The 72089-nt window shown below is 35.4% G+C and overlaps 2 non-coding genes across 2 annotated transcripts; both read right to left on the bottom strand.

Annotated features, from left to right (window-relative positions):
• Nucleotides 1-13972: 13972 nt before the first annotated feature.
• On the bottom strand, nucleotides 13973-14079 carry LOC128566155 (U6 spliceosomal RNA). The gene has a single exon (XR_008374450.1). It is a non-coding gene; the product is annotated as a U6 spliceosomal RNA (small nuclear RNA).
• A 3256-nt stretch (nucleotides 14080-17335) lies between these two features.
• On the bottom strand, nucleotides 17336-17442 carry LOC128566104 (U6 spliceosomal RNA). Its single transcript, XR_008374400.1, has one exon. It is a non-coding gene; the product is annotated as a U6 spliceosomal RNA (small nuclear RNA).
• Nucleotides 17443-72089: the final 54647 nt, after the last annotated feature.

Genomic DNA, 72089 nt, shown 5'->3' with positions numbered 1-72089 from the left:
TTATAGCTATACAGATACATCTTCTAGGACCAAGGTTGTAATATTTCTGTCCAATGTCTCATCTCCTGTTATACCCAAACCTCTGTAAACATACTGCTATTGTCTGTCCTGAGAGACTCACTTCCATTCCTTAATTCATTCTTCACAAAGACATACTGGATTTCCAATATGTACAACATGCCTTCTTATAGTAATCTCTTCTTCAGATATCAGTAAAAATTTATTGAGAGGCAACTCATAACAGAACATGAAAATAAAATCAAAGCGTATTTGGTTTAATTTCAATAATCCCCCAAATGTGGTTTCAGGATAAGAATTCATAGTTTTGGCTTCAGGTGTTAATTATGCTCTGTAAGTTGGATAAAATTTAATATCTTTAGAATCCTGAACAGGTATTGACATGGGTCCCTGAGACAACTTGTTTTCTTGCACTTGTGTACTGAAAACAAATGTTACTTTTTATATAATCTTCATTTTCATTATAAAGTTACATCTTCAAGTCGTGGGATCTCATAAGCTTTAAATATAAAACCAACTGATGGAAATTGACTTTAATGCAGCAGTTAGCACCCAAGTGAAAAGGTGTTTTAACTGAGTGCATGATGGACTTGTAGCTATATATTTTTAAATTCTACCTGTGCCAAGGTATCCCAATAGTTCTTCAATTCCTGGGAGCGGTAGGAGACATATTTAACCCAGTATTTGTCAGAAATACCTATCGCCATAACTTTGGAGCATTCTGGAATAAGACATCATGTCCCCAGTCTTTGTCATTCTCTTGTAGCTAATAAGACCAGCTAGCATCCTCTGTACCAGTTAAGAACAGGGCTGGTAAGCTATAAACAGAGCCCTCAAAATACTGAGTAAAGGGAGTATGTGAAAAGACAAGTCTTTATACAAGAGTTAACTCTCTGTGTACCCAGAAGTATAGAAGGGAGTGGATTTGGTCTTTGGTTGAGCAATATCTTTGAACATGATAGATCAGATTGCTGCAACAGTCTTGATCTTTCACTCCTAACAATGGCTGATGTCACTTAAATCATCACATCCATGATCTAGGCAAGAGGAAGAGAAAAGGAGGGAAAAAAAGGTTTTTAAGAATTTCTACCCTTCTTGCATTTTGTTGCCTGTACACATCTGGAAAGAAAATCTGTAAATAGGACATTTTTATAGGGCAAATTGCCACTTCCAATAATTCTGTGTGATGGTTGCAGTGGTGGGAATGGGAGTTCTTCAGCAGAAAGGGAAAAAAAATGATAATGGTTGGACAATTACTATTCTCTGCCATTGAACAAACCCTACTAAAAGGCCCTGACTGGGGCCTCAGATATCCTCAGAACAAAGCCTGTCTGTTCCCCATTTTATTACTCTCCTGGAAGTAGGAGAGATCCAACCTTCGATGACACCAACATCCAGGAGGCTCTCATTTCTTCTCTAGTGGTTCAAGGAAAGGCAACAAAGGGAGCAAAAGAGGTGTTTCCAGTTGAAACTTTGAACTAGACAAATTGCTCCACATTGATTTAACATAATTAATGTGTTTTTAATAGTATAAGGATCATAGAGTAAGAAGAGAGAGTTCAGCGCAAGTCGTCATAGAAGTGAAGTATAATTCAGGAGCATATGAGATCTTTTAAGTAACTAGGCAATAATGTAATGATAAGCTATCTTGTCATCCTTCTGAAACCTGTGTACACTTTTTTCTATTTTAACCAAATACATTTTTCTACTTCTGTGAAGATTCAGTGACTTTTGAATAATTTGTTTTATTTTTTATTTATTTTTTATTTTTTCTAGTTTTTTTTAAATCTTTCTCTCTCTCCTTTGCTCTTTCATTTATTTTTGTTTTTTCCCCACTTTCTAAATTGCATTCATGTAAATCTAGTGTTCTAAGATATGCATAAAATAATCTGAGATGTACAGGCAATGTTTATTACTCTCTGTAAAGATTCACAATTTATATTTGCATTTTAACATTCTTGTAGTAATAATAATAAAACAGCTTAATTTAAACAAGCATTTCACATATTTGTGTTAAGATTCAAATCATTTTTCTTGCCTATTAACATCATGTGGAACGTTTCATGAAAGGCAGTTTATATAAAATGTATTCTAACTTGGCCTTGTGCTCCTTAAATACTTTCCATTGTCTAATGGCATCTTTAGGTTTAATAGTTCACTACTGTTTTGTAGGTAGAAGCAAGGTATAGGCTGGCAGTCCAGAGGACTCTGCTGGAACAGCCAGGGCCTCAGCTGCTACTTCTCTGCAGCCTACAGTGTCGAGGGGGACGGAATGTTCAGCAGAGTAGATACGAAACTAGTTTGGGAAATGTCTAGATAGAAATCAGCGGCTCAGGAGAGACAGGATATCAGTGAAGTTAGCAAGCAGCTGACAGGTACCCTCCAGCTGTAGCTATCTAGCCTGTGGGCTGTACCTTTCCCTCTGTCAGCCCCCGCAGTAGGGCTTTTTGAACTGTGATTTAGTGCTTTCTCGTCCTTCACTCTGATAATCTTCCTTAATTAAAAAGACCACTTGTTTGAGTCAGGAGACTGTTAACTTCTCACTTTCCACTTAGTATATGTGCGACCCCAAAATCCTAATAAAAAATTCTTGAGAACTCAGTTCAGCCCAGCACTATCTGCCTCACTACAGGCCTTTAGGATGGTGTCAGTCTATCCCGGGTCCCCCCAGAAACTGCCATAGAAACTCTGGGTGTGAATGTCTCCTGCTCTTTCTCTCTAGTCTCCAGGACCTCTGGGTGGTTGGAAAAGTCCCTAGTTGGGGAATGCTCAGTCCACCTCAGTGTTGTGGCACCCTCCCAGGCCCAAAACTATTTGAATGTATTCCTCTATATTTTAATATCAAAATCCAAGAAGACAACTGCATACCCTGTTTCCCCGAAAATAAGACATCCTCCGAAAATAAGACCTACTTACAGGAAAGATAAGACGTCCTCTGAAAATAAGACCTAGCGCATCTTTGGGAGCACACCTTAAAATAAGACACTGTCTTATTTTCGGGGAAACAGGGTAGGTTCTTTTTTGTCTAGATAATAAAATGTAGTGCAAACACAATCATATGTGTTGAGTGATGGGCCCACACATTATAAAGTATGCTGACCTATGTATTAGACCATCCTTGAGGGAGGGAGCTTCCCAAGGGATGTGTGGAGTGCTGCATCCACTTAGCAGATCATCCACTCCTTCCAATCACACACTCTGATGTTTCTAACAAACCCGAGGCCATGGTTCTTCATGGTGTACTCCTATAACCAGCAAGTCAGGTTTGGGAGAACAAATTGAATGAATTGTCACAAACATTTTTTTCAATAAAATAAAAGGGAAAACTGTAACTATAGCCTGAATTAGAATTGCATGTAGATTCAGTAAGCTTTGGGATCCTCTTGGTTGAAATGTATTTCTGAAGGGGGGAAAAATCAATATTAAACTACATTTGATATATTTCTTTGCTAAAAGCCACAACTTCCAATATTCTAGAGAGGAATGATTTATAACTATTACATCCAACAAAATGTTCTTTTTGGCCCTGAAATCTGATAATTTGGTTTTACATGGTGACTGTGCTTCCAGAAATAAAACTCCTGTCCATCACCATTATTATTATCAAGGATAGCTGGAGAATTGCTAGAGAAAGTGCAGAACACTTGCACTGCTTTACTCATGTGTGATAATTGCAGTTTGGAAATGTATTAGCTACAGAAAAAAAGAAGAATGAAGACCTTAAAGTTGTTTTAGGTAGAAATAAGCAGCAACCTTGGTTTTCTATCTTGGGAGAATTTTCTTGGTGTGCTCTGTATAATGTATTTCCTTTTGGCCTTGTGGATGTATTTTTGAATCTATCAGCCTGAAAATATTTTCACTGCCTTGCAAATGTTTTATCAGCTTGCCTTTCTCTCTACACCAGAACCTGATAAAGATTACAAGTGAAAGGTAGAGAATGAGAATATAGTGCTCATTTTTTACTTTTAATTTTTTTTTTTTTTGATGGGGGAGAAACTCTCTGGGTAGGTCATGATTGTATGCTTGCATGTGATATCTTGACGTAAAAAAACATTCTTTTAGATACATGCCCTAGTATGAATAAATCAATGCCCTTAGGCCCTCAGACAAGGATTATCAAGAAACTAGAAGTGCCTTAATAATAAGTGGAAAAATGGTTAATTCTACTTACATTAATTATTATGAAACAGACTTGATGGGCCACCTGATAATGAGCTGCAGCTGCCAGGGAAGATCTAGTGTAATGACTTTGCATCAGCAGTGGGATTCCCATCTGCAACTTATCTTGCAATTAAGAAGTTACTTTCATTCAATAAAAGCAAATTATAGTTCACATCCATTTCCCACCAATCCAATAAACAGCCATAACTTGGGTTTAAAAGACAAACAAACAAACAAACAAATTACCCTCACAGGGGCTGAAGAGTTCAGTTATATAGAGAGAAAATGTGATAAGGAAACAGAGAGAGGTATGATTTTTCAAGTAATTAAGTCACTGATTTTAAGGTCTTTCCAAACATCATTGATAAAAAGCCAATACTCAAAACAACATTAAAAAGGTCAGATGAACAAAGGTTGCAACTCTATTCAAGAAGTACTGACTATCCCACTAGAGGCATAACTCACTTTATTGCGTTTGCTCTTTATTGTACATTGCAGACTTTTTCATTTTTAAAACATTAAAAGTTTGTAGCAATACCACTTTCAGCAAGTCTGGTGCCATTTTTTCCAACAGTATGTGATCACTTCATATCTCTGTGTCACAGTTTGATAATTCTCATAATATTTCAAGCTTTTTTATTCTTATTATATCTGTTATTTTGATCTGTCATCAGTCATCCTTTATTTTACTACTAAAATTATTTGAGGAACCAGTAACAGAGCCCATATAAGACATAAAACTTAATTCACAAATGTTCTGTGGGTTCTAGATATTCCACCAATCAGCCAATTCTTCATCTCTCTCTCTCTCTCTGTCTCTCTCCTCAGGCCTCCTGGTCCCTCAGTCAAACTAATATTAAAGTTATGCCAATTAAAAACCCACAACGGCCTCTAAATGTTCATGCGGGAGGAATAGTTGCAAGTCTCTCATTGTAAATCAAAAGCTAGAGATGATTAAGATTAGTGTGGAAGGAATGTTGAAAGCTAAGGTAGACAAAATCTAGAACTCTTGTGCCAAACAATTAACCAGGTTGTGAATGCAAAGGAAAAGTTCTTGCAAGAAATTGAAAATGCTACTCCAGTGAGCACATGAATGATAAGAAAGCAAAATAGACTTATTGTTGATATGGAGAGAGTTTTAGTTGTCTGGATAGAATAGTAAACAGACACAGCATCCTCTTACCAAATCCTAATTTAGAACAAGGCCTTAATTATGTTGAATTCTATGAAGGGTGATTGAGGTGAGGAAGCTGAAGAAAAGTTTGAAGGTAGAGTAGGCTGGCTCATGAGCTAGAAGGATAGAATCTGACCTCAGTAACATAAAGGTGCAAGGTGAAGTAGCAAGTGCTGATCTAGAAGATTTTCATTCTAGAGTAGGCTTCAGTCAGTTTGATTATTTTTTCATCGTGTATGTATGTGAGCATGTACAGAAATGTATGTATGTCTTCATAAGTCATATTATAGAATCACTTGTATACTTCATTCAAGAGAGATAATTATACAAATGGAAGTCGATAACTATAACAGACAAGATTTTGAGGCTAGTTGGACAAAATAAAAGTGAGAGATTTTTTATTAAAAAACCTATTCTTTTATTTGTATCTTTATAGCTAGTGTATGGATTGATTTTAACAAGTATTGAGAAAATGTCTTCCAACACTTTATATTATGCCTCACTAGAATGATACCTTACAGTCTTTTTGTCTTGAGGGAGAATATATTGATAACACAGGGCTTAGAAAACTATACATGGTTTTTGTAAGGAATGTTTTATTAGAAGACAACCAAAACCACCCATTTATGCATCCTCTATATCTGCTTTTGAGCTACAACAGAATTGAGTCGTTGCAACAGAGTTTAGTCTGCCAAGACAAAAATATTTACTATTTGACACTTTAAAGAGAAATCTGCCAATGCCTAGCATAGCACAAAGAAAACACTCTTTGGAGTCAGATTCCTGGGGAAATACATGTTTCAGGGTTAGCTTTATGTTTACGCTAATTTTTATAATTCCCAAAATATTTTTCGTGTTCAGCAACTAATTTTCTCATAAGATAAAAGACTCTCCTTTCCCCCAGTAATAACAGCCTTATCCATTTGGGGAACATTCGAAATTCTCTGCCAACTGTAAAACTAGACCAATCCCTAACATTTGTGGGGTCCAAGGCAAGAGTTAAATGTAGGCTTATTTAAAAGTCATGAATCGGCCACAAAGCATTACATGAAGTATTTTTATTTTCCTATTTTTAAAATGATAACCATCACAATGAACTACAAAGTCAAGTTTGAACTTAGAACTTTCAGACTTTTAAGAAGGTCTGCCCCAAACATGGATGTATGAGAAGGATCCAGACTCAGCTTCACCCTGCTGCGCCCACAGGGTTTTCTTCTCTGCTTTGCTTGGTCCCGTGCTGTGGTGGGACTGCACTCCTGCGCACGTCCTGATACCTATGCTGAGCTCATTCTGCCTATCCCCATAGTGTCTCCCCTGGGTCAACCGTCTTAAAGATCTAGTGCTGCATTCATCGGTAATGTGGTCACTCCTTGGGGAAACAGATCAGGTGACAAGGTCCCCATAAATTTTAGAAGCAAGTCTGCATCATGTTAGCAGGAAATTCACAAGTCTAGTTACTTAGAGCAGACTCAGGATGTGTCCCTTTCCTGATCACACAAACTTTTCATTTTACGGGAAGATGGATTTTGTGGGAGAGACTTAGAAGAACCTTGTAATAATCTCTCTTCTTAGGATAGCAGCAGCAGCAACATCTCATAGGACACTGGTTTTCCAACTTGGGGTGATTTTCTTCTTCAGGGAACATTTGGAAACATCTAGATGCAATTTTGATCATCATAACCCTTCAGGGGTGTTCCTACTAGAATCTAGCAGTTAGAAGCCACGGTGCTGCTAAAAAAATCTACAACACATAGGATAAGCCCATCCAAACAAAGAAATACACAGCTCAAAATGTTAGTGGTGTTGAGGTTGAGAAACTTCACCTAAGAGTGTATGAGAACTACAGAAGCTCAGGCCCACCCCACACCTACTGAAACAGAGTCTTAATTTTTCCCAGGTCCATAAGGATGTGTCCTAACATTTGGAAAGTACAGCTCTGAAGCATAGATGGGGGCACAGACTCTTCTTGCCCTCATGAAGTGTGGTGTTTTCTGGAACAGACAACTTGTGCTCTTGCAAGACTTTCCTATGCCCATGTTCACTGTTGTGAATTTCCTTCAGTTCAACATTAGTTTTTTCCTTATTGGTTTATTCCTTTTAAAAAGAGTCAGAAAAATCAGATGTATCTTGTATTTCCATCTTTTCTGGTGAGTGTAGAATATCAACTTGAATCTATAGGAAGACTTTTGAAAGATACTTGAAAGTTTACATCAATAAAGCTCAGAATGCCTAATCAGTCATCACAGGCTTTAAAAACTTAAGATTACCCCAAACTGATTTCTCCTGGTTGCCTTGACTCATATGCTAAATTTTATAAATGAGAGAAAAACATTTCACAGAAGGAATACATCATAACTTTTTTAGAGGATTTCATTGTTTGAGCAGGGCACGGGGAAGGTTTTAGGACTGGATGCTGAATGTTTTACCGCTCCTAAAATGACTCATTTACTCATGATGGAGGTTGCTGTTCTCAGACTAGAAATACTGGAGAATGAAAGAAGTGAAATTTCCCTTCACTTATTGATAGAACATAATGTTTGTGTTTAGGTTGATTCTTGTCTTACCCACACATGGATCACCTAAGGAACCATTAAGTTTGAAAAGCAAAAGGATGAATGAAGTTTTTGTTACATACATAAGGAGAATATTTCAGGAAACAGTAGACTAATGAGAAGCCCTGTACAGCGTTTCAAAGGGTTGACCAATTATCATATGCTGGTCCACAATCACATCATAAAAGAGGCAGGTATTATATTTGCCGATTTAGTCTTCTTACTCTCAAGTGTATATTACAATTTTTTTTCTAACATTATAATTTTTACCCATCCCCTTAAGAAATACTGTTATTTGGTGCTTTTATACCCTGCCTGACTACTCCATTCTGTTTTTATATTTATCTTTAGTAAAATGTATATAAATACTCATTGAGAATCTATAGCATTTCAAGCACAACACTAATAAAGACAGAAAAAAATTTAAACAAAGTATTTCAACATTTCTATGAATGACAAGAGTTTTATATGCTTTTTGTTTGTTTGTTTTATTTATTTTAAACAAACAAAAAAAAATTCAAGACTCCATCTTTCCCATTGCAGATCCCACTATAGGGATCTGCAATCTGACTAGAAAAAAATGCACATTATCATCATTTTGTGTTGAATAAATATATGAACGAAAGGTTGGGGAATGATATGGAGGTTCATGGAAGCTTTCTGTGGCCTTTGAAATAATCCAGTCTAGAAAGTCACTTATTCTATTGGTTCTGGAGAATGGCTGATTTTTCTGACACCCTCAACAGTTCTTTTCTCAATATAACTTAATCAAATGTCTGTAGGGATATTTTTCAGAGAAAATATGTGTTTAATTAACCTTTGAGAACAGCATACATGTTTTGCTAATTTTTCAGCCATTCCACGGTTATGGAGTTGTTTTATTTCAAAGCTGTCTACTGTAAATCTTGACTTATGCAAAGAGAGACTTAATGAGTTTATTCATTGGTACTGGAGTCATAGATTAGCCTCTGAGATTTCCTATCGAGTGACTCTTAATGATAAAGCAGCCTTGACCTTTGCCCCAAATTCTGATCATTGAGGCTTTTAATCATTCTCAAGAATTTTACATTGCTTACATTTTTCTATTCCAGTAACAACGTCTAGTCACCAGTGACTATATCTAAGAATACATTCTTTACTGAGAACTATCGAATATTGATTCTATCAAATGGATACTTTATTAAGTAAGCCTAAGTTTGTTTTCTTCTGCTTGATTTAACTAGGTAGGTTGTAGTCTAAAGATATCACTTTTTCCATATATATGTATATATATCCAAACACACTACACCCTTCTCTCCATTCAGGTCCCATGATTCTAGTTTCTGGACCAAAATTTTCTATTTGAAATGAAGCAATTATCTCTCTAAGATTACATATTTTAATAGAGTTTTTAAGATCAGATGCACTTTATTTCTAGTTTTTCAGTTAAATAATTGATGTACCCTGACATAGGTTTGGGTATTAGCATAGACATATGATCATCAAAGGAATTTGAAGTTGATAGATAAAATTCACACAATAATTTTAATAAGATGTTAAACATTTATAAAGTAGCTATTGTCCTTTTTCTGAATAAATGGGATGTGACACGTAACAGCCTTCTTAACTGTGTTCATATTAAGAATCCTAAGTTTGAGAGATGACTCAGACATTAGAGTGCACATTGATTTTTATGGTGAAAAATTTTTGATGCTATCATCTGTGTCATTTTCCCTCTATTTGAGTATCTGAAGGGATAGTGGAACAAGTATCTTAAGGCCTGCTTACAATCTATAAAAAGACAAAGTTACAATAATTATGTGGTAACCATAGATCATTGTGATAAATTATACTAAGAGTTTCTTTCTTTGTATTTTATGCTTAAAATTCTGAAAGATGTCTAGAGAGATTGAGAGTATGGAATTGAAACATGTAACTCATGGTGAGGCAGTGTCTTATTAAAAAATATCAACAAACAACTAATTAGAAAAAGAAAAAAAAACCCTACTATCTGAGTGAAGGAAGCATGGCATTAAATTTTTCCAAATATCTTTACCCATATAATTCTGAGTTTAGATCTGTTAAGGAGAGGCACAAGAAGAGTTGTAAAGCCAAAGATACAAGTCTTGAACATTAAGGAATCATGGGTGAGCTTGAATAGGATTAGCAACAATTTCCAATTTGTATTTTAGAGGAGAAACCTGAGAAATAATCCTACAACACTAAGAAACAATCTCAGGAAAAATAACAGGACACTGAGGAAAAGTAATATGTGGTTGAAAATTATTTCAAATGAAAATTTTTGTAAAACTGGTATCGAGATTCCACCCTAGGTATGTTGGGTTGCAGTCTGTTCTTGGTTCTTGGTGTGCTCTTGGCCGAAGAATAACCAGAGACACCAAAAGCAATCAAGCATGAGCAGTTGTTAAGGAGGAGCCAAATAGGTTTACAGAGGAAGAGCAAGACACCACAGATAATGATGAAAGGGCTTCCATCGTAACAAGAGATTCTGGTCATGCTTGGGGGTTCTATTTTATATTGTCTGGATTGGACCTCCTTGTGGTTCAGATGTAACCATCAAACCACCCTGGCAGACAACTAACAACATGATAATTAGCCATACGTTAAGTCTAAGTCACTTTCCAGATCCTGTTGTCCCTGGGCTGCCTAGCTAGGGAATTCCTTGCATTCTTTTGCAGATTGGTAGAGTAAGTGTGGTAATTGCTCAGTGGCATCAAGATGGGGCAGCACCAAAGCGGGTCACCCAGGCTTGTCTTTTGTTCCCAGTTGTGGCAACTGCTTGCCGCAGCACCAAGGCAGGTGCCTGTCTTTGTACCCTAGGAGTGCCAGAGGTCACTCACCTAAAAAAAAAAAAAAAAAAAGAAAATGTCTGTGTTCTCAGCTACTCAAGAGGCCAACCTGGACACCAGAGCAAGAACCCATATGTAAAAAAATTAAAAAATATAAAATAAAATAAAATTATAAAAAAGAAGAGAGAAAAGCTTAAATAAAGGATACTCAAAATGTGCTAGGACAAAAGTAGAGTTATATAATTTTATTTTAAGTGTCAAGGAAGAGTAGATACAACCAAGTTATTTTTATTTTGGAAAAATAAAAGCAGTTTTTTATATTTGAAGCCTCAGAAAACATTTTACCTCGGTATATCTCATAAATACACTACTCAAAAAGTTTCAGAATATTAAAAATAAATTGAAAAATCAAACTCAAATAATAATAAATTTATATATATAAAATATTTCATATAAAAATAGGGATGTATTTTTCTCAGAGTCAATTATAAATAATTATATACATTATATTCGATTACAGATAATTATAATAATTATATATCATATAAAATATTTATATATATAAAAATAGGGATGTATTTTTTCTGTCAGATTCTCAGATATATTACAAGTAAAGGTAAATATATATAAAGTAAATGTGTCCCACAATCAGAAGGTATACCATATACCTTTACATTGTGCCCACTAAGTGGGAGCACACCCATTCTCCTCCCACACCCCTCCCTGCACCCCTCTTCTACTACCTTCCTGCTCCCTCATCTTGAATTTAATTGAGTTTTTCTTTTATGTTGGTATGTATTAGATTGTCTACTGGCTTCATATTGATATTGAGTACATTGGATGCTTGCTTTTCCATTCTTATGATACTTTACTAAGAAGAATGTGTTTCAACTCCATCCAGATTAATGCGAAACATGTACAGTCTCCATCTTTTTATGGCTGCATAGTATTCCTTGGTGTACATATACCACAGCTTGTTAATCCATTCCTGAGTTAATAGACATTTAGGTTGTTTCCACATCTTGGCAACTGTAAATTGAACAGTGGTAAACAATCTAGTACAAATGTCCCATGATGATATGATACTTTTTTTTCTTATGGGTAGATGCCTAGTAGGGGATTGTGGGATCAAATTAGCAGTCTAATTTGAGTTCTTTGAGGATTCTCTATGTTTCTGTTCAAAGAGGATATATTAGTTTGCTCCTACCAACAGAGAAAAAGTGTTCCCTACTCTCCACATCAGCTATAACATATGCAATTTTGGGACTTTGTGAAGTGAGCCTTTCTCACTAGGATTGGTGATATCTCTGGGTGGTTTTGATTTGCATTTTTCAGATGATTAGGGATTATGAACATTTATTCACATGTTTGTTAGCAATTGTCTGTCTTTAATTTGCTTTAATTTTTGTGTCCTTATCTGTGCAGAAGCTTTTCAGTTTAATTAAGTCCCACTTATTTATTTTTGTTGTTGTTGCAATTGCCACTGAGTCTTTATTTAATCTTTCCCTAGGCTTTATCCTTAAGTTTTTTCCATGTTTTCTTCTAGGATTTTTATCATTTTATGTCTTAGATTTAAATCTTTTATCCATGTTCAGTGAATTTTTATAAGTGGTGAGACGTGCAGGTCAGTTTCAGTTTTTTATGTGTGGTTATCAAGTTCTTCCAGGACCATTTATTGAATATGGATTCATTTCCCCAGAATATACTTTTGTTTGGTTTATCAGAGATCTGATGGCTATAAGAGATGTGTTTTATCTCCTGGTTTTCTATTCTGTTCCATGTGTTTGTGTCTCTATTTTTAATGCCCTTCTATGCTATTTTGATCACTGTAGGTTTGTAATATAACCTGAGGTCTGATAGACAATGCCTCCTGCTTTGTTTTTATTACTAAGAATAGCCTTGACTATATGAGGTATTTCATAGTTCCACACAAGGGGAAGAATTAGTTTTTCCAGTTCTTTGAAGTATGATGTTGGTATTTTAATGGCTATTGCATTAAGTATGTAGATTGTTTTGGGTATTACAGACATTTAAATAATGTTGATTCTTCCCAACCAAGAGCATGGCATGTTCCCTCATTTGTTACTGTTTTCTGTGATGTCTTTTCTTAGGGTTTTATCATTCTGTTTGTAGAAATCCTACACCTCTTTTGTCAGGTATATTCCTAGGTATTTCATTTCCTTTGAATCTACTGCAAAGGGAATTGTGTTCTTGATTTTCTCCTCAACTTTTATTGGCCTGTACAAAAGCTACTGATTTGTGGGCATTGATTTTATACCCTCAGCCATTATTTTATTTCATGATCATTCTAGGAGTCTTATGATTGAGTCTCTGGGGTTTAAGATCATATCATCAGCAAAGAATGAGAGTTTGACCTCCCCTGCACCCATTTGAATGGCCTTAATATATTTTTCTTGTCTCATTGCATTGGCTAAGCCTTCCAGAAATATGTTGAATTATAGTAGCAATACTAGACATCATTGTGTGGTTTCAGTTCTAAGTGGAAAATCTTTCAGTTTTACTACATTCAGTATGATATTAGCTGTGGGTTTTTCATAGATGGCTTTAATTGGTTTAAGAAGTGTGCCAGCCTTAAAGAAAGATGGAGACTTTACCTCTTTCATGTTAACATGGATGGAGCTGGAACATATTCTTCTTAGTAAAGTATCTCAAGAATGAAAGAAAAAGTAATCCATGTACTCAGCCCTACTATGAAACTAATTTATGGCTTTCATATGAAAGCTATAACCCAGTTATAACCTAAGAATATGGGGAAGGGAGAGAGGAAGGGGAGAGAGTGGGGAGGATGGGTGGAGGGAGGGTGATTGGTGGGACTACACCTGCGGTGCATCTCACAAGGGTACATGCGAAACTTAGTAAATATAGAATATAAATGTCTTAACACAATTACTAAGAAAATGCCAGGAAGGCTATGTTAACCAGGGTGATGAAAATGTGTCCAACGGTCTATAAAACCAGTGTATGGTGCCCCATGATCGCATTAATGTACACAGCTATGATTTAATTAAAAAAATAAGAAGTGTGCCATCTATGCCTATAATATTAAGTGTTTTTGTTAGAAAAGGACATTTAATTTTGTCAAACGCTTTTTCTGCATCTATTGAGAGGATCGTATGGTCTTTGTTTTTGCTTTTATTGATATGGTGAATTACATTTATGGATTTGCATATGTTAAACCAACTTTTCTTCCCTAGGATAAAGCCTACTTGATTATAATGTATAATTTTTAAAATTTGTAGCTCTAATCTATTTTGCATAAACATATGGGATGCTTCATAAATTGGTATGTTATCTTTGTGCAAGGAACATGCTAATCTTTTCTGTATCACTCCAATTTCAGGATATGTGCAGTCAAAGAGAGCACTGGTCATAGAAAAATTTTAATAGACAAAATTCTCTGCATGGAGTATGGATTACATGAAGAAAACATAAATTTAGTGTAATTAAAAATAGCATCACAGTCATTGCTCAGCAATATTTTATAAAATATTTTTATTGAAAGGGAAACATTAAAGAAAATGACCTTTAAATTTGTTCAAAAGTTTAAATTGTCAAATTTAACCATCTTATGAAACCAGCATCCTAGAATTTTGCCTCAGAACAAGGGAGTTATTTATTTCAATCAAATTGGAGTCTGTAGCAATCAGAATGGTTGTGTCTGTACATAAAAGCTCAACTGCAGTTTGTTGAAGTGTGTCTGCCCTAAAATATATGTTCAAGTCCTAATCTTTGGTTCTTGTGAATGTGATTTTATTTATAAATAGGGTTTTCACAGAATAAGTGTAGTTAAGGATTTCTAAATGTTATTATTATGGATGTAAGGTAGACCCCCAAATTCAATGATTGTTGTCATTATAAGAAAGAAAACAGAGAAATTTAACACACTGAAGAACACAGAGTGAAAGACATGGGAATGCTGGGTTAAACATGGGAAGACAGGGTTAGACATTACAATGATGCGAGCACATGACAATGAACGCAGACAATTGCTGGTAGCCACCAGCAGGGAGGAGACAGGCATGGAACCAGATTTTCACTTGGAATCTCCAGAAGGAACCAACTGTGCCAACCCCCTATTTAAGTCTTCTAGACTCCATTCTTGTGACAAAATATGTTTCCGGTGTTTTAAACCATCAAGTTTGTTGTCATTTGTTACTAAATCCCTACAAAACTAACAGATGTACTCAAATTGACTTTCAAAGTATATCAAGTTATCACTTTATTATTCACTCATAGGAAAATCATTTATTAGAATTTTAGTAGATGAAACATTTTCAAACATGTGGTGGGTAGGACAAAAATTATTCATAATGAAGAATTCTGTGAGCAAAGCAGTAGGCTGGGCATATTCATTTAATGTTCAACACATTTCTATGGGATTTATTCCCATGGAGTTGAAGAAATAAGGACTCTGAGAGATGAATTAGCTTTTCCAGTATTGCCCAGCTAGTGAGCAACTCACCTGACTTTGAATCTTGTTCTGACTTTGAAGCTCTTGCTGTCTCCAAAAGGAACTCTTAACAGAAGTTTGCATCAAAGGTAATGAGATTCTAATGAAATAAATTATTTTTGTGTCATTCTTTAATGGTAGACCAGGAATTGTACTTTAGTAAGCATTTATCTAGGTGTAGAAAAAGCTGTGTTGGTTTGAGTTCCCCTGAGAAGAACTCAAAATGATCATTTATATTCCAGTGAGTTGTTAGGAAGAACTCACAAGATAAACTGGTGAAAGCAGAAGCAGGAACAAAAAAGGGAAAAAGTCAAATAAGATTATGATTTGAAGCATGTCCCATGGAAAGAGGTTTCAGCCAACTTCCCTGGAAATACTGGTACTGGTCTGAGGCCAGTTATCTAACTCCTCATGCCCCTAGTCTGTCAGTCATTGAATAACGCTTGCACTAAAGGGACATAAACTCTCTTTGCTTGCAGGGCAAAGGGACTCCAGTATCTGGAGGGCTGCCCCTAGGTAAATAGCGTAAGTGTAGACCATCAACAAAGTAGCCTGAAGCTTAGGGGCTTACTGAAAGATAGGGGAGATACAAGGGGATTTTGAAAGAGCACCTCTCTGGTTGGCTCTATCATTCTTACATGAAAGAAATGATACATACATAGAATAACCAAACATGAGACTCTCCCAAAAGCCTAAGTTAAGATAAATACTACCAATGTGTTAACTCTTAAATTATTGAATACCCTACAGTCATTGTTAATAAAGGGAAAGCAGACTAACATTTTTCCTTTAGCAAGAGGGTAAAAGGTATGTCTATATGGGTGAGGAATAAACCCCTGACATTAAAATTGAATTGACTTAAACTTGTGTCTTTACCTCCCAGTGCCTACATAGAAAATAACAGTAGAGGGGCAACTAACCAGGTAAATGGATTTAAGGTCACATTTATGATATGCAATTGCTTTAGTTTATGTGTATAGTATTGTCTGAGCTGCTAAAATTTGGAAATGGGAAGTCATGTAGCCCTGTAAAGTCTTAGTTTGGCTTTCAAGTCATTTTGAAAGTAATGTCCCATGGTGCACTGATATAAATGTCACCTGGTATACAAAGATTGATGACATACACTTACTTGGAGTTCTTTTTAGCAATGTGTTAGCTTCAAATTGAAAAAGAAAACCACATATAGTTCTTTAATAAATGTGGTGTGAACTTAATGGAAACATATTGCTAATATTATTAGGTGTCCCAGAGAGTAACTGAAACATCGTATTGTTGGTATTTGCACTGCCATTTTCGTTGCACGGGGCTTATAAAACACTTGCAAACACATTACTGTATGCAAAACATAATACTTTTTCTGGAACTCTGGTTTTTATGGACTTTTATGGCTGAACAATTGATATTTACCTATTGAGATTGGCTTAGAAGACCCAAAAGCAGCACTGCAGAAGATGAACTATAACTATTTACCTATAATATGAGAACAGCAAAATAGCTAAAGGCCTCTTTAAATATTTCTGGTATTAAACCAGCATGACTGTTTAAAAGTTCAATATTTTACTTTCATTCTAAGCAGCCTAGAGTCTTCCCTAATCTTCTTTGTACAAAAGGACCCAGAGATTTCCTTTAAGGTTATGATGTCTTCTGTCATTACCAAACACATCGAATTTACTCCTTTATGTCTGGGACTGTTTTTGTTAATGTTATGGATACCATCTGCAATTAAAGTTGCTAATTGGTGTTCAATATAAACTCTGATGGACTTAAACAGATCTAATATATGGAACACTTCATAACAATGATAGGATTGTGGATAGTGCTCTCTGGGAAAAGTAAAGAGAAAAAAAATGCAGACTCTTTTCTAATTCACAGTATTGTTAAAGACTTTCCCAGAATGAGTAAGTTCTCTGATTAAAGAAAATTAATCACTAATCTCCTCTCAGTACCTCCTACCCTAGCAACATATTTAGTCCTGGGGGTACGGATCTCCCTTGGTAGCCCTAGTTTAGTTTAAGTAGTAGCCCTAGTTTAGCTCAAGTAGGTTTAATGTCCCTCCACTTTTGGGTATGTCCTGCCCTGCTGGAGCAGTCAGGCTATCAGCACTGTGGAGGGCTAGCAGGCAGGGAGTTCGAGTCTGAGCACCTGTTGGTCCATTGCAGGTCTTTTTTTTTTAAATATGGAACGCTTCACGAATTTGCGTGCCATCCTTGCACAGGGGCCATGCTAATCTTCTCTGTATCGTTCCAATTTTAGTATATGTGCTGCCGAAGCGAGCACCCATTGCAGGTCTTTAAGTGGATAGGTGTGAACCCCAGTCTTAGTGGAAAGCTTGGTGTAGTGAACACACCAACAGAGGGAAAGCAGTCACTCCTGAGAGTCCTGGTTCAATCGTCCCTTGGGGGACCTATGCCACATGGCAACATTGGTAGGAGAGTGGGAAGGGGGAGGAAACAAGTCAGAATGGAGGAGCACTGGCACTCTGATCCTCTTTGTCCTTCTTTCTGGCAAGCAGTCCGCCCAGAATGTTCAAGCTCTGGGACCACACTGTTCCCTGGTACCCTCTGGCTCCTGTGGCTATCACAGTCTGGGTGGGAGATTAGGAAATGTTTATGTAGGGACCAATAACATGAATACTAATGAGCAAAAACTCCCTGAGAAGGAAAAACGGCACACAATGGCCAGAGAAGCAACGCAGTGCCTGTCATCTTAGCTTGGGTCTGTGGTGATGAGAAACAACCCCAGAGGGACTGGCAGCCTGGTTGTTTGTTTTCAAGAAGCTTCAAAGTTGACTGCTGGTGGCAGCATTTTGGCTCTTAAGGACAGAAAAATTCTCCAGCATCTTGGGTGCATGCTATTTACTAGAGATATGAAGCAAGGAGAAACAAAACCCTTACTAACTTCTTCTTTGGGACTTCATGCTTCTCAGAGGTTGATTTCTGCCAAAATCTCATTTCTTCTTATTCTGCTCCATAACTTTAACTTCCTCCCGTGGAATCACCAGTGCAAGTGCATTTGAGCACTTTTCCCACTGAATTACACCTGCACTATGTTTGCTTTAATCTAAAACTTTTCCTTCTTTCTGAGACAATGTGGCAACCCATGTCTCTACTCAGCCCTCTTGATCTCTCTCCAAAAAATTAATCGATCTCTAGATTTAAACACCTAAGGGAAAATAGGACGCCATCCTTTAAGCATCTAGGGACAGAGTAAAAGCCAATTATTGTACTGGGGGAGAAAAAAGACTGTGCTCAAAAAATAAAATTCACAATAAAAAGATTAATGTAGGAGCAAATAAGTACTACAAATAAATAAACGAGACATCAAGTAAGCCCAAGTTAGTTTGGAATAAGACTTTAGGAAAAGACTGTGTGATGGGATTGAATTCACATAGTGGGAAGAGATATGAAGACCTTTATGGAAAATGCCATGATTTTAGAAAGGTGAGCAGGTATGATTTACTTCTGCAGAACAATGAACAGATAATTCTGGCATGAGCAAAAATTTATAGAGAGACAGTGGTGAGAACAAGGCTATGAAGGCAGGTCGTGCTGTATCACCGAGGACCTTAAGCCGTTTGAAAGATTTTTATCCTGTTGGCACTGGGAATCAGTTAAATATGTCTGAGTAGAGGAGTGGCAATTGCAGGCTTTTGCTCTTTTTCATGCCAGAACAGAGACTATCAATTACCGAAAAGTCTATTCTCTCTCCTAGCAGAATGGAAGCTTGATGGGACAATTCCTATTATGGGCAGAGAGTGGGAGGAGAGAGGGATGGAAGGCTTTCTGAGTAGTCAATGCTCCCAAAGGTTGCACAGCTTGTGCTCCGCCATACATAAAAGGGAATAATTAGGCCCAGTGGGTGTTACATCATAACATGCACTTTATGACTGGGTTCACACAATGCAGAAGACTGGTGAGCATTGTTTTACTGTTCTAACTGCTCATTTTAGTTCAGTGCAAGCTAAGCCTAGGGCTAATGCTTCAACTAATGCAGCTGGGGGCATTTGTACCATGGAATTTTCCATGTTAACTTTCAAAATTATGTAAAACTGGAAGTCTTTATGCAACATCTCCACATTATAAGTACAGGGACCTACAAATCTATTGGCAAGGATCTTCTTTTAAATGAGTGAGAATGCAAAAATGCATGAGTTATTAACCAGCAACAGGAACTTTGTTTTAAGAACCTTCTGTGATTTGTCTAGGCCAATGACATGCAGTCAAAGAATTGGAATGCTGTGTTAAAAAAAGCAAACCAGTGTTCTACAGTGGAGGCAGCACAGACCTTGAAAGCAGAAACTGCAAGGTTTATATTTCTCATTCAATACTCATGCACTGCGTGATCTTAGTCATTACTTCTTTGAACTTCACTTTACAAATACCTTTCTTTCAGCAGAGAATTGATTAAATGTTTTAAAGTGAATTCATCCAACATAAAACAATGCAACGATTAAGAATAGATGCACATTTTCTGACAGGAACGTTCATCTACAGCACATAATAGAAACAGGCTCACAGTATCACATGTATAGTATGAGAAGTGCATGAAGACTTGTGAGGTTTTGTGCAACTTCACTGATCATCGTGTCATTGGCGCTCCTGTGGGTGAGAGTCAAAAGGTTAAAGAGAAAGCTCCTTGACCAATGTCCCTTTTAGCTTTTTTGTTTAAAAGCTTCATTGTATTTTTTTATTCTAGGACATAACAAGTCTTTAGCAGTAAAAACAAACAAAAAAAAACTATGTAAAAAATTTCAAAGTAGAAAAAGATTATCCAAACTTCACAATAAGGAAAGACAAAGTGTTGCCATCTCAGAGGTCCTTTTTAAAAATGATGGCCCTACGACTGTATGTGTATGTATGTGTGTGTGTGTATGTATATATGTGTGTGTGTATGTGTGTACACTCTTTAACAACATAATATTGCTTCACTCTTGCCCAGTTTAGCCTAACATAAAAAAACATAAGCAGCAACTTAAGAATATGCTTCAATTAAACAATGGCATAGGTATAATTTTGAGGAGTGCGTTTTTGTTTGTTTTGTTTTGAAATAACACAGTGTCTCTGAATGTCATCAATTTATCTTTTTTTTTTTCTTTCAAATAGGAGAAAGTATTTGAAGAACAGGAGTCTTAACTGCAGGTGAACTTAGAAACTTGCAAAATGAATCAAGTAGCCACTAAATTCTACGCATTTCCCTATCACGAAAATGTTTGAAAGCAGAAGTTAAAACTAAACTGCTTAACTGTGCTAAGGGTCTATGAAGAATTTAAATAAGTATGCAAAAAAAAAAAAAACATAAGTAAAAACACTGAGATATTAAGGAAAAAAATTTAAAGAAGAAAAATGAAATACTGCACTTTTTGGATGTCCCGACACCTTTGGGATTGAAAAGACTCCAGGAGTGAAATCCTCAAACGAGCTCCCGGGTTAAATCTGAATTAGTGACACTAACTAAATGAACCTTTTGCTTGCAAATTTTGTGAATCCTCTGTATTTAATTCTCATAGCAACCCTGAGCACTAATTTTAGTGATTCTAATTTAAGAGATGAAATTACAGAGGCTTCTGGAAGTTAAATAATTAATCCAAACTTTGGACACAATGTCTTAATCTAAAGTTAATATTCTTTCCAGTGAACCATATTTTCTTGCCTCCTCCGATTTCTTATTTCTCGTAGATCTGTTTATTAATGGATAGGAACAGTGTATTGAGGGCTGGCTCTCTTGAATGTGATTTTGTCACAGTATAGGAAGATACAAAGTGATAGAAACTTCCAGGTTTTCACTTGAGAAAAGTGAATTTTTTGTGTGTTTGAACTTGTTCTGTTTTGCTTAATTTTTGTGTTTTGGCTAGCATGAGTGAGAAGTTGAATAGTCATGAGATTCTTTGCTAAACCTATCTTGATTGGGAGCTGGTTTTATTAATGAATGAAAACCCAAAAGAAAGACACTGTTTTGTGGCATCACATAATATTATAATGGCACATCGATTGTCCATCATGCTATCATTTTTATTGTGGATATCAAAGCATGGATTGTGGGTTCTTTAGTGGGGATTCTATAGAGAATCCTTGGCTGGAATCTTATGTGAATAGTATTTAATATAGTAGATACCTAACATTTTATTTGTGGCATATATTAATTTTATTTCTTTTAACTAAAATAATAAATGAGGAAGAAAGATGCTTATGGTGGGGAGGTTAACAGAGGCTAGCCTTGCATCCAAGTAAGTATTTTAAATTAGTGATGTTGGGGGGGGAGAGAGGCTTGGTTGTTACAGCGATACTGCAAGTAAAAAGAGACAAAGGGTCTTGAAAAATCCTCTACTCCTTACAAATTGAGAATTTGTCCCCAATATAATAAGAAATGATATCAATATGTAATACAGATAAAGATGTCTCCCTAGAATAAGCGCACTCACATAAAACACACGTAAAGTTTTATAATAACATTAGCTTTCCTTACAGTAATAGCAACAAACCCCACCTCCAAAAAGGAGCAGGGAGAGGGACACAGCTACAGCAACAGCAAATATCAAAAACAAAAAAGGCATAAAAAGAGTTCAGAAGTGTGTGAGCAAACTGAGACAATTGTCTGATTTGTCTTAATGTGTATTTTTAGGCCCAATTTAGCTCTCTGCTAAGATCGAAAAATGATGGGCTTTTCCAATGCTTAACACATTATCATTTTCTGGTCCTGGCACCGGCTGTTTCTGGATAGGTTGCTGCATAAGGACCAGCCAAGTATTGTGCTCCCACTTGGTTTGCCATTTACTTCCAATGTATCATTGTTCTAGTAAAGCTGCTTTTCATAGGTAAATGGCTCTTCCATCAAAGAGCACATTTGCATACTTTTCACATCTCATCACGCTAAAGTAATCATCACTTGATCAGAAAATGCTTTTCCAAGCATTGAAGGATGACCTTGAGCAGTTTGTCATACAAAATGTATGGGAAAGAAGGAAAGAAGTGTGCTGTACGTCTAAAAGACTTCTTTTGAAGAGACTGTTTTGGCTTCAAGTAGATTTCTCTGCAATTTGCCCATTAATGAAGTATTTGTAGTCTCTGGCAGGTATAATTTAAATATTTTATAGCTAGTTTTTGGTGAATGCACAACTTTATTTGCGTGTATGAATTTATTCTCTAAAAGTGCTCCCAAATAGAAGCCATAACACAATGCTGGTGAGAGGTCAGGGTTTCCTAGTACTTCCCATTATGTCCTTCTATACAATTTTAAAGAAAAGTCTGCAATTTCAGACATGTCTAGAATGTGTAAGTACCTGTGTATAAAAGCAATTCTTAAAAAATATAACTAAATAAAAATTTTTATGTGCTCACAGATCTTTTTAAGGATGTAAGAGCAGAGTAGTATCAGTTTGGTGAGATAAACAAAAATACCTTCTTCAGGGATATCAGGGCGAGACCTACCTAGGTTTGAATTTTGTGTATTTTACTTATTATTCTAATTAGTTTGAATAATAAACTTAACTTTTAAGTCTATTTTTTCGTACATAGCATAAGGATTGTTAATAGTTATTTCTTGGCACTAGGCAGTTCAGTGTGTCACACATTATACGCATATAGCAGAAAGAAGATATTTAACCCATGTTGGTTTTCTGTACTTCTTATAAATTTATAGCTAAAGGAGGTGAAGATTATTTTTGCTATGTTGGAATGAAAATCAAAATTTTGTGCTAGTAAATTATATAAAGTACTGATACCAGAATTTCCACTTCAGTAGGTTCTTGGTCTCAGTGATTCCAAGAATGAATCCATGGACCACTGATCGGTGGTAAGACAGGATTTTTTTTTTTTAGGACAGGATTTTGGCAGAGAGAAAACCCAAGTCAGGGGAGAAAAGCTCTCTCGCTCCCTCTCTCTTGTCTTTCTCTGGGGTCTTTATCTACTCTAGGGGTATATATAGATGCATAGTTTCCTTGAATATGAGGTCAGGAAATGAATGGATACAGTCCTTTCCACTGGGGCAAGGTGAATGACTATATTAATGAATGGACACAGTCCATTCAAGGAATTGAGGCCTAGGAAACTTACATGAAATTGACCTAGGCATAGGAAATGGGGTTTCCCTGTTCAGGCCTAAGTGCAAGGGGAAGGAAACACTAAGGCCCTGATGTCTCCCAGCGGTTGTCTGGCCCCTCTGCCTGCTAGAGCCTCTGGCTGGGGGGACCTCCTCCCTTGCCTAACCTCCAGTCTGATGGTTCCTCTCCCTAGGCACCAACACCACTGAGGTGGAGATGGTATATCCTCCAGCTCAACTTGACTGGGCTGGCTGGGGCGCTAACTGTCCTGTATCGGTACTTTTATCTAATAGTGATTCTTATTCTAATTATTAAGTATATGTGTTGTCTCCCAATTATATTTTCATATCTGCTTGATTTCTAATTTTTGCATGACATTGTCTAAAATGTGTTTAGTGACCTTCTGGAAGCATGGCATAGGCTGGGAATTGATGATTCTCCATACTTACTTGTTCTTCTTTCTGGGCACATAGGTAAATTACCTTTTCCCACCACATCATGTGATTGGAATGTGAATTTCTGCTATGGCCTAAAACTCTCCTGCATGTGGTGTTTTCTGCTTTTTTCCTTCTTCATGTTGGTTGAGATAGAGATGATTCCAATGGTGATCTTTGAAGTCTAGTATAGAATATAGTGGAGACATGAAAAGGAAGTAATGAGGTGTGATAAACAGCATTAAAGAGGACTAGCAATGATTTCACATTTGCATAATCAAGCGTTTGTTTATTTCCTTCCCAGATGGAATCAAGGCTGAACTGTGTGGCACATAAAATACTGTGGAAATTGATGTGTGGCCTCCAAGGTGATGTCATGAAAAGCAGCTCTCATTCTCTTTCTTGACTTGCCTCTTCTGTCTTGGTAATACCCAAGAACTCCTATGGAGAAGCACATGTGGAGAGGAATGAGGAAACTGCCAATAGACAGCACCAATTTGCCAGTGATGCCAGTGAGTCCCTTGGAAGCTCTTGGAAGCATTCATCCTAATCAGGTGCCCAGATGACTGCATCCCTGGCTGGCATCTGACTTCTCATGAGGAACACTTAGCTAGAACACTGCCTAGCCAAGCTGCTCCCAAATTTGTGATCCATAGAAACTGTAAAATAATAAATATTTGGCTGTTCTTGTTTTTAACCAGTCCACTTAAAATTTTGCATAGCTTAAATCTAAGGGTAGCATATTACATAGCGATTGGTAACTATTTCTGTTAACTATACCAGAAAAAAATTGGAAATACTTGCTTTAGAATTCAATTGAGGAAAGATAGATTGATTTTCATTATGTAAGAAACTAAAATTTGTTACAGCACATAGCATTAGCTTAGCTAGTACAGCTAGCACCTAGAGTTTCTCAATCTCTGAAGTTAAGGCTTATTGACATTTTGAACTGAATAATTATTTTGCTGTTGGGAGAAATGTATTGTGCCTTGTAGGATAGTTAGCAGAATCCCTGACTTCTTCTCACTAGAAACCAACAGCAACTTCTTTTCCAAACTGTAACAATCAAAAATGTGTTTAAACATAGCCACATGTACCCTGAGGGTACAAAATCACCCATGGTTGAAAACCACTGAGCTGGAGAAAAGTTAGCATTCAATTTAGCACTAATTAATGTGATGTTGGTCAAGTCACTTAACATTAGTTTTTTCATTTATAAAGTTAAAATAGATTGAACGAGTGAAACATAACTCTGAAACTTGAAAAATCTTGTTCGCAGCCCTCTTTACCACATTACCATATCAACCATCTTGAGATTACTGAATAATCTCAAGTTGTATGCAATTTTCAGAAAGTGGCAGTTTAAAGAGAATTCTTTTAGAATAAAAGTCAAAGGAAAAGAACATTTTCAAACTTCTCATATATTACACTTTGTCAATGAGGTCATGCCTGGGGATATAAGCATCTGCTTCAGGTATCATAGAATACTATTTGAAAGGGAAGTGGCAAAAGATTTTTGCACGTTCTAACACAGTCTTCAGCATGATTAAATTATTATAGTTTCATTTGCAGTTTTTAGTTTTGAATCTTATCATTCACTGGACATCACAAGACTATGCTAAAAAATCAGTGTGTCTGTTATGGTGTCCAGAAGGTTTTCCACTTACAGCGCTCTAAAATTTTTTGAATTCTGAGACTCTGAAGAGCTAGGCAAATGTGAATCTTAACCCAGGTGCATGTGCACACACGTAAATAACCAAAGAAGGCTATACATTTTTTAAGAGAAGGAAAACACTTTATTTTTGCAAAAGACAAAACCAAACATGATATGAAGTCCGAGTTCCTCTCTTGATTTCTAACTTTCCCCCTCTTTCTTGTCATTTTGAATATCTACCTTCTCCACCTTGATTGGGTGATTATCTGTAAGGCTTGCAAAATGATTATCAGAAAACATTTTCCTGATACTTATCAGGACTCTGACCAATAAGCAGGAAAACAAGAATGATACAAAACCATATAATACGGTGAAAGTGAGAAACTGCCTGAGCCAACATTGCTAGGGAAGGTGTGCAATTTTCCCCATCCTATAAAAATCCATCGCTGCTGGAGGAAATGCAAACTAATACATTCCTTTTGGAAAGATGTTTGGAGAACACTTAGAGAACTAAAAATAGACCTGCCATTCGATCCTACAATTCCTCTACTAGGTATATATGCAGAAGACCAAAAATCACATTATAACAAAAATATTTGAACCACAATGTTTATTGCAGCCCAATACATAATTGCTGAGTCATGGAAGAAGCCCCAGTGGCCACCGACCCTTGAATGGATCAATAAATTGTGGTATATGTACACCATGGAATATTATGCAGCCCTAAAGAAAGATGGAGACTTTACCTCTTACATGTTTACATGGATGGAGCTAGAATGTATTCTTCTTAGCAAAGTATCTCAAGAATGGAAGAAAAAGTATCCAATGTACTCAGTCTTACTATGAAAGCTATAACCCAATTATAGCCCAAGAATATGGGGAGGATGGGTGGAAGGAGGGTGATTGGTGGGACCACACCTATGGTGCATCTTACAAGAGTACATGTGAAATTTACTAGGTGTAGAATATAAATGTCTTAACACAATAACTAAGAAAGTGCTGTACAGGCTATGTTAACCAGTTCCATGAAAATATTTCAAATTGTATATAAAGCAGCACATTGTACCCCATGATTGCATTAATGTACACATCTATGATTCAATTAAAAAAAAAATCCGTTGCTGGATCATCCAGAAGTCCACTAGTATTTAGGTGCCCTATCAGATATGCTGAAGAAAGGGTACATGTGAAGAAAACCCTTTCATTTAAGTTATTCACATTAATTTATTTCAAAATGTTACCTATCCTAATAAAAAATCAAAAAACAAAAATCACTGAACCATTTCTAATGCTACCTTAATGGTGCCAAGGTACAAAACCCAGCCTGAGTTTATTTGTTTATTTTTTTCAGATTATTAAAGGTGTACAAATACTTTTACTACATGAAAATATTGTAAAACGCTGAAGTTAAGGCTTTCAATGTGCCTGCCACCGTAGCCCGCCACACTACTTCACTATATCCAATAGGTTGGCCCATAAGTTAAGTATTTATCCCTCATGCCCTTCCTGCTTTTTCTCCTTAATTTCCAAAGTCCTTTACATCTTTTTATGTCTATGTGTACCCCTCATGTAGCTCACACTTGTTAGTGAGGACATAAGATGTTGGGATTTTCCATTCCTGAGATATTTCATGGAGGATAAGGGTCTCCATTCCTCCCCAAGTTACTGTGAATGACACTTATTCATTATTTTCTGTGGCTAAGTAGTACCCAACGCTGTACATATACACCACATTTTCTCTATCTACTTATGAACTGATGAGCATTTAAGTTGATCCTGTATCTTTGCGACTGTGGCCATGCTGTGACAAACATTCCAGTGTGCGTGTGTTTTTGACGATTTCTTTTCCTTTGAGTAGATAACCAGTCGTGGAGCACTGGTTCAAATGGTAGGTCTACTTTTACCAGTTTGATAAATCTCCATACTGCTTTCCATAGAGATTGTAATAGTTGGCAGTCCACTGATATGGTATAAGTGTTCCTTTTCTCTGCATTCACACCAGCATTCTGTTGTTTTTGACTTTTTAATAATGTCCACTCTGGCAGAGGTAAGGAAGATATCTCGCTGTGGTTTTAATTTGTATTGCTCTAATGATTAGTGCACTGAACATTTTTCATATGTTTATTATTTAGCTATTTTTTTTTGAATAAAAACTTCTGTTCATGACTTTTGCTCACTTTTTGGTGGGCTTATTTATTTTTTTCTTACTTTTTTGTTTGACTTCGTTGCAGATTTGGATATTAGTTCTTTGTTGGATGTGTAGAATGTGACAATTTTCTCTCATTTAGTAGGATACCTGTTTACTCTGTTGATTATTTTTTTTCCTGTGGAGATTATTAATTTAATTAAGTGTCACTATTTATTTTTGTTGTTCCTCTATTTCCCTGGGGGTCTTAGTAATAAACTCTTTTCCTAATCACATGTCTAGAGGTATATTTGCTACATTTACTTCTAGAAATTTTGTGATTTTTCCCCTAACATTTAAGTCTTTAATCTGTCTTGAATTATTTTTTATATGGTGAGGTCTAAGTCCTGCTCCATTCTTCTGCCAATTACTATCCTGTTTTCCAGCACTAGGATTTCTTTTTTAATTTTTGTCTGCTTTGTCAAACATCAATTGGTTATAGCTATATGGTTTTATTAGTCTATGCCTCTCCTTTTAAACAGTACCATTGGTAGCTTTGTAGTATTATTTGAAGTCAGGTAACATGATGCCTCTAGTTCTGTTCTTTTTGCTTCAGATTGCTTTGGTTATTCAAGCAGTCTTCTGGTTCCAAATGTAGCTTGGGCTTATTTTTTCTCCACTTGTGAAAGAAGATGTTGGTATTGGGCACTGTGTTGAAACTGTAAGTTGCATTAGTTGCAACAGACATTCTAGCATTGTTGATTCTAACAGTACAGGATCAGATCTTTTTCCGTTTGAGTTCTCTATGGTCTCGTTCGCCAGAGTTTTGTAGTTCTTCATGTAGAGATCCTTCACCTACCTTGTTAACTGAATTCTAGATATTTTATTTGCTTCATAGCTATTGTAAATGGCATTGAGTCTTTGATTTGACTCAGCTTCACTGTTGTTAGTATATGGAAAAGCTACTGATTTGCATACATTGATTTTATAATCTGAGACTTTGTTAAATTTATTTTTAAATTCAAGGAATCTTTTGATGAAGTCTTTAGGGTCTTCCATATACAGATCATATTATCTGCAAATGGGGATAGTTTAGAACTTCTCTTTCCTGATTTGGATGTATTTTATTTCCTTCTCTTGCCTGATTTCTCTAGCTAGGACTTCTAATACTATGTTGAAAAGAAATGGTGAGAGTGAGCACCCTTAAATTGCTCCAGTTTGTAGGGAAAATGCTTTCAACGTTTCTCCACTCAGTATGATGTTGGCTGTGGGTTTTTCATACAAGTCATATAAAAGCCATATATGACTTTTATAATTTTGAGGTATTTTCCATCTATGCATAATTTGTAAAGGTTTTCTTTTTTTCATATCATGAAAGGGTGCAGGATTTAATTGAATGCTTGTTATGCATTTATTGAGATGATCTTATGGCATTTTGGTTTCGATTATGTTTATGGGGCAGATCACATTTACTTATTTTGAGCCATCCTTGCATCCCTGGAATAAAGTAAATAATGGTGAATTAACTCTTTGATGTTCCTTTGAATTGGGGTTGCTACTACCTTGTTGAGTATCTTTTTATCTGTGTCGATAAAGAATATTGGCCTGTAATTTTTTTGTTGTTGTTGTTGCATCCTTTTCTGGTTTAGGTATCAAGATGATACTGCCTTCATAGAATGAGTTAAGGAAAATTACCTTCTTCCTGATATTATGGAATAACTTTTGTAGGATACATAACAGTTTTTCTTTTTAGGTCTGCTAGAATTTAGCTGTGTCTCTATCTGGTCTTGGGATTTGGGGGGTGGGTGGTGGGGCTATTATTTTTGTTACTATTTCCATATTGTTGCTGTTTATTGGTCTCTTCAGGAGTTCTATTTCTTTTTGATTCAGGCTTAGGAGGTTGTGTGTTTCCAAGATTTTATCCATCTCCTTTCTCCATGTTTCATTGTTTGTATGTTCATTTCTAGTTAGTATTATTTGAGTCATTTTCCCCCTATTTCTTTTTTTTTTTTTTTTGTAGAGACAGAGTTTCACTTTATGGCCCTCGGTAGAGTGCCGTGGCCTCACACAGCTCACAGTAACCTCCAACTCATGGGCTTAAGCGATTCTCTTGCCTCAGCCTCCCAAGTAGCTGGGACTACAGGCGCCCGCTTCCCCCTATTTCTTAATGTGATTAGTAGTCTCTTGATTTTGTTTGTTTATCTTTTTAAAGAACCAACTTTTAGTTTTGTATATAATTATATGTAGATATATTTATACATTTTCCCCATGTCATTTAATTCTACTCTGAGCTTTTTTATTTTATTTCTTCTGCTTTTTTTTGTTTAGTTCATTCTTTTTTTAGTTTCTTGAGTTGCAAGATCAGAATTTTGATTCATTATATTTTTGTCTTTTTGATATAATGATTTGGGCTGAAACCCTTTTTTTCTGTATCCCCTAGATTTTTTAAAAGTTGTGTCACCTTTATTATTGAGCTTGAAGATTCTTTTGCTTTCCATATTGATTGCATCATCAACCCAAGATTGTTCAGGAGCCACTTGTTTAATTTTCATGACCTTGTAAGAATTTGAGAGTTTCTCTTGGATTTTATTTCTACTTTTATTCCATTATGGCCTCAGAAGATATGTGGCATGATTTAAATTTTGGTGAATTTGCTAAGACTCGTTTTGTGGTCTAAGATATGACCAATATTGAAAACTGTCTCATGTGCTGATGAGAATAATGTATATTCTACATTTTTGAGGTAGAGTATACTGTAAATATCTGATCAATTCATTTGTTCTAGAGTGCTCATTTAAGTCCAGTATTTTTTTGTTGATTTAGTTCTTTAATTATCTTTTGAGTTTGGGGTATTGAAGTCTCAGGTGATTATGATGCTACCTTTTTTTTTTTTTTTTTGGAGTTTTTGGCCGGGACTGTATGGGGCCAGTGCCCTACTCCTTTGAGCCACAGGTGCTGCCCCTGCTACTTTTTTTTTTCTCTTCGCTTACATCAGATAAAATTTGTTTTATAATTCTGGGAGCTCCTGTGTTATAATTGTTAACCTTAATCTTTAAGATTGCCATATCTTAGTATCCAGGCTTTCAACTATGTAATGACTATCTTTGTCTTTCTTACCATTGCTGATTTAAAGTCAATTTTACCTGTATATGGAGTATTTGGGATTTGCTGCTAGCAGTGTATGTAAAACCACCTGTCTGCTTTTCAAATCAATGTTTCATTTGTTTTGTATTTAAAATGTGTTTTGTAGGCACTGGCAAGAAAGCTGGAAGTTGAAATGGTGTAATCTGACTTGTTTGGACCAGCTTTATTTTTTTACTACTGGTTACTAATGTCTATTCTGGGATGGCTTACTTGGGTGCAGATTTTGGAGACTTTAACAAGCATGGTCTCCTGTTTTTCACACTGTCCTTGAGTAGCCTCCGGAGCAGCCAGGACTGTAGTCATGTTCCAGTGTACCCATCTAGAACCTTTCAAGGTGTGAAGGAATCAACTTGACTATAGTGGAGCAAGTTTCAGAAGAAGAACAAGAATTCATGACTGGGGAAGTACAGACAGATCTTCTAAAAGTATAAAAAGGGATATTTTGACCACTGCAAGCATGAAACTTAAAAAGGTGCTTGGGATACTGATGGGAAGATTAAACAATGTCTTTTAATGTTAATAAATTTCTGCAAACAATAAAAAAAAAATAAAGTCAATTTTACCTGGCATGAGAATGACTACAACTGCTTGATCTTGGTTTCCATTTGTGTGGAATATAATTTTCATCCTTTTTACCTGGAGTCTCTGTGGGTCCTTGTGTGTCAGAATTTTGGAGAAAGCATATCCTTGAACTATGATTTTCCATTCATTTATGTAATCTGTGGGTTAATTTGAAAGGCTTATCTTCACACTCTGAAATTCTTTATTCTGCTTGGTCTAACCTATTGTTAAAGCTTTCTGGTGTATTTTGAAGTTCCCTAAATGACTCTTATTTCTTAAAGTTCTATTCTATCTTTTCTCATTTTGCGTATCTCCTTAGCAATATTTTTGTTTTTTAGCTTCTTTGTTTTGATTTTCAACTTTCTTTTCAATCCCTTTTATCTTATTTTCCTTCTGTGTTATGAATCCATTTATGACATTTCAACAATTTTTTTGATTGGGGTCTATTTTTGTAGATCTACTGTGATCCTTTGGGTGTGTCAAACTACCTTTTTTTTTTTTTTTTTTTATGTTGCCAGAGTTCATTTGCTGGTTTCCTCTCATTTAAAATCTCTTCTGTCAGTTCAGGCAGATAGGTTTTTGATACACCTGTTCTCTTTTGCTGGGAACTCCCCTATTTATTTGAGAAGAAAGAGATGTCACATTTTTCCTATTTCACAAGACTGATCTGGCAGGAAAAACGCAGATGCACTGGCATCTGGTATAGTAGCTTCTCTGCACTGCCCCATTCCCCTGTGGTTGTTACAGTCCATGCCAGTATTGGAGGATCTTTGTGTGGAGTTGCAGGAAGCTGCAACTCCCAGACCCCTGCTGGAAGCTTAGGTAGGGGTCCAGGTGAGTCCCTCTCTATGGAGTCAGGCATTATGGGCGTTTTCTCTGTCTAGGTCTCCTGGTGGCAGCGGCAGTGACTGCTTGGCTAGGCTAAGAGGTGGCTGTGAATGTTAGGGCTGTGGGTGTTGGCTTCACGCAGGTCCACATGTGATAGCAGCATGCAGCCGGGAGTGGCTTGTGGTTACTAGGTCCATGGTGGAGCTCTAGACCAGGCAGTGCTTTATGCAGAGCCATAGTGACATTGTCAGTTGGATGGTGCATGGTGCTACAGGGGCATGGCCTCTGTATGACATGCAGACGTGCAGGTCTGCAGGGGTGTGTTCTGGAGGGTGTGTGTGGCCCAGCAGGCAGCATATGGAACTGGAAGCAAGTTACACCAAGTGGCAAGGAGGGCTAGCAGGTGTGTTCTGCCTGTCAGTGGGCGGGGACAAGGGTGCTGGACTACCAGATGGCTGGGGCTTTGTCCTTATTCAGTTCTTAGCAAGTAAGGCTGTTATTATGGGAGATTTGGGTGCCATAGGGGCCTGCCTTATTCAAAGTCCCTGGTGGGGTGAGTGCTTAGCTCCCGATCTCATGGGCACTTGAGAATATCTGCTTCCCTACTCCCTCCCTGGTCTGGCAGGCATGATGAAGAGGCATTTGCAACAAACCCAATTCCTAGGCAGACTGGGTGCTCTGGAACCGAGAGCTCAGACCGTCCTCAGTTGCAGTGTCCTGGGAGCAGAAGTCAGCAGGTCCCTGGTGAACCTGCTCTTCAGTGTAGTGTTACTGTGCAGTCTCCAAATAGTTCCCTGCTGAATGGAAGCCTGTGGCTGGGGGTAGGGAATTCATAGCCAAGGGTGAAGTGTTGCTTGGGGGATCTTGGAGCCTTACACAGCTGACTCAGAAAGGATGGTTCCCTTCCTTTTTCCTTCCACATGTAGGCATCTCTCACAGGTATGTTCCAATTTTGATGAGTGGATCTCACCATCCTTTTCACTCTTAGTGGCTCCTCTCCCTTCTCTGTTGATTAACAATGCTCTCTTCAAGAGGGTCCATTGGTAGGAGGGCATCTACCTGAAACTTTGGATTTTTAATCTGAGAGCAGCTTATATGGGCTGCTTCTAGTCTGCCATATTTTCTGTTTCTTCATGAAACATTACAATGACAATATTTATACCATCTCTCAAACAGATCAGTGATTATTTTAATCTATTTTCTATAACTTTATAAATAAACCAGTATATAACTTTTATAAAATAATGGGAAGTGCTAAGTATTAGTTAGCCTTTCCTTTTGATAGTCTCTTCCCTTTTATGTTCAGAGCAACTTGAACTTTAGTAACTGTCTAAGAACAAGAGGCTTCATACAAATCATATTTTCTTCCACCAACTCACTAAGAAACATTAGTCTGCCACAGTTTTCAATCAACATAAAACATTCCAGTGGCATCAACTTCATATCATTTCATAAACTTAACTAGTTGTTGGCTCATATTTTGTTCAGGAATCAAGGAAAAATATTTACTGCAACAAATGTTCTTTGTACTAAGAGCAACTGATTTATGGTTGGAAGTAGACATCCATCCAAGTTCTATCTCAAAGAGTAGGAGAAAAAAATATATATACATTACATCGAGTCAGCAAAAAGTGCATGAAAGTCCAGAAACTTGGCAAGAGAAGTGGGAGATGGATTTGAGAATACATTTTCACATGGCACCTATTCAAGAATCCCTGAGTCACTTTCTTCTGCCTTTGCTAATTTTATTTCTAAAGAATGGGACTATGTGGGAAGCAAAGTATTGACATTGAGAATAAGTTGTAAGTCCCTCAAGGTATAGTAGAAAAAATTGACATTTAAAGTTGAGGTTAAAAAAAAAATCAAGAAATGAATCTCCTTGTACTGTGTACAATTATGGTGTATTCTGACAAATTTTCTCTTTTTGCTTTCTTTTGAAACCTTACTTACTCTGATTTTTTTTTTTTTTTGAAACAGAGTCTCAAGCAGTTGCCCTGGGTAGAGTGCCATGGCATCACAAATCACAGCAACCTCAAACTCTTGGGCTTAAGCAATTCTCTAGCCTTAGCCTCCCACGTAGCTGGGATTACAGGCACTCACCACAAAGCCCAGCTATTTTTTGGTTATAGTTGTCATTGTTGTTTGGCAGGCCCAGACTGGATTCGAACCTGTCAGCTCCAGTGTATGTGGCCGGTGCCCGAGCCACTGAGCTATAGGCACTGAGCTACTTATTCTGATGTTTATATCACATTTTGCTATAAGACCTTCCACAAAAATCAAGGTAGTTTAGTAATGAGAAATTTAAAAAAAAAAAAAAAAAGCTTTATCTTTAAGGTATTTTAGATTTTTGTTTTAATAAAAACTAACTGAACTAGAGCAATTAACTATGATCAAATTTAGCCTTGATATGAATATATTGTATGTAATACATATTGAATATATTGTATGTAATATAAAATAAACCCTGTCTTCAAAACTTCAAACACTGGCATGACATTTAACAGATAAGTGATATTAGACCACTTTTTAAAATTCCCATGATATGTGGGTAACTATAGAAGTTTTGAGAAAGACTGTGTTATGACTTATTATTTCAATTCTAAGAAATACAGTCAACGGCATCCTTTCTGAGTCAGCTGTGGAAGTTTCAACTTGCTCAGTTTATCAGTGTTTCTGGGAGGCCTTTGTTGGTTTCCATTTGCATAGATTTTGTTTCTTGATATTTGTGTATCTCAAAACATTCATAATGATCCACATATTAATTTCAGACTCTCAAATAATAATTAAATACCTTAACAATTTTGATGTAAGGAAGGTAGTCTTGTATGTGAAATAATTATTAATTCATTAAATGTGTATTCATTTGTTTACTTTGTAACGTCACATACATCTCCACTATATAATTCTGTCAATATATTTACCATTAATATTGTCTCATCATGTCCACAAATAATGTATAGTTGCACGGGTATGTGCTAAATTAGAAATTAAACATCACTTATGTATGTTTGCTGGCTTCAAAAAATTGTCCCTCGTACCTGTTTGGAGGAAATAAAAGGCTTTTGTAAAGTACAGATAATATTTGTTTCTATATTATTATGTGTGTGACAAAATTTATGTTTGGAAATTAATTTTTTGATGGGTGGTTCTAATGAATTATTGGAACATATTTCAAAGGATGAAATTTTTTATAAAGGTTATTAATGTTTGTTTAGGCAAAATTCAGCCACACTGTACAGAACACTTAGGATACAAAACAAATTATCACTGTAAACCTTATTATTCAACATATAATTAATCACTCAAATTTCCTTTGAAGTTGTTCATTAGACAAAATTATTTAGTTATTTCATTCAATTTTGCCTTCATTTTTAAAACCCACCTACCATATGTCAGACAATGAGGGTATATGGTGAATGAGATATAAAACCTGTCTTAGGACTCTCAGTGTCAATAGTGAAGACAATAAAGTTACTACTTACTATCTAACAAATGGCATTGTAGAACTATGTACTATAAACAAAGAGTGATATGAAATACAGACAACAAATCACTTACATCAAATAGAATAATTAAAAGCCCTCCCCCATCAAAAAAAAAAGCACAAAACAATACCGATTGCTGCTGAAAATGTGGAATAACAGGGGCTCTTGTTCATGTGGCAGGGAATGAAAAATGGTAGAACCACCTTGTCTTCCATTTTGGAAAGCAGTTAACTAATTTTTCACAAAGCTAGGTGTGGTTTTACTGTATGATCCAGCAATAGTATTCCTAGAATGTATATTCCTAACTGATTCAAAAACTTAGGTCCTAATGAAAAGCTGCTTGTGAATGTTGACAGCAGCTATAATCACCCAAACCTGGAAGACACTAAGATGTTCTTCAGTAAGTGAAAAGATAAGAAGACTGGAGTGTATCCAAACTGGGGACTATTTATGAGCAATAAAAATAAAGACACTGTCACGGTGGCTCACGCCTGTAATCCCAGCACTGTGAGAGGCTGAGGAGGGAGAATCGCTTGAGCTCAGGAGTTCGAGACTCGCCTGAGCGACAGTGAGACCCCGACTCATGAAAAAAATGGAAAAACCCAGCCGGGCGCCACTGCGAGCGCCTGTAATCCCAGCAGCTTCCGGAGGCTGAGGCGGCGGGTGCCCGCAGCCTGAGTCTGAGCTTGCGGTGAGCTACCACGCCCACTGCACTCTGCTCAGGGGCATAGGGTGGGACCCTGTCTCAACGAAAAAAAAAAAATAATAAAGACACTGTCAATCCATGAAAAAATATGGACCACTCTTAAATAACTACTGATAAGTGAGAAAACTTATTTCATAAGGGTTATAAAATATATGCTCCAATTATATACACATTCAAGAAAAGGCAAAGCTAAGAAGACATAAAGATGATCAATGGTGACCGTGTCTAACAGGTAGAAGGGAAGTATTGAATAAATAAAACAAAGAGATTTTGGGGGGGCAGGGAGGTGAAATTATTTGGCACAGTATTTCAATGGTATACACATGACACTTTGCATTGGTTAAAACCCATAGTAAATAGAATAAATCTTAGTATATAAACATTAAAACCAAAATTTAGGAAATTGAGGAATCTCTGGGTGGAGTACAGAATGTGACAAAGCAATTTCACTGCATTAGAAATGTATAACCTCATTGAAGTGGGTGGTCAAGAAGACACTAATATCAGTAACTTTGGAAATGAATAAAGTCTGAAAAGTTAATGATAAAATAAAGTGTACGTAAGTACTTTATTCTAATTAATAATTTTTCCCATCAGGTAATAATTCTGATATTGCTACATGTGTATACTAGAATCGAACATTTAAGTATATGGACAACAGATGGTGAGAACCAAGTTTCCTACTGCGGGGATGGGAATTCTTATATAAGAAAGGGGAGGGGTATAGATTTATCCATCTGGCAATGGATTGGCTTGGATACATTGTGGGAACCCCCAAATTAGTTTAGTATGGATACAGACATTTACAAATAGAAATATTCACATGCGTGTATACATGGTTAGTATACACACACCTATGTCCTTGTGTATCTACTGAAGGGACCTAGAAACAATGAGATTCCAGGAGCAATAAGCACATCTACTGCTCAAATCTTGGTTTCTACTGTCATTCACCAATTAAAAGAACAAGAACTTCTTAAAAAAATGTCTAATTCTAAGACAAGAACATGCAAAATATGAAATGCTCTTGGCGCATCTTGTGGTTCCAGAAAATAAGACTGAGCTCAAAGAAATAAGTAGATAAAAATACTACTCACACACAGACACAGTGCTGTTTGATATTGAAGGGACACTAAAACCCACTGAAATAGCACCCAATGACCAAAGATGAAAAATTTGAGCCAGAAAATAAACAAAGTAGTATTATATCTAAATAAATGATTTAATCAATGAATAAATAAAGAAGAAAGAATAGACCTTTTATATAAGAGAATTTCTACTAATTTATTTTAATATTCTCTCCTCAGATATGTGGAGCATGATCCCTTACCTTTTATTAATGAGCAGCACACAATGATTTTCAAAAAATATATTTTGGAAAGTGAAAAAAATCATAATTGTCCATTGCAGAACCCTGACAAACACTGCCTAAATTAGATGATCAAGGTAAATGTGAAAGATGCTATGTCATATTGATAGATTTACCACTGATACAAAAAAAAGATATTTTGCCTGCAGAAGTCTTTCCACCACAAATCTATAATACCTATGTAGTTATGAAAATAATATCAGATGAATCCCAATGGAAAGACAGTCTACAAAATATCTGATGGGTATTCCTTAAAATTGTCAGGGTCATTAAAAATAAGGAAATTCTGAGAAACTGTCATAACCAAAAGGAGCAAGGAGACCTGCCAAAAAAAGTCATGTGTTAATCCAAATGGGATCCTGGAACAGAAAAGACCATTGATTAAAACAAGCAAATAAGCAACAACCAAAAAAACAAACAACAACAAAAAAAAACCTAAAGATTTTTGAGTGAAGTATGAATTTTCTGTTAATGATGTATCATTATTGTTTATTATTTGTAACAAAAATACCCCATCAACATAAGATGATATGAATAGGGGAAATTGAATGTGGAGCATGTGGGAGATCACTGCATATCTTTAAAATTTCTCATAAAACTTTTATGAATTTAAAAAGTTCATTAAAACATATATGGTTTACACTTAACGGCATGAGTAAGGAAGAAGACAGAATCTCAGTATATTGCCGTCAGTAAAGTGCAGTGGCATCATAGCTCACAGCAATCTCAAACTCTTGGGCTTAAGTAATTCTCTTGCCTCAGCCTCCCAAGTAGCTGGGACTACAGGCACCTGCCACAATGTTCGGCTATTTTTTGTTGCAAAAAGCATCCAGAGAAGATTGAGTTAGGGAATTTAATATTTAGTGTTCTGAAAATTTTCAAGAAAATAGTGAAGCAATTGTAGAGAAATCCAGAGTGACAATCTCTGTATGCTTTGGTTATTCATCCATAACTTTGGGTGATAAATATAACAATTTTCTAACATTACTCTGAGATGGAAATGAATTAAGAGATGTAAATATTTTAGAATGACACTTGTCATACACTAAGCACTGTATTACCTTGTGTTGTCCTACTCAACTTTCCTTGGAATTAGACCTTTCTAATGAAGGCATACATGGAGTTTTCTCTTGAGAGAAAGGATAGACCAACTACAGTTATTCTGATAACTCTGAGTATGTTCTCTGCCTTACTGATACAATTGCTCAGTACTACAGCTCCAATGTAGAATATATTTAGCAACCTAAGCAATAAAAGTCACCTTCAAATCATGTGATGACTTTTCTAGACTTGCATGTATCTATTACAAGATTGGACTATTGTCCACCAAACAGGATGCCTTACATGATTCTATATAGCTTTATTTTGTTATATAACTCATTTTCCAAACATCATCTTTTGCTTTAAATTGCATAGTACTTAAAATAAACTTTCTCTATCTATAGATAATAGTTATATAATTTTATATTATAGCTACCTATTTTGCTTGCAGCACAAGGATAAAAGAACAATAATACTAAAATAATCAATGGATTATTTTACTTACTAAAGAACTCATAGCAATTCAGATTTGAAGATAAAGACATATAGGAGATCTAATTTTTAAGAAACATTTTTCAAAAAGATATGGATCATCAAAATCAAGCAATATTCTCATTATTCAATTTTAGCTCTCCACTTTAGCAAAACACTGGATATTTTTTAGAGTTTAAGAAAATCTGAATCTACCTTATATCAAATAAAAAGTAGGGAAGTTTTTAAGGTTATTTTCTCATCCTTATTAAATTTTGGGTGAGTCACCTTACCCAAGTATGAGTTTTCATGTCTCATGTCTAATGAATGTATTACATAAGTTCAAAGCTTTTCAGCTTTGGAATTCTGTGATTTTAATATTAATATAATAATTCAAATTCAGTATTTCAGGGACTCAAGTTAAACAATAAAAACAGTGGACCTTAACCTATGTATAATCTTTGCATATCTACTACTAATGCTTAATTCAATGTCAAGTGAAGAATGCAAAAAAAAATTATTTTAACTTTACAGACATAATATTTTTACTTTTACTTTTCAGTTTGCATTTTGATAGAATTAGATATTTAATAATATTTTTCATTAATAAATAAATTTACCTAAGGACAACTATAACAATGTTTGTATTTATTCAATTATGCTAATATAAGAAGTATACTTTGGATGCATCCTATCACATAACTAAATAGGTACAGGTGACATAGAATAATAGAATAGGCCTTTGGATTATAACCAATCTGTGCTTGAATTTTGACTCTGCCTCTTTCAAGATGTCATATTGGGTAAGTCACACCTCTTGAGCTTACTTCTTCCTAAAGTTAAAATGAAAATAACGGCTATTCATTGATTGGGGATTAAAAGCTAAATATATTTAGTTCTAATTCATGATTTCTCTTCAAAATATAATATGTTGCACTTAGAATTATTACATAGTATAATGGAATTATTATACACCAGCTTTCATTTACTTGTGCCATTATAAGCAAGACTTTGTTAAAAAAATTAATCAAATGAAGCTATTTATGTAGTCCACAATACTGCTTTTACTAAATGTATCATTTAAAAAATAAAACCCAATACAGAGGTATAGTTTTTCAATAGGTATCTGCCTAAATGGAACTCATTTACTGTTCCCTGGGAAAACACATTATTTTCTTCACTCATTTACCTTTGTGTTGTGTGACTAGAGACGCGAATGGACAGCAGCTTTGCTGGGTGTAAACTCGCTCCTGTAATTATTAAGTCAAGAAACAGACTACACGAGATGGGATGGCGTGCAGCAAGAATCTTTATTCAGGGTTTTGATTTTATACTTTTCTAGTCATTATGCACTTAATCTATCATCTGTTAGTTTCATTATTATCTTATTTTACCTATCTGAAGTTAAATTGAAAGGAAATATTTTGTTATCATATCAATACAATCACTTTTGTAGTAAACCTCTTCTTCTAAACACTGACTAATTTCTGAACAGGTATCTAAATAAAGATCTCAAAGAAGAAAGTAGCCACAGGGGAACAGAGTTAATGGAAGAGTATCTTTAAGTGTTCACTCAGTTTACTCAGTATGAAGTAATGACTGTGTCTTTCCCCCAGGGCAGAGCACCTATAGACCTCTGACAATATGTTGTTAACATATGTCAACCCTCTGGCCCGTATCTCTGAGGAAGGGTGGCATGCCCTTTGATCTCAGGCTTCACAGGGTGCACAACTTCAGAGAATGGGCCTGTGGAATTTTTAACTACATGCAAGCCAACAACTCTGTGTGTGTCTGAGGGGGGTCCAGGTCCCTTAAGCCTCTGGAAGAAAAGCAGGTCATTTTTAAACTCACACTGAATTCACTTTGTGTGCTTGATGTAGGATATGTTTATTTCTAAATATTATCCTACACCTTTGTATTACTGAATAAAAATATGGTCATAGTAGTCAAGGAAGCTATTGTTTGATAATACAGATGATTTATAATTTACTATTGTTATAATAAATTGAGAGCCACTATTACTAAATGGTATCTGTTATTTGTATACACAAAGAAAAAATTATTTCTCTCATGTCTATCGGCACCATCACGCAGATTTTTATTTTAAATTGATTGAAAAACAATGGAGCACTTCCCTAGGCCATCAGAATTGCAGATTATTAGATCTGGAGTTCAGAAATAATTGCTTTATGAGAGAGAATTTAGTTTGTCATCTATTCAATTCCATATTTTTATGGTTTAGAATTAAGATATCTTTACGACCTCTACTATCATTGTCGGTCATTTAGTGTGTCAGCTGGGGATAAGAATTACCAAGAATGCAATAAAAAAATATCACTTAAATCTCTGAATTTATTGGTCAACTCACTTATTTTTCTCTCACAACTTTTCCTGTTATTTTAAATTGATCTGTAAGTTGTGTATATTTGAAGGGTACATGTGATATTTCAATGCCTGTGTACAATGTGGAATGATCAAATCAAGGTAATTGGAATACCTGTCACCTCAAATAGTTATCACTTTGTTTTTATTGGATACATGGAAATTTTTCTATTCCAGTTTTTTTGAAAAAATACAAGAATTTTCACTATATTTCCTTGCTGCACCATCACATATTAGAACTTATTCCTTCTACCTAACTCTACTTTTGTCACCTTGGAAACTTGTCTTCCTTCCCCTGCCCATTTTCCTTCCTGCCCCTGGTAACCAGCCTTCTACATTCTACCTTCATGAGAGCCGTCTTTTTAGTTTGCAAATAGGAGAGAGAACATGCAATTCTTTTCATATGATGCCTGGCTTATTTTACTTCTTTTTGCTCATAATGACCTCCAATACCATGTATGTTGCTGAAAATGACAGGATTTCATTCCATTTTAGAACTGAAAAATATTCCATTGGGGATAAATACTATATTTCTTTATTATCCATTCCTTGATGGACACTTAGATTGATTCTGTATGTTGCTTATTGTGACTAGTGCTACAAAATAAACATGAAAGTGCCAATTTCTGTTTGATATACTGAATTCTGTATATATGCAGAATATATATACACCCAGCAGTTGGACTGCTGGGTAATAAGGTCATCCTATCTTTAGTTTTTTGAGAAAAATCAGTAATGGCTCTGCTAAATTACATTTCTGGTGACAGTTTTTGAGCATTTCTTTCTGCATCCTCGCCAGCATTTGTATTTCAACTTTTGATAATAGCCATTTTAACTGGGGTGAAATAATATCTCATTGTGGTTTTGATTGTCATTTCCTTACTGACTAGAAATTTTGAACAGTTTTCATTTTTTCCATATGTCTGTTAGCCATTTGTCTTCATTTCAGAAATGTCCTTTCAGTCTTTTGTCAATTTTTAATTGGATTTTTTATGTTATGGAGTACTTTGGGTTCCTTGTAATTTCTGGTTATTAATTGTGTTGTAGGGATAGTTTGCAAATATTTTCTCCCATTAAGTAGATTGTGTTTTCACTTGTTGATCGTTTTCTTTGCTGCACAGAAGATTTTCTTCCTTGATCTAATTCCATTTTCTACTTTTTGATTTTGTTACCTATGCTGTTGAGGTCTTATCCCCCAAAATGTTGCCCAGACCAATGCCCCATAGTATTTCCCCAATGTTGTCTTTCAGTAGGTTCAGGTCTTCAATTTACACCTTTAATGCATTTGAGTTGACTTTTTATATTATGAAAGATGATTTAGCTTTGTTCTTCTGTGTATGGATATCAAGTTTTCCCAGGACCATTTGTTAAAGATAATTTTCCCCAGTGTATGTTGTTGGTATCTATGTCAAAAATGAGTTGTTCATAATTGTGTGGATTTATTTCCATGTTCTCTATTCTGTTCCATTGGTCTATACATATGTTCAGAAGCCAGTGCAATGCTATTTGGATGACTTTGTAACTTTGTGCTATACAAGGCATACAGGTGTGTGATGCCTCCAGATTTGTTATTTTGCTCATTATTGTTTTAGCCACTTAGGTTCTTTTGTGATTCCATATGAATTTTAGGATTATTTTTCTCTATTTCAAAGAAGAATGTCATTGCTATTTTAATAGGAGTCGAATTGAATTTGTAGATCATTTTGGGTAGCATAGATATCTTAATATACTTCTTTCAATACATGAACATGAGATCTCTTTCAGTATTTTTGTGTCCTGTTTAATTTTTTTAATGAGTGCCTTATGGTTTTCCTTGTAGAGATCTCTTACTCCTTAGATTAAATTTATTCCAGGATACGTAGCTTTTTTTTTTATATAGCTACTGCAAATTGAATTGCTTTTTTTATTTCCTTTTCAGGTTGATCACTACTAGTGTATAGAAATGCTACTAATTTTTAGGTTAATTTTTTGTCCTGCATGTTTACTGAATTTTATATTAGTTTTAAGAGTTTTCTGGTTGATTCTTTAGATTTTATTTATTTATTTATTTATTTGGAGACAGAGACTCAAGCTTTGCCCTGGGTAGAGTGTCGTGGCCGCCCAAGTCTCCATCTTGAAGATGGTTGAATTACGGTTGAATAGAATTACGGCAATTAAAAAAAAAAACTTTATTGTGTTTGTTTTGATTTTATCTCTTCTTCTTTTTTTGTAATCTAGTTATGGGTTTGTCATTTTTAAACCTTTTTAGAAATACGACTTTTCAGCTCACAGCAACCTCCAGCTTCCAGGCTTAAGCGATTCTCTTTCCCCAGCTTTTACAGGTGCCTGCCACAACACCCAGCTATTTTTTGGTTGTAGTTGTCATTGTTATTTGGCAGGCCCGGGCTGGATTTGAAATCACCAGCTCTGGTATAGGTGGCTGGCATCTTAGCCACTTGAGCTATAGGTGCTGAGCTGATTCCTTAGATTTAAAAAATATATAATATTATGTCTTCTGCAAACAAGAATAATTTAATTTCTTTCTAATTTGGATTTTTTTTCACTTGCCTGATTGCTCTGGCTAGGGTTTTTTTTTTTTGACAGAGTCTTGTTTTGTTACCCTCTGTAGACTGTGTGGCATCATAGCTCATAGCAACCTCAAACTCTTGGGCTCAAGTGATTCTCTTGCCTCAGACTCCCAAGCAGCTGAGACTACAGGTGTCCACCACAATGTCTGGCTATTTTTATAGATGGGGTCTTGCTCTGGTTCAGGCTGGTTTCAAACTTGTGAGCTCACACAATCCACCTGCCTTGACCTCCCAGAGTGCTAGGATTAGAGGCATGAGCCGCTAGGGGCCTGGCTAGGACTTTAAGTACAACCCTAAATAGAAATGGTAAAAATTAACATTTTTTTCTTTTTATAGATCTTAATGGAAAGGCTTTCAGTATTTTCTCATTCACTATTTTATCAAATGCAGGTCTGTAATATATTCCTTCCTTCTCTTCCCAATTTGTTGAGTGTTATTATCATAATAGGTGTTGAATTTTATCAAATGCTTTTTCAGCATCTATTGAAATGGTCATATGTTTTTTGTTCTTGATTCTGTTGATGTCATCTGATGTGAACATGTACTGATTGATTGGTGTATATTGAATCATTCCTGAGATGAATCTCACTTGATCATGGTGAATGATCTGTTCAATGTTTTATAGCTAAGCCATTAGATTCTGTCTTTTTTTTTTTGGTGGGGTGAGCTTTTTGTCAGCTCACCACTTTAATCTTGTTACTCATTGTTTAGATTTTCTGTTTTTCATGGGTTAATCTTGGAGGGTTGTATATGACCCAAAATTTATTCATCTCTTCCAGGTTCGACAATTTGTTAGAATACAATTGTTTGTAATATTTTCTAATAATCCTTTGTGCTTATATAATTTCAGTTGTAATTTTCATTTTCCATTTGTTCAAAGTTTTATTTATTTGTTTATTATTTAAAATTAATATGAGTGTAAATATGATTAGGTTACACTTTTTGCATTTGTTAGGGAGAGTAGCTGGGACTACAGGCGCCCGCCACAATGCCCGGCTATTTTTTTGTTGCAGTTTGGCCGGGGCTGGGTTTGAACCTGCCACCCTCGGTATATGGGTCCGGCGCCCTGCTCACTGAGCCACAGGTGCCGCCCAAGTCTCCATCTTGAAGATGGTTGAATTACGGTTGAATAGAACTCCATGGCAATTAAAAAAAAAAATTTATTGTGTTTGTTTTGATTTTATCTCTTCTTCTTTTTTTGTAATCTAGTTATGGGTTTGTCATTTTTAAACCTTTTTAGAAATACGACTTTTCATTTTATTCATGTTTTGTATATTTATAGTCTCATTTCTTTTACCTGTGCTAGTATTTATTATTTCTTTCCTCTGCTAATTTTATGTTAAGTTTGTTCTTGCCTTTGTACTTCCTCATGATCCATTGTTAGACTGTTTGTTTGAAACTTTTCTATTTTATTCTGATGTAGGGATGATGGCACTTATTGCTAGAAACTTTCCACTTAGTACTGCTTTTGCAGTATTTCTTACATTCTGTGGTATGTTCTGTTTTCATTTTCATGTGTTTTGAAAAATTAATTTTCTTTTTTACTCATTGGTCATTCAAGAGCAAATTCTTTAATTTTCGTGTATTTTTTCAGATTCCAAAATTCTTCTGCTATTGAATCTAAATGTTAGATATTATTTTGTATTTTCTATATTTGTTGAGGCTTATTTTATGAGCCTAAAACCAGGTTGTAACAACTAATTAAGAAAAGGCAAACTGAAATCAAATATCTTTTCTGACCACAGCAAAATTAAAGTAGATTGACTGATTCATTCATTTCTTTCTTTTCTTCCTTCCATTTTACCTTCTTTTTTTTACTTTCTTTCACTTTGCACTTATTTGATTTTCTTTGGTAGTATATTTTAATCCACTGCTTTATATTTTAGTACATCTCTTAAGGTTTTTATTTTTTCATTATCAGCAGGCTTACAAAAATATTTTATAGTCAGACCTAGTTATTTGAAACTAAAATCAACTTTCATCACTAAAAAGAAAATAAAGAAATAAGAAACAAAAACATATGTACACATTAACTAATTTCTTTCTCTATATTTTGAATTTTTGGTTTCACAATTTACATTTTCCTATACAACATTCTTTCAGTTATTATTATTTTAATTGTTTTGTATTTTTTGTCTTCTTAGTAAATATGTAAGTGGTTTATGTGTAATAATTGCAAGATAAGTATTACAATCACGTAAGTGTTCTTTTATTTTAGTTTGAAGTAGCCACTTTGGCATTTCTTGTCAGTCAGATTCGGTAGTAATAAATTCCCTCAACTTTTATTTATATGAGAAAGTCTGTGCTTTTGATTTCTGTGCAAGTTTTTCTCTTTTCTTAATTTCCAATGAAAGTCTCACTGGAGACAGTATTCTTGGTTGATAGTCTTTTCATCCAGTACTCTGAATATGTCATCCCTATCCTTCGTGGCCAATAAGATTTCTGCTGAGAAGTCTAATGCCATACATATTGGATCTCATGTATATATTATTTGTTTATTTTCTCTTACTTCTTTTAGCATCATACCTTTATCCATTAAATTTGAGAGTTTGATTATGTGTCTTGAGGTATTATTATTTTGGTTGAATCTGATTGATGACCCTTGACTTTCCTGTACCTGAATATTTATATCTTTGTCTAGGTTTGGAAAGTTTTCTGTTATTATTATTAATCTTGAGATATGTGTTCTATCCCTTTACCTTTGTTAGTTCTTTTTTCCTTTAAATCCAATAACTCAAATATTTGCTCTTTCAATGCAAATATTTGATTGTGCCTTATAGATTGTGTAAGCTTTCATTTCTTTTCATTCTTTTTTATTCTTCTCTTCCCTGTATTTTCAAATAGTCTCTATTTGATTTCTCAGACTATTTTTCTTGTTTGATAAATTCTGCTTTTCATATTCTCTATTGCATTTTTCATTTCATTCATTATATTTATCAGTTCCTGGGATTCTGTTTGATATTTTAAAATATGTAAATTTCTCTGATAAAATTTTGAATATTTGTGTTTTCTAGCATTTATTGAGCTTTCTTAATAGAGCTTTGCTGAATCTCTTGTCTGAGAGATCACACATTTTCATTAGTTTAGCATTGGCACATCATTATTCTGGCATGTTGTTTTGTTTCTTTAGTAAAGTCATATTTCCCTAAACGTTTCTGATGTTTGTGGACATGTGATGATGTCCGTACAGTGAAAGATTAGGTAATTATTTCTGTCTTCCTCAGTGCGGATTGTTAATGCCTGTTCTACAGAGGGTATCCCAAGGGTCTAAGTAGACTTAATTATGGCATTCCCTGAATCTCTAACCACTGTAGCCACCTCTGACCTAAATATCTCTAGTATCCTAGGTTTGCTATAAGTGTTATGAGAACTCTGATGTTGACGTGGCTTTTTTTTGCAAATCATTCTAGGAAAGTCCAAGAACATTACTGGGACTATGCGGGAAGACCAAGCAAATGCACCCAGTAAACTGGACTGGCGTCTCATACTGAAATGCTTCCCATCATGCTACTGAATGTGGAGGGTGGATACCCAACTGCCACTAGAGGGGATATAGTTGACACTGGTTCACTTGGGACCTGCTGTGGGAGGAGGTTAGAGGGCCCATCTGATTGGCTCAGATCGGTGTTCATCACCCAGCAAGTCTCTGCCCAATTACAGTATTTTCTTAACTGCAATGGAATGAGTTTCTGATGAGACTCATCCCCCTAAGAATCTGCTATTGGATGGAGTTGTCTTCTTTCTAAATAAACATAAAGCATTATAGCAGAAAAATTTATTCCTAACTCAAGGAAATGTTTTTAAGAATAACACATTAGTCAATGTAGCAATGTATGTGCTCCCCATATATTAAAAACATGCCTTGACACCCTTATTTTCTATAAGAAAAAAGTCACTATTTTTTAAATGGCACACAAGGCCTTTTATAGCTTGACCCCATCTATATTTTTTGTATGATCCTTGTTTGCTTTTTTCTCTGCTCTTTATAAACAGAACTTTGTTGTAATTTGTTCACTATATCATGCTTTTTTACATATAGTGGAGTGTAGTGTTCAATTACACTCAGTCAACCAAAAGGATAACTATACTTCACAGATCAGTTAAAACACAAAATTGTGCATCACCACTACCACGCAAATACAAAACAAAATAAAGCAATATAGTAACAACAACAATAATGAAAAGAGTCTCAGAACATAATTGAATATCTACCTTTTTATTGTCATGTAATTTGTATACAGTTATACAAATGTGTATTTGACAATGGATTATTTTCTTACATGGATGGATTGCCCCATTTAAGGTCTGGAGAGACAATGTTATAACTAAAAGCATAAAGATTTTGTGTTTAAGGCAGACCTGTTTCAAATATTTATTAGCCACTTGCCAATTAAATATCTTAAATAATTTAATCTACTTTTTTTGTTCTTGTATCCATATCTGTGAAATGATATTAATGATGCTTAATATAAGGATTTAAAAGCAATATATGAAAAATGCACAGTGATTGTTGTTTCAGTAAATGGTAATTGTTAGATCATTTTCTCCTCAAGAATAAGAAACATGTATTTAAAATTTTTTTTGTCCTTGACACAGTCTGTGACATATAGCAGATACACAATAAATGGTGATTGAAAATGGCATGATTTTATTCTGTCCTTGCATTATCAGATGCTGGACAGGGAAAACACCTAGACGTTTGTTATTTGAACTCTTTTAACCCATTTGATTTTGTGTTATGCTGAGTTGAGTTTCATGATATCTCATACTGTGAATGATGCAAGGTTTATGTCAAGAGATACAATGTCAAAACACTATTGCTCTTTTCAATTCCAATATTACACTAGCTTTTCTGACCTGAATTTAAAAGAAGCCTCCAAAAAGAAAATATCTGAAAACCTCGGATAGTCACAATCCTTCTGCAAATAGCTATTGTATTTTTCAGTATCTTGGATGAAGCAAACTGCAAATCTTTTGGCAAAAGAAAGTGTTTTTCAACACTGTGGGAAAACATCTGGGTGATGCCTCCACCATATAATATAAAGGAAGATGCATAAATTGGTCATTTCTTTCCACCAGTGTGAACAGCTGAGAAACAAGTCTTGGTACCACTAGGTTTTGTAAATTAAAATAAGAAACAAATGCAAAAGTTGTAATTAACTCAATGAGTTGTCATCCTGGATATTAAGGCATACCAACATTTAATTTATCTGCCTTTCTTCTGAACCCTCTCTTTCTTCTAATCTTGAAAATTATATCATTGGACACTTGCGTTTCTTCTCTTTCTTTTACTGAAAAAAGCCCTACAATAGAGAATTTTTCTGACTTCAGGATTTGTCGCTTAAAGGCAAGTAATGTTTTACCAGTGGTTTCTTAATAATATTTCAAGTTCTGAGATATGAAATATATGTGTGTGCACTCACGTGCGTGTGTGTGTGAGATATACACATTCAGAACAGGTCCAATTCCAGTTGTGATGTGATGTGTGTGTGTAAAATGCCTTTTTACGAGTATTTTTCATTAATGATTGACTTTATTTTCTGTTTCACTACTTATACTTTGTGGTAGTTTATATGTGAAGACTATTGGTATAAAGCAGAAACATCTTTGAGAAATGTTGGTGTGAGATTCTATAGTTAGGAACATTTTAGTCACTACTCATCTGGTGTTGATGTGTTGAAATAGTCATCTTGTCCAAAAGCCAGTTTACTGTATTGAAATATCTAATGGGATCTTTAGGGGAAGAATTTAAACTAATATCACCCCAATCATTACATACTTAAGTGCCTTTGGGAAAGAATATCACTCATAACTTAAATTCTTCCCTGCTATTGAATTTTTTTCCTTTACCTTTGACCAAACCGACCTGTGAACATTCCTCTATTTTTCATGTTAACTACGTCTAGCATTTGTCTTTTGATATCTTTGCAAAAGGAAAAAAATAAAATAAAATAACTGGAAGGACATGTTCTTGTTGTGCACATTCATTAAGTTTCTACTTAGGTTCTTCCCTCTCTGCTCCTTTCTCTTTCTGTTCATCCTCTCTCTCCTCCTCATTCCTCCTCCTCCTTGCATTATTGTTGTTGTTCTTCTTCTCCTCCTCCCCTCCTCTTTCTCATTTCTTCTTCCTCTTTTTCTTTTTCTTTGTCTTCTTTCTTTCTTCTTTTTATTTTCTCTCTCTCTCTCTTTTTCTGGGAAAACATAGTGATTAATGGCATAGCCACTAGCATCAGCTTGTCTGTGTTTGAATCTTACGTATATCAGTTTCTGCTTATATGTTTTGGCTTCAATATCATTATTTTTTTTATTTTATAAATCAGGATAGTTACCTCATAAGAAACCTAAGATTACATGTTTACTGAGCTGGTAACAAACCCATCTCCTACTATGTGCATAGTATTCACAAAATGTTATTAAGGCAATAAACATTAGACTTATTTTTATAATAACCTGATTTCCATTGTAGAAAAGTGTAGAACGATTTACTTAATAATTTTTGTACGCAATAAAAATATATGGGAGTATTTGAATAGCAAGTCCTCTTAACATAACACGATATAAAATAAAAATGAAATAAACAAAATACTATGCGAGCAATCAACCAGCCTTGACAATTGGAAATACTGTCTAACACATAGTGGGGGAGAAACAAACATACTATTGTAACAAAATAAATCACTGTTAAATATGTAAATATAATAATACAAACAAAAATATCTAGAAATATAGAAAGAGGTAGACTTTTTATTAAATCATAAACACATAGATCATGTATACATTAATGCATTTATGGGGTACAATGTGCTGATTTCATATAGAATTAGGAACACTTACATCACACTGGTTAATATATACCTCATCTTGTTCACTTAATTATTGTGTTAAGACATTTACACTAACATATCTAACCTGTACCCTTGCATTTTGCACCATAGGTGTGATCCCACCATTCACTCTCCCTCGATCTGACCAGAGATAGACATATTTAATTAAATTTTGATGAAGTCCTTTCAAAACACACATGAAATGTTTCAAGTATTCACAAATTTTACTATGTTAAAATAAATCATCTGTTTATAAAATTAATTATGATAATAAAATGCCAAAACTGGAGGTGAAGGCAACATACACTGTAATTGTCTTTTATGTTTGAAAGATGTTTTATAAAAAGAAGCTGAAAACTTCAACATATAGACAAGCAGATGTAGGTGCATTATAAAACAAAATAGTTCAAAAATTATGCCAATAAAAACATTTTAAACATCACCAATAATTAAATAAATGCCAATTATACACAGTTTTAGCAATAATAGTGATTGAGACCTGGGTGCTGTGGTATCCTAGTGATGAAAGTCTAAATGAGTTAAGACATTGGGATATTAATTTGGCAACATGTCAGTAACTTGAGAAATGTATATCTATTCAACCAAACTATTTTTGTGAATTTATTAACAAAAATTAATTAGACACATATACACATAGCTGAGAGTATGTCCATAATAGCATTGTTAATAAGAGTTAGAATAATGAATAACATATAATGTATAAATTAATCACACATTGCTTAAGGAGATGGATATGTATTGAGAAATCCATTATTAGGTGTTTTCGTCATTGTGTGAATATTATAGAGTGTACTTACACAAATGTAGATGGTATAGCTCACCACACACTTAAGTTTGAATGACTATACTCAGTCACAAAGTTTAAACGTCATTACTACATAAACCTTAGTCCAAAATTCTCAAGCTGCCTCTTTGTTTATGATTCAGTTACAATATAATATTTGTGTCTAGTCATAGTAAGCAGACAATTTTGAAAATAAGAACTAAATTTTGCCTGGCATTAAATGCTCCCGAACTTAAAGTTTGACGTTTATCAGTGAGTTATTTTGACTCATTGATTCTTGACTTTGACTCACTAACTTCCTGGACTTTCTTTCCATATGACAGTTGAACACATCTTTTATAGTCCATACCATAAGTTTCTAACTCAAATTCAGTCATGTATGGTAGAACAATATCTTGGTCAATGATAGACTGCATATAGGACAGTGGTTCCATAAGATTATCATACTATGTGATTTAACTGTATCTTTTCTCTGCACACACACACACACACACATACAGACACACAAATATTAATGCTTACCACTGTGTTACTGTTATCTAAGTACTTAGTTCATAACATGCTATACAGGTTTTGTAGCCTAGCAGCAATAGGCTGTGCCATATATAGAGCCAAGGCATTGCCATATAAATTTGTGTAAGTAAACTCTATGATGTTTGCACAACAATGAAATTACCTAGATAGATTTCGCAGAACCTATTTCCATTATCGGGATAGAACTCTATCTAGAGAAAGACAGAGGTATTAAGGAAAGAGGGACCAAAGAAGAATAGAGATAATATGTTTCCTTAAAGGTTTAAAATTGAAATGTTTTATAACAATACTTGTAAAGTACACCCCCCATGAACTTCCAAGCTGGATTATTCAGCCTACGTCTATGGGTTTCAAACTCTGCTTACACAATATCTGTGGGGTTACCAGAGAAGAAATTTATTCACACCTGTGTCACCTCTAATTCCTAGAAAAAAGTTGCTGACTATTATACAGCTCCAAAAGTAAGGTGAGCCCCTTTGTGTGTTTCTTCTGCTTTGAGATGATCCCATGCCCACTACCATAGTTTTCTCTGCTGATGACCTTTGAATCATTGAATAAAAACTGAAAAAAAAAAGGAAAAAAAAAACTTGAAAGTGAAATAACTCCAATAAAATTATTAAAACTATTCTTTAGACACTACTCACCTTAAGAAAAAATCTTCGCTTTTCCTAGCTTTTCCTACACAAGTCCAAGTCTTTAGCACAGGGGGCACTTTGATCTTAATTTCTGATCTACCATTCTTCTAGGTAGGCAGCATGAATTTGGCTTGTTTGATTCTGACTCTTCTAGAATGTGATCTTCATTCCCTTTCTTAACCTCCTCCCCTAAGTTTCCCAACTCACAGATTTCCATGGTTTTCTTTACTTTCAATTGTTAATGCTTTGACTTCTGTTATGGCTTCTGCTCTAAATCACATGATAATTATTTACATTACACCTGTATACAGTTATTAAACTGACGTTGATCTTGATTCTTATTTATGGTCCTATTTGGATCTATAGAAAAGAGTAAAAACACTCTGTGAGTCAGTGAAAAATATTGACAGATCAATATCTAGGTGCCTTAGATGTGTGTTTAGAATGAACTAGTGAAATTCTGATAGCCATATAGTTTGTGCAGAATTATGGTATCACATGTTTCCTAAATCACTCATTTGTGACATTTTCACACTTAATTTTGCATTAGTTCATGAATACTCTCCTTTCATAGAGTTTAGGCTCTGTGACTTCAGGAGACTTATCTCACACTTGTTACAGTGGAATTTCTCTAATAATTATGACATTTAAGTGAATACCTATACACAGACATAGAAACAAGTTGTCTGCAATAGCTCAAGCTCGGCACTCTTACTCACCACTTTATGAAAATAAAGATGTTGAAGTGAGGTCCATAATTTTGAAGTATAGTGGAGTAAAAACGAGCAAGATTTGGGGGATAAAAAGAATTAGCTTTCCGCCGTTCTGCCATTTTCACATTTGGTAACTTTGTAACCTTTTCCAAATAGCATCATTCCAATGTCTAACAGGGAGAGAGATATTTCTAATGCCCTGTTATTGAGATTAAATAATAGGTTAATAAACACAAATCACCTTGTGGATCTATTTCAAACACCTGTGCTCTTTCACACAGATATTCAGTTTTCTCATCTTATATAGTCACAATATGCAACATACAGATGTACCAGAGAGAAAAATAAACAATGCGAACAATAACTTTTTAATTGTTCCCAGAAAAATCTTAGTTGTTTAATAAAAGTTAGCCAACTAATACTTTCCATATAATAGATCATAAGTCATTTCATACCCAATGACGGATAGGATTTCAAAATGAGTTACTTTGATCATACAATTCCTATCAGTACTAAATGCAATATTTTTACATTACAAAAGTCTCAGTAGAGTTGTTTATTGAAACTTTCTGGTAAAAATATTATTTTATATTTCTGTAAAGTAGACACCCAGCAGAATAAAATTAAGACTGAGTTACCAACAAAATGCCCACATAGTAAGTGAATGAAAACGACTAATTCTCTCCATATGTTTTTTAGAATTATATTCACAAACTATTACCTAAGCTTATTTACAAGAAAAATAACATTTGGAGAGTCACAGTCATAAAATATAAATCCCAGGTTGTCAAATTACACCATAAAAATTTCATGCCTCTAATTTTATGACTTTTTAGTTCTTGTTGACTGCTACTCTCAAAGCTTAGAAATGGAAAACTTTCTGAGGCTGAAAACAATAGAAAGTGTTTATTTCAGTACCATCCTGGCCAAAAGAAAATCAAAATGTTAACATTGGGAGGAAAACTTGAGTTCCTTTCATCTAACCACTTCTATTTAGAATCAACAAAATAACAAATTCAGTTAGGTTTAGCATCTTAGGTAAGGGAAGTGGAAGTTTTTGCACTATTCTTTTAATGCTTATTTCTTCCCCTGGAAATAAATTAAAAAAAAAAAAAAACTACTTGAGAAATATGTAATAAAAAGTAGCAAAAGCAAAATATTTTCAATCAGTGTAATATTAATATAAATTGTTATAGGGAGACTGCCTTAATAAAGTGAATATATGTATTACAGAATGTATGCAAATATGAAGCAAGAAATTTTAATTATTTGTGCAGTACATGGCAGTCTATTTTAAAGTCAACGTAGAGTGAATCAAAGCCTATGATCAAATAGTGACAATAACCTGACTCATTCCGAGGCAATCTCACACACACACACACACACACACACACACACACATACCCCTTTGTGGTTTGGATTCTGAACATGGAGAATGCAAAATATACACGTGGACATATCTGTGTGAATTCTACACGGAAATCAATTTTTAATTACATCACCCACAAATAAGAGCTAGTGTCTTCACAAAAATATCTTGGCTGTCTCTGGAAAGTGTGTGAATCTCCTCTTGCCTTTAGAACAATCTGAAGCCTCTGTAAGGGGATTTTTAAAAAGTTCATGGAAAGTATGTATTTTTTAAAAAAACTACACTACTTTGTACCAAAATAAGCTTCTACTAACTTGTTCTAATATGTCTGAACAGGATCTAGTTTGAGGCACCAAGTAGGATAAGACATAAATTTGAAAAGAGCCCCTATCAGAGCAGCATGAATTCTGCTATAATTGAAGCAGAACAAACATTAAATTCTGATGAAGCCTGGCTGGAAAATGGTGAGATCATGTTGCTTTAAGAAAAGTTTATGGGTTATAACTGGGATATAGCTTTCAAGAGTATATGTGAATCCTAGTAAATGTGGAATGTAAAGGTCTTAGCAAAATAACCAAGAAAATGCTACAAAAGCTATGTTAACTAATGTGATGAAAATGTGTCAAACAATCTATGAACCAAGTGTATGGTGCCCCATGATCATACTAATGTACACAGCTATGGTTTAATAAAAATAAATTAAAAAAAAAAAAGAAAAGTTTATGGGGACAAGTCACACCTCCTTCCCCCTAAAATCAAATATTTACAAATAGCTAACTCAATTTCAGTAGAGCCAAGATGATATAGCAGATGAAACCTACTGCAGCAAACTGTTCCTATCAACTTTTGAGGAAAATAATTACTTTGCTCATGCCCTAATTAAAGAGGACTGAGGATTAACAACGGAAACAACAGCCAATGCCACAGACTTTTCAATTGGTTCAGCTTATACTATTCTAACCAAAAAATTAAACTTAAAAATTTCCACTCAAAAGATGACAAAACCATTGCTCTAGATCAGCTGCAGACTAAAACAAGGATTTCAACAGAAATTTTACATAAGTGGGATGAATATCCTGAAGCATTTCTTTAAAGGATTGTAAAAGGAGCTGAAAAGTGACTTTACCAGTAGGATCCTGAAGACAAAGCACAACCAAAACGAAGGTTATTAAGAATCAGAAGTGGTCCAGTCTATGCAAAAGTGGATGAACCAAGAGCAAAGTTGTGGCAATAGCTTTTGGGGAAAATTAAGACATTTTGCATGTTAACTTTTTCCAGTGCCAAAGAGTGATAACATCTGTTTATTCTGAGAGTGTTTGAGAAAGCCAAAGCTTGAACTGAAAAACTCCCAAGAAAGCTTCCCCAGAGAGTCCTTCTCTACCCCTGCAATGCTCTTCCTCATTACTCTTCTCAAACAAGGACAATTTTGCCAGTGTTTCAGTGGGAAATTGTTAGGCATCAAACTTAATGTCCTGATTTGGCTGTTTCGACTTCTTTTACTTTTCTATCATAACAATCTGTAAAGGGCATCTGGTTTTCTTGAGTCAATAATGTAAAGAAGACTTCAGCATCATTGATGATGATTCCCTTCCTCAGGGCTGGATAGAGACCTCATTTTCTGGACCTGAACAGGCTCACAAACCAATGTGAGCCTGGGAAGCCACTCCAAATGAGCAGAATACCTCAGGTGGGACCACATTCCTACATAAAGGCAATTTTAAAATTAACTTCTGCCCATGAGCCCCTGACACCAAACAGTTATGACATATTTTAGATGCATAGTCCATCTCCCCAAACCCCCTGCCAGCTGGGTATGAAAAACTGCATATAAACCCCTAGACAGAAAGCTGAAATGGGCTATGGGCTCAGAATTTCCCCTCTGCTGTTCCTCTTTCTTTGCTTTTATCTCTAATAAAATCCCTGTTGCTTACTCATGGAGGACTATGAATTCATTCATCAAATTTCTGAGACCGGCAGAGATGCGGGGAACATAATAGCTAAATCCCTCAGTTCCTTAGGGATGAACTAAATAGATGGTTTCATTTATAAAAGTGTCTTTTTTTTTTTTTTCCCCAGAATCTCACTCTGTGCCCTGGGTAATGTGCTATGGAGTCCTTGCTTATGACAACCTTAAACTCTTGGGCTGAACCATCCCCTTGCCTCAGCCTCTAGAATAGTTGGAATGACAGGTGCCCACCACAACACCAGTTGTTGTCGTTGTCGTTGTTTCTATTTTTAGTAGAGACAAGGTCTCAGTTTCTCAGGTTTATTTTGAACTCCTGAGCTCAATCTGGACCTTGATGGAGCTTATGTGAAAAATAAAGTTTATGATTTTTATTTTTAATTCTGTTTTCCCCCAAACATTTTCATTTCTTATCTTGCTTTCAAAACTCCTGTTTTGCCCAATTATAGTACACTACTCTTATTAAAAATATGCACGAGCCTCTAAAATATATTCCTCTATAGTATTTCACTATGTTAGCTTTTGAATGTTTTTTTGTATGGTATTTCTGCTCCATTAGTATTTTCCGTACCTATTCTGTTTCAAGCTGTTTCCTATATCTCCTATTAAATTCATTCAGCAATAACTATATTTCCACTTCATTTCTTTCCCACAAAAGTTGACTAGTTTATAAAAAGAATTAAATAGATATTGAGCTGTTTTAAAAATGTGTAAGAGAAATTTACAATTAGGTTCAAGGCAAAACTTTCAGCAACAGTTCTCCAAACTACTTCTCAGAACTGGCATTGAGGATGTGATTTTGTACTTATGGCTATTACTGTCACAATAAGAAAGAGAAAGATTTGCACCCTTCCTTTCTCTATAGTCACTCACCTGAGTAACAGTCCATTGTAGGCCCCATATTTTGCCCCATCTATAGGGTAACTGGAGAGAGTTCAGAGTTTCGGTGTTGGTAAGGGCAGGTGGTCTCTACTATTGGTAGGATTCACGTGATGAGAAACTTCCCAAATACAAATTAGCATTCAGTTGTGTGCAGCAAAACTGAATTATTATTTTCAATTTTTGAGATATATTTTATCATTGCCAGTAAAATAAAAGATATTAAAATGATTAATATAACAGACCTGCTCAACTTTAGCACAATCTAATAGTTTTTCATATTTGTCACCACTATTTTAAAGAAAAGAAAATATAAATAATATTAGTAAGTTACTGTGCAGAATTTTCACGGTCCCATCTATCTCTCATCCTCTTATTAATGTTTCTATGTTATAATTAACATAGATGGTTTTCTAATTTTAGTGCATATATACCACATGCCTTTAACAATATCATTTGGCATATTTATAAACTTTAAAAAACAGTAAGAATTTCAATGCATTATTCTAAATATTTATTTTGTTTCTATATATTATTGATTTATGATTTCCCTGATGATATTTGTAGGCATGTTTCACTCATTTTTTTAAACAATAATTGTGGTTATATATATTTATATATATATATAATTAGAGTGTGCTAATTATATATATATAATAACCTGGATTAAAAATCAGGGTGTTATTACATAGCAAATGTGTACATCCTATGACTCAGAAATTCCTCTTCCGCGTTTACAACCTTGGGAAATCTTCCTTGGTGCATAATGCGGGAAAACATGCACATCATGTTATTTGCAACAGCAAATAAATTGGGACCAGTCAGCATGTATCAATAAGATATATATATATATATATAATTGTTGTTTATTATATATATTTATATATTATATATACATTATTGTGCATATATTACGTAAACATAATATACAACAATTATTATATACAATTATATTTCATATACAAAATTATATTACACATGTTAATATAATATATAATATTATGTATTATACAATATATGTACAATTATGTATATAATATAAATATATAATATTATATTACATATTATATAATTATATAATTTTATATATTATATATTATATAATATGTAATAATTATATAATTATTATTAATTACATATAATTATACATAAATAATTTTATGTTATAAATACATAATTATATATGTAATATACAATTATATATAATATAATATACATAATTATACATAAATATACAACATATGTAATTATATAATATTATATATGATTGTTGTGTATTAGTCTAACAATATGTATTATTATATATCTATAATATACAATGATATATAATAGATATAATAATATATATTGTTAGAATGCAGAGATGTTTAAAGAGTATAAAGGTTCACTTAGTTTCAATTCACTAAATTAGTTTTAGAGATTTGTTGTTCAGCTTGGTAACTGTGGTTAGTAATGATGTATCATACATTTTTAAATTGCTAAAAGAGATTTTAAATGTTCTTATCACAAAAAATTGATAAGTAAGTGAGGTGATAAGATATGTTAATTGGGTTGAATTAATCATACCACAATGTCAAAATATATTAAAACCTAATATGTACCCCATATATTTAATTAATACATTTGCCATTTAACAATTAAAATTAAAATCTTACAAATAAGCGTATTAGTGTTTATGTGGGCAGGTGTGGACATTTTAGAAAGGAGAGAGAAAATGGACTCAGGTGAATATTCTTTCTATTTGGAAGAGACAGAATTTTCAGATAAGTAAAATCTTTCTGAAGGTCAGAAAAGCTTGCCCATACGGTCCCCTTCATATATTTCTGACCATTTTGTCATTGTGAGAAAATTGTAATGCAGCCACAAAATTCAATTAATCTTAAAGCTAAAAAAAAAAAAGTGAATAAAAAAAGTGAATAAAGTAATACTATGTTCATAATTAAAATTATCAATAAATTGTACATAGACTGAAATCCAAATTTCTTATTACATCGTATATGATCCTAGGTGATGAAGCCGTGGTTAGGATTCCACCCCATTCTTTACTCTTCTCTCTTCAGTCTTTATGCTTCAGCTTCCAGGTCCTTTCTCAGTTTCTCAAAATTGACAAGTTCACTTCTGCTTTGAGGACGTGACATTTGCTCTTTGCCCCTCTAATGCCTTTTCCCTACAGACCTCATACATTTGACTTCATATTACTGACATCTGAACTGAAATAGGAGCTGCTCAAAAAAGCCTTCCTGGTCACTTCCCCACTTCCAGCCACCCTTTATCAAATTACACTGTTATATTCATTCTTCCTAAGACTTCTCATCATTTGAAATTACAATTTGATATATTTCCTGATTATCTGCATTGTCTTATAAATTCCGTAATAACAGAAATGTATCCATCTGGTTCACTATTTTACTTCCAGAGCACAGAATATCACCTGTCACCTAGCAAACACTTAATAAGTATTTTTTTATTACTGTTTTTTGGGGGCGGGGCTGGGTTTGAACCCACCACGTCTGGCATATGGTGCCAGCGCCCTATTCCTTTGAGCCACAGACGCCACCCACTTAATAGAAATTTTTTAGACAAGGAAATAATTGAAACAGTACTAATGAAATCACACAATGCCAAGGTCTCTTCTGTACCACTAGGACAAAGCAGTGGCAGGCACACAGTTTTACAAATCTTTATACCATTGACATATTCATAATGCCTATCTTACTTTTCAATTTATTATTAAATGTGTTCGAGAGAAATATGCAGATTTGGATAGCATTGCCTGATAAATAAAAAATAAATAATTAAAAAGCTTTGAATATTATCTATTCTTTTTCTCTGATGGGAGTTAAGTTTATATCAATATACTTCAGGCAAATCTAACTATTTAGCAATCCATGCTTTTGCAGAATTAAAAGAACAGCTATTTAAAGAAAAATCATGCTAGTTACCCAGATGCTAGTTTGGATTTTACCAAGCATAGAGAAAGAAAGGCGAACAGAGTCAACCACTGAGGGAATAATTCAAGCTATATTGCTATACTGAATTAAATTAATGTACAAACTGTGATTGATTTTGATAGGTTGAAAATAAACTGGTGACATAAAATGTTTCCAGAAACCAAATTAATTGTGATAGTCTATTAATTCTATTCAGATCATCCAGATCTTCCAACAAATCCACTGGGTCTCTGGCTGGACAGCCAGCAGAAACCCATTAAAAAATTATCACACACTGTGGTTTGTTAACATGACAAGAACAAATGTTTATATATGCCCCAGTTACTGCTCTAAGCATTTCACATACATTTACAAATTTAATCTCTGTAATAACCTTTCACAATAACTACAATTATGCCCATTAACAGATAAGGCTAAGAGATCTGCCCAAGATAAAATTCATCAGAGCCAGCCTTTGAGCTGCAGTCTGGCTGCAGATCCACAGTCTTGACTACTGACTGCACTTTCATACTTCTCATTCAATCCTCTTTTGTCTGAGTATCAATTATGAATGTTAGAATCAAGTCTAATGTAGCCGATGGGTCTGTCCAGAGAGAAAGGACATTGGGAAATAGAGAACGATGGTTAATTACATAAACTTTTAAATAATGCTAGGAGTTTAATTGAATTTCAAAAAGATTTTTAACTGTTTTCTCTGCAAGTAGTTTTGCCTACCATAATTCAAACTTGTAGAAAAATGCGTCAAGTTCCATAAAAGATAGCAAATAACTTTAGAATAATTAGTGGCCTCTGTTGTTCTTTCAGGTAAGCTCGTTCTGTACAAATTCCAAATCCTCTTTGAAGACAATGTTGTCTAAACAAATTTATGTAACTGTACTTCTAAAGAAATGATATGGTCTAGTTTATTTGATTTTATAGATATTTACAAATTCTTTAGACATTAAAAACCCCTTAATTTTATGGAAGATATTGAATCTCCTAGTGACATGGGAAAACAAAATACGATGTGGATATCAGTCCCAGCTCTATTGCCAACCAATGAAATTCTACCCAGATGCTTAGCATTTTCCTGAGTGTGTGTGTGTGTGTGTGTGTGTGTGTGTGTGTGTGTGTGTGTGAGAGAGAGAGAGAGACAGACAGAGAGAGAGAGTGTTGTGGCGTGATCGTAGTTGGTAGTAGCCTCAGACTCCTGAGCTCAAGTGATCTTCCTGCCTCAGCCTCTGCAGTAGTTAGTACTAAAGGTATACCTAGCTAATTAAAAAAAAGAAAATTTGTACAGATAGAGTTTTCCTTTGTTTCAGAGGCTATTCCTGGCCTCAAATGATACTCGTGACTCAGACACCCAAATTGCTGGGGTTACATGTGTGAGAAATTATGTGCAGCCTAAACTCTTTTTCCTTATTTTCACAATGAGAAATGCTTTTACTACTTTTTTTTTTTTTTGCAGTTTCTGGCCCAGGCTAGGTTTGAATCTGCCACCTCCAGCTGGCGCCCTACTCCTTTGAGCCACAGGTGCCCCCCTATGCTTATACTACTTTTGTCTGTTCAGTATCACCTTCTTTGTGCAATTCTCCAAATGCACTCTCTCTCTCCTATGAATTAGAATATTTCAGGATTTACCTAGGGCAAGAAGGGAACTGGAAATGAGTATTTTGACACTGTAGAGTAAGTTAGACTAGTCTCTTCTTCTGTTATCCTTAAAGAATACACCTCTGGTCTTTTTCAACTAGTAGGAGATTCTTCGGATACTATGACTTACACCATATCCTTTCAAAAATCACTATTTATATGCTTACATAAATCAGTATCGCATGATGCTACTTACTATTGAAGAACCTGATACTTGGCAAATAATTTCTATCCTAATAGGAATTGTTAGTCTGGATCAAAAGAATCAATGGTTGTGAAGTGTTAACTAGAAAAAGCTATTTAAATGATCCTTACCCAAAACTCCAGATACTTTGTGGGACTTAGTGCAAAATGCAAGTATGCGCCCCAGGTGCAACATCATTAAGAATTTTATTTGATGACAACAGAGCACTGAACTAAGAATTGGGCCCTTCTAAGTAGGGAACCCTGTGAAAATTCTCTGATTGCAAACTCATGAAGTTGGCCCTGTGCATTTATTATAATGGACTTAACATCAGAATAGACCTTAGCTATGCTTATCTTTTTGAAAAAAAAAAATTTTTTTTTGCAGATTTTTGCCGGGGCTGAGTTTGAACCTGCCACCTCTGGCATATGGGGCCGGCGCCCTACCCCTTTGAGCCTCTTTTTTTTTTGAGCTATGCTTATCTTTTTCAAGATATACATATCATTATCAAAGAGATAAGTTAGAAGAAATTATTTGTTAATTCCCTAATGATCAATCATTTTTAAAGTAGCTTATTTCCCTTGGGCAAACTATAATCAGAACAGAAAAAATTACATGTATATTTTACTAACAAATAAAAATAAACATTCTAATTATCAGGCTAAAGACTAATTTGCCCTACAATCTGTAAAGAGCTTTCAATATTTGTAATAGTGAAATTATTTTTATTTTTACAAAGTTTATCTATTGTGTAATTGGATGCATTTTATTCCCAAATATAAAGTCAAGAGAATTGACAATGGTAAAGTTAAATTTTTCAAAAATATGTGATCCTCAAAAAATAGTTCTATGACCCTGAAAAAATTAAAAGATTTTTGTATGTTTCCTCTCTCATATCTCAATACCCCTCAATTATTTTTGTCATTTTATCTCATTACCAGTGATGAGAATCAATATGAATCCTCTGAAAATGTGAGAAACACTATATAAGTAAGGTAAGATCAATATTGTTTCTTTTATTTTTATTGCAGTTTTATTCTCATGCCACTTCCTAACTGTTAAATGCCTACAATAAAGGCAGTAAGCTAAAATTGAAGCAATAGAAATTTTTGCTAAGACACTTTTAATTGAAGAACTAGAGAAAAAAAATTTTTTGAATGATTCATAAAGTCTAAGTAATGAGACATATCTTTCTGAACAAGATTGTGTTTTAATCAGGCAACATCATCAACAGTGTCTAGCACAGTTTTGGGCATGTAGAATTAACAACAATACGTAAAGTTTTTTTCCCACTGATACTGACATAATCTAACTTTAAAGTGGTCCCTTGCCTAAGGGAACTGATCTCTTTATGTTCATATATGTATTAATTTTCTCTGACATATTAATAATCAAAGCACTTCCCCATGAGTTTTGGTTTGTATTCACTGTGCATGCTTTCTTTTGCTACACTGGGATTTGTCATTTCTTTTCCATTTCTCAATTTTTTTTTTTATTCCTAAAATGAAGTTTTAAATGTCTTAAGTTTTTTAAGTATGGTCAGTTATAGAAAAGCATTACAAGTTTCCATTTTTCATATGTTGAGTTAACACCATTAGATGCCATCATGAAACAGGTGTGCAAGCATTCAGCATAGCATCATAGTGCTAGAAGGAAACTCCAAGGTCACCTAGTAAATTTTCTGGATTACACTTAGACTGTCTGGAGATTAACCTAGAAAAACAGGTGCCTGTCCAAGTAATTAAAGGTCAGATGGCATACCAAATGTATGAACTCTCACAGCCAAGTGAAATGTGAGGTGATAATTTATTAATTCAGGTACTATATCTTCACATTAGTTTAATCATCAAAGGATGTGAACATTTCCATTTGGACAGCATTACGGTGTAGCAGAAGGAAGTCATTTATCAGTCTTAGAAAATTTTGTGAGGATTGAAAAGAGAAACTATATATAAAGTGCCCTGTATCAGAGACCCACCGCTGTGTAACTAAGCACCACAAAGCTTAAAAGAACAACTTACAATTATTTAAAACAATGATATTGTAGTTGTTCATTTAGTTATATAATTGAACAGGGCTCCATGGAAATGCATCATCTCTCCAGCAGTGGCGCTGGCTAGGGCATGATGACGTGGATGGTAGTCTACAGCAGGGATGACATCACTTGCCTGCGTGGTACAACAGATGGTAGATGGTGTTACTGGAATTAGTAGGGACACACAGAGCATTTCTGTCTTGGTGTCCTCTGTAGAAAGAGTCTTACCTCCTTTACATAGAGGCTGACAAGCAAGAGGACAAAAATGGAAGCTTCATCATTTTTATGGTTGAAGGACAAAACTGGCAGAATGCCACATCCATCTCATTTTATTGGTTAAACAAAGCACAGGACTGATGACTATTCCTAGGAGAGGAAGTAGAATACAAAACATGTACAAGGATGGGTCAAATTTCGGGAATAAAAGCTTAGTGTAATCTGCCATAAAAATTCATCCCTCTCTAGTATGGAAAATACACTAATTCTCTCTAAAACAACCCCAAAACTCACCCACTAGAGCATTAGACTTGAAATCCAGTATCTTGTGATCTATACCAAGTCTGATTTGGATGTGGCTTCCTGGGTACAAGTACTCTTTTCTGAAGAACTTAGAATTAAACAGGTGAGTTCACCATATCCCGTATTATCCATGACACAGGGCCAGAACAGTAGAAACTCCCTTTCAAAGGCTGGACTAACAGGCAGCAAATAGCAGTCTCTGCTCCTGTAATACCCAGAAAAAGGACCCCTAAAGGCCCCTAACCTCTCCAGCCTGAGTCTCCACAGGTCTCCACCACCCCCTACCCCCCCACCTTGAGTTAATTCTGAGAACAGGTTTTAGACAAGGAAGTTCCCTGAGTTCCCAAAGATTCCTAGCCACAAGTAAAAAAATGGTAAAAGCTTATTCCAGCAAAGTTTCCCAGGCTAAGTTTGTCCCGGTGCTAATCGCCACACTGCAGCCCCCAGACCACTCTGTAACCCCATCCCTAAGCTAACTGGCCACATTCTGCTTCTGTGTTCACCAGCTTGCCTGCCAACACAGCACAAAAATGGTATAAAAGTCAACCTGCTCCTCACTTTGGGGCCGTTTGCCCTTTGGGGCAGCAGCCTGCCTGTGCAGGTGTTATAAATCACCAACTGATTTATACCTGAAGTGGGGTCTGAGTTGTTCTTCAGGTGGCAATAAGTACACCATTTCTGGAGGCCCCAGTGTGATTGCCACCCCTGGACCCCCACCTCCCCACCTAGGACCGCTGCTGCCCAATGGCTCCAGGGGAAGGCCTCAGAGAGACAATCCTCTGCCCTAGAGTCCTCGGACATGTGGAGCCAGGGCATAAGTCTCCAAAACTTTTGAATTGGTGATTAATCAGTGACACTGGGGTGTCTGTCTGTTCTCTAGAGAATTGGGGGAAAACCAGACCAGTTGGATGCAACTATACGGTCTATTTCCAGGCGGGGTGGGGGGAGACGTCTCTCCGTCCTTGGTCTCGTGGAAGGCTCACAGGAGTGAGTCTTTGGTCTCATGGTAGTCTTTGTTTTTGTCTTTCTGTCTCTTGGTGAACTCCCTCTTCCATGTCAGTAAGATTGTGTAAAACCTGTCAGTCTTTTTCCTGCCCAGTCTGTTGGTTTCTCTTTCTCGACTCACAGAGTGTGTGTCTGTTGATCTCTTCTCTTCTTAGGACTCATAGAGGGTGGGACTTTGGTTTGTTTGGCTGGTGTGTGTGAGTTGTTTGTCAAATTTGTGTTTACTGTTTCCAATGGTTTGTCAGAATTCCTTTCAAAGATTGGTCAATTCCAAGTTTGTGTGTCAACATCTCTGTTTTCTTGTTGTCTGTCAACATGTTAATGTACAATTTGTTTTAACCCAGGCTACGGCCACTGATTGTGGCTAGGGCAAAAAGGCCAATTTTCACCCAATTGGGGACTGCTGAGAATTTCTCAGCCCCTGCTGAAAGACCGACTCTGTCCCCCTGCTCCACCCTGCCAGCTAGCCTGTTTATACCCCCATGTCTCCCACTGACCTTGACATCGCTTTCCAGGTGGGAGTTGGAAATAACACACTTGCAGCTGAGACCCTCTCTTTCCAGCAATTAAAGAGTTACTACAGAGTTTGTTAAAGACTATTCTTTTTGGCTGCCGAAAAATTGTGGTTGCTCTGTTACAAATAGTCTTGAGATAAGGTGCTGGCATTCAGCAAAGGACCCAAAGTCAATTACACATTTAGAACAAAAAAAAACAAAAAACAAAAAACCAGTCCTCTTTACCTTTTAAAACAACAACCACTTGGCATTACTCTAGTTGGCATTCATTCTGCCAATCCTCAGGAAGCTTCCAGGAGTGGAACAAGCTGTGGTCAATCTGAGGGGACGTGCCTCCTGGAAAACATCCCAGGGTCCCCAGAGAACCTGGACCCCTCAGGAGACCAGCTGACAATCACTTCTACATTCACCTGTGAGTCCACCTCCAGAGGTAAGCCACTTTAACATCTAATTTTGACTAGTGTCTGCAGACATTAATATAATTATTCATGGTATTTTTGTTGTGCTTATTTGTTGTAAATTGTTAAAAAAAATATTTAACTAGTTGTTAAATTCAATTGTTGTAATTTGTATAGAGCTTCTGAGGGAAGGGCAAAGAGACAAGGACCTCAGGTTGCTGGGCTATTGGCCTGTCAGAAGCTTTTGGAGGTATGAGAAGCCTCAGCCTCCTGACCAGTTGGGGGCTCCCAGAAATGTGTTTGCACCCATCACCAGAAACACCATTAAAATGAAAGTGAGTGTTAAATCAATCCCTGGAGTGTTAGATCACCCACAGGCTTATTAAAAACTATATGTAAAGGTGTTCTGTTTCTGGTTTTGAGAATATGAAAGTGTGAGAGTAAATGTGAACTGAAGAGAGAGAAAGAAAAAAAGTATAAAAGAGTTTTAAAAAAAAAAAGATTCCCTAGAACTCAGCATTCTATGCCTTGAGACACCTGAGTTGTAGTTCTTGTGGGCAAATAGAGGTTTCTTCCTCTATATTGTTAGTATAAATGTCTGTTTTAATTCACTGTTTTCCTGCAACATTCTGGTTCCCTGATAAGAGTGCTCCCCAGCACCCTAACACCATTCCCTAAGAGCCCTCCTGTACTAATTACACAGAGATGAGGGCCCCAGAAGGGTAACCAAAAGGTCACATGGTGGTCCTCTGTGACAGCAGCCCACCAATAGAGAAATAAACATGCAGAAGAAAGCAGGCTCTGACAATGAACCTACTTTTGTTAACTCCATCTCTGAAGTAAAAAGTAAAGTACAACCCCCTGCGTATTTCACAACTTCCTCGCCTCTGGAAAATAAAGTTTAACTACCCTCCCCCACTGTTGGTATAAAAACACCTAACTCATTTAACATCACAGACTTTTAAAGAAACTTTGTATACAAAAATCCTCTTCTGAGTTTAGAATTAAGAATAAAAAGAATCAGTAAATAGGGGAGAGAGAGATGTGTAAAAAGACATAAGTATAAAAATAGGAAAGGTAAAAGAAAAAAGAATAATTTCATGAGAAAAATCCTGTATCATAAATCTGTCCTAAAACAAAATAGTTGTATAGAAAAGTGAAAGGCAAGACAAAAGTTAAAAAGGTCTAAAATATTTGTAAAATGTCTGTGCAGGTTAAATAAAACTTATAAAGAAATTTACATGTAATCCAGTTAATTATTTCCTTTAACTTTCATTGGAAAGATAGCATGTCTATGAGTATTGCTAACCTAACTTCAAAAAGAACAGAAATCAGTTACATGGAAATGGGCTAGTTTGTAATGGCTTTTTGTTTAAAATATTGTTGATTCCTTCTGTATTCTGTTTTCCAGAAGTCAAAAAAAACCATTTTCTGTCTTTTAAGCTATTTATAGCTTTTCAAGTATGTACTTATGAGCAAAATATGAAATATGTATTTTTCTCTCTTTTTGATTTCTCTGAAATTTAAATGTCATCTGTAAGTATTCTTATTTCCTGATAGAACAGTTATTTGCATAAGTTCAATAAGAATCCGTTTTGTTCTATAAAATAATGAAGGCACTAGTTACCAAGGCTTTGTCTGGAATAACATTTCCAGAGGTATCCAGACTGCACTAAGGAATTGAAGTTGACTTTATAAAGCTGATAGAAAAGCCTTTTGGAAAACTGGCCAGATACCCTTCAGTAACATTTCCTGATCTATGATAAGTAATGAAGGTCACTTGGTGACGGGTCTGAGAATCAAAATATAATTGGGGACCTCAAGAGAGGAGGAATTTACCCAATGCATACAGGTATCTAATGGCACAGATGAAACTTGGGCTCATGAAAGGTTTTCAAGAAACCCAGCCTGAGATTCTTTATGAAAGGTTCCAACAAAGCCAATTTTAAAGGAAAAAAAAGAGCCTAGATGGCTAATAATTATTCTTACTGTACTGTATGCAAATAATCAGACCCAGTATACTGAAAGTATAGTTTATTTTAGCAACTATGTTATATTTTTTATATTTTGTTTTTAATAAAGAGAAAAATTAGAGAAAGAAAAATAATTCAAAGAGAATAAAAGCTGTAACCCACCCATATTAAATCCAAGCCTTGTCTGTAATGTCAACTCAAAATGAGACATAACTGTTTTACTAAACTAATCTGTTAAATGGGGGCTAAGAGATGGTCAAAGAGTATAAAATTATATATAATAGTTATATTTACTCTAAAGCCTTAAGACTCAACAAAGATCGCTTGTTGGCTACACTAGAGAATTTGTACAGTATCAAATGTTAATTCCTAGTAAATTGTATAACTGTAACACTGCATCCTACTGTGCCTAATCTGTATACTCTGCCGAGTTTGCTGCTGGCAGAAGCCAAGTGGCCCACTTGCCTGGACTTAAAAGATAACATTCAGAGACAGTCAACATGCTCTGCTCAGGCCACATACTGAGAGCCGCCTGGTCAACACATAGCTGAAGCCTGAGAAAACTCCTTGAAGGACTTGTCTTAATTAGACTTTTGGACTTAGGGAAAAAGGGGGGAAATGTCACAGGGAAAAGTATATTATCCCACCACCACGGTATTATTAAGGCCTGAGTAATAAAAAACAAGAAGAGTCACAGTCCCTAAAACCTCACTGCTAAAATTTCAGCACCTAAGCTGACATTGAGACCCTAAATCAACTCCTTGGACATTAAATTTCCAGCAAGTCTGTTAAAAAGTGTGTAAGAGTGTATAAGTGTAGTATAACTGAAAAAACTCTGAGAGTAGAATTAGACCTCCCTTCACAGAGTCTAGGAGAGTGTTAGTTTACCTCCTATCACTAAATGGCAGCTCGAGTAAAAATCAAGGCTGCCCTAATTAAAAAATAGGTTGGAATTGTATACATGTGAGTGCTTGAAGAATGACTAAAACAGGTAACAATAGATGGGGCTTTGTGCCTCCCCCACCCCAATTCATGGGGTGAAATGAATGTGTGAGTGTCCCTGCTCTAACTTTGTCCCCTGATTATTTTGAGCTGAATCTAGGATTTGATTCCCAAAAAGACCAGCAGGGAATATAATACCCAGCAAAAGGATCCCTAAAGCCCCCTAACCTCCTCAGCCTGAGTCCCTGCACATCTCAAACAACCAGTTTTCAGAACAAGGAAGTTCCCTGAGTTCCCAAAGATTCCTAGCCACAAGTAAAACAATGGTAAAAGCTTATTCCTGCAAAGTTTCCCAGGCTAAGTTTGTCCTGGTGCCAACCACCACTCTGTAGCCTCCAGAACCACTCTGTAACCCCATCCCCGAGCTAACCGGCCATGTTCTGCTTCTGTGTTCACCAGATTGCCTGCTAACACAGCATAAAAATGGTATAAAAGTCAACCTGCTCCTCACTTCTGGGCCGTTTGCCCTTTGGGGCTGCCGCCCGCCTGTGTAGGTGTAATAAATCACCATCTGACTTATACCTGAAGTGAGGTCCGAGTTTTTCTTCCATGTGGCAAATGAGTACAAGATACCATAGCAGTTCTCAAATTCAGCTGTCACTTACTTTCAGAGTCTTCTACTCCCACAGTGAGTGAATATTGTTCACATAGAAGTCAGTTTTGGCCCGTGGGAAGGGCTCATTAATCCATGGTTCCAGCTTGGCTATATGGGCTGTGCTGTCTGAAATGTCATAGGTTTATCATAAGGAATAATTTATATTTGCTGCTGAACAATTTTCTTTCTAATACTGAAGGTTTGTTAGCCAGAAGCCTCTTTTATTTTGAACATTCATTAATCTCCTTTGGTCCAAGCTGGTACAGAGTCTGTAATAACTTTGCATCTTGTTGATCTATAAAATCATAGTTCATTTCCTTAGACACAAGCCATACTCACAAATGTCAGGCCCTTCTCAACCTCCTCCTGCAATCAGGGTTCTCCTGGATATCATCCTTATTTCTTAGAAGCCCTTTTGTTGTGCTGAGGGAGTGTAAGATTAAAGCCCTTAAATCTCTTTGAGGTCCTAAAAAGAAGTCTAAGGCTGTCCTTGATTTGATCTGGCCCCTGAGGACATGTTTTACTGGAAGTGCCCTGGATTTGATCTTTGCTTGAGGCTATTTCAACTTTATGGCTGGGAATTAGAAATACATACCCATACCCACACATTTTTTCCTAATCTAACAAGTACACAGATAGAAATATTTCCCCTAAATTATATTTAAAAACTGAATATTTCCTTCTTTTATATATTACTTTCTTATATTTAATCACCGTAAATAAAAGCAGTAGGTATTTTTTGAGCCTGCATATCTCTTTAGTCAGATGTATTTTTTTATGTTTATGTTTTTCCCCTTCCGCTTCCTGGGCAGGTGCTTCATTTTTTTCTCTCTAAACTCTACCAACAATCTTCCTTTTCTCTCTAACCTCTTCCATACACCTAGTTCTAAGCCAATACTACAGATTTTAAATTTCTTTAAGGCAGAACTCTACTTCCAAGTAGTGATGTTTGTCACATTTGTCTATGGCTGACTAAATAACCACTAAATACTTAGTTACTTAAACACAGCTATAATGTTTTATTTCCCACAATTCTATAGCAAGGCAAGACTCTGATGGGGAGCTCTCCTGACAATTTCACATTGGCTGTGGGCACAGTTGCCTTTGCCTTTGGTTAGTTGTGTTGTTGAAGCTGGAACATCCCTGAAGGCTTTATTTACATATCTAGGGTTTGTTATGGTCCCTGAAATATTTGGTATATGGCTGGGCTTCTGGACACCTGTTCTTTTACTCTTTATTAGTCTGATCTGAATTTCTTTCTGTGGCTTCTGGGTTCCATTCAAGCAACAAGGGAAAGTCATTTTTTTAGAGACTTACATCCTTAACGGGCAGAGTATTGTCTTCACTCTATCCCAGCGGTAAAGATGGCCATAAGGCTAACTCAAATTCTAGAGGAAGATATCACCTTAACTGATTGAAGGGAGTTTTCGTAAGTATATACAGAGATATAAGGAATTCTTAGAAGTCATCTTTAAAAATAATCTATCATATGCCTTTATAATTCTGGATACATAGTGGGTTATCAATAAATGTCCCTTGCCATCCACATCCCCAGCTGATGTCTACATTAGTCTCCTTGTACAGTGAATGCATT

The sequence above is a fragment of the Nycticebus coucang genome, chromosome 14, assembly GCF_027406575.1.
Source record: "Nycticebus coucang isolate mNycCou1 chromosome 14, mNycCou1.pri, whole genome shotgun sequence".
NCBI classification, from domain to species: Eukaryota; Metazoa; Chordata; class Mammalia; order Primates; family Lorisidae; genus Nycticebus; species Nycticebus coucang.
Note: the sequence above shows the minus strand (reverse complement) of the source record. Positions and strands in the feature narration are given on the sequence as shown.